The sequence below is a fragment of the Haemaphysalis longicornis genome, unplaced genomic scaffold, assembly GCF_048455015.1.
Source record: "Haemaphysalis longicornis isolate Haplotype H1 unplaced genomic scaffold, Haemaphysalis longicornis Haplotype H1 scaffold_12, whole genome shotgun sequence".
Classification (NCBI taxonomy): Eukaryota; Metazoa; Arthropoda; class Arachnida; order Ixodida; family Ixodidae; genus Haemaphysalis; species Haemaphysalis longicornis.
The window spans coordinates 68,607,443-68,679,531 of NW_027526225.1; positions in this window are offsets into that span (position 1 = coordinate 68,607,443).

The window sequence follows — 72,089 nt, forward strand, 5'->3', positions numbered from 1 at the left end:
GTTTTTCAGCAGTGTTGCAGAGTCTCTCAATAAATCATTTTATTCTCAAAACGCTGGTCATCGATTTTTTTACATATTCTTGTTTACATACATTATCACCTGCTGGGCAACTTGTTGGTCTTGAGATGAGAAATGCCCGATTGTTGAACGTTGCTCAGCTGGGATGGGAGAAAGTTCTCTCAACATCACAAGTTCCATTAGCTAGGCACAACAATGTCAGTGCCAAAATCTTAGCCTGGGGTAGCAAGCGGTAGAGTCATGCCAATACTCAGTGATTTCAAACACTGCGTTTGTGGGGCTTGCTTCGAGCAAGTACTAGTTAAGACTCGCGGATCCTCAACAGTCGATTGCGCTGGTAGGTACTTTAAAAAAGTCCATTAGGGGAAATCTTGGGTTTCTCCTCATTCTTCTGAAGAAGGTTCGGAGTGAAAAAATCTGGTAAAAAAATGGACGAGCCTGCATATACGATTGATGTGCATGGGAAGAATAGCATCGTAGCATAATCTTGGTACGAAATTTTTCCTGGAATTTTTGTCTCACCCGTGCTTCAACCAGGCCTATAGAAATAACTGCATATGATAGAATGATAGAACAGTGTAGTTTGGATCTTTCAATCTGGGTAGAGGAGCGCAGTTACAAAACTACCACTCAGAATGTAAGAAAAAGCTTACAAGCAATGTTTTTTAGTGGTATTTGATGGGTGTTCGTCCTTCTCAATACACAAAGGAGCCTCCAAACCACCTAAGCGTAACAAAAAAAATATACACACCTGCACCGGTGATTTGCATGAACGTTGGGTAATACCTAAATGGCTCTACATCTACAAATATTCCTGTAAGAGGAGTCACCATTGTATCGTCATCACGTAGACTTTTATTTCCGTTCAACCTATAAAGAAAAAACAGTTTATTGTGGCTTTCGAGTAAAAAACCTTAAGATTTCTCAAATTACCTTCTGGACGACCTCCCATACCGTATCTCTCTGTAGGACAGGTAATATGGGTCATCAAGTTTACAAGCTTCAGGTTTAACCATTGGTTTTACATACCGTCCTTGAAGAGTCAAAATAACGTTGGTGGTGTTCCAAAACTGAAATAAAAAAATGAGTTGGTCACTGGCTGCCTAAACTTTGCACAACCGACCAAAAATGTGGTAGACTGTCCAATGAAAGTGCTACCTCGGAGCGACAGACCACCCCATGAAACGTTAGACAACGCAGCGAAAACTTCAAGTGATAACTACCTAACGCTTACTAACGCATTCTAGTCAATTTTTGCCCTATTGTCAAAACAGCTCTTTGCGGGCGTTACTTCCATAAATAATATCTTGAAGAGCTTCTGGGAAGGTCTACCCAACCCGAACTATGTCGCCTATGTCGCATGGTGGCTGTATAAAAAACCGCAGAACAGATGGCAGGCATATTCGTATTACTGCTTTCCACCAATGCTTGGTTGGTTACTTTAGCCAATTTTGTGGATGATATGAAGCGTGAGCTCCTGGTATTAAGGATGTGACGGAAACATTCTAAAGTGCACTGTTATAGTCTTCGTGAATGCTTTGTGGGGGTGATGGTGAAAAATTTTATTGTACCTTCGACGTTAGACAAGTTAGACAAGACGTTGAGTGGGGTCCTGAGTCCCGGGACTCAATGCAGAGGCTCATAGATCGGACCCTTTCAATGAAATCGGCACGTCCTACGTTAATGAATGGCTATCTATGACCGCGTTGATATCCATTTACCCATGCCAGGTGTGGGCCAGATGACGGTAGTACTGGCACTCGTCCCCTTAACAATGGGAAAACCCTGCCACTCGACACTTATCTGAATAGTTTGTTTAACGCTGAATAGTATTTAAAATTATTAAAGACACAAAGATGCAGCTTGCTTGAAGTATTCCTACTGCATTCATGCTCGAAATACATTGGTGGGTGAACACAAAGATGTATTCTACTGTGCCGCAAGCGCTACGCTATTTTCACAGATTTCTCCAATTACCATATCAGAAAATGTAGTGCATAAACAGGGTAGTTATAATTATATATATGGATATAGTTATCACTACCTTAGGTAGCTATATATATGTATTGTAAGCTATGACTAAGGCAGACATTAGCAGCCGTATATGGACATTCTCCTCAGTGGCTATGTGCCAGATTCTATGTGCCACCATCCTCGCTCTCCGCGCACATCGTCGTCCACGCTATCAGCATCGGGATGCTCTGGAATCTCTGCGCTCGACCTGAGCTCGCTAGCCCGCCGCTCTCTCCGGCCCGACGACTCCTGGCCTGTGCGTCACAGTATATATATATATATACTATATATTATATATATTATATATTATATATATAAATATATATATATATATATATATATGTATATATATATATATATATATATATATATATATATATAGATATATATATATATATATATATATATATATATATATATCTATATATATACCGTAGAGCGAACAGACGAACGGGTAACAAACAAACTTTATTGACGTTTCGGCCTGGGACAGACCTTCGTCAGAATCAGAATGGGTTTCTGACGAAGGTTTCTGACGAAGGTCTGTCCCAGGCCGAAACGTCAATAAAGTTTGTTTGTTACCCGTTCGTCTGTTCGCTCTACGGTATTTTCACCGGGCCCAGTGCATCATCTTCTGACGTATATATATATATATATATATATATATATATATATATATATATATATATATATATATATATATATATATATATATATATATATATGTATATATATATATATATATATATTGTTCAGAGAAAAGGTTCCTGGCTTTAGAAACCAGGAGCTCGTTTCAAGAAACGAGCAGGAAACGAGCCCCTCCTTAGTCCCTCACGTTCGTGTTGACTTCAGTGCCATGCAGCCCTTTCTGGCTATCCTATAGCCTCGCCTCTCTTGATTACGCCCCCTTTCCCCTCTGTTTCCCGGCACCACTACAGCGCCTTTTCCCCCACCCCTTGCGTACTGGAGCTTGGTATGCTTGTGTGTCACGCAGAGCCTCCGTTTTGCTTTGTACATGTTTTTGCCCCGCCCACAACTGAAATTGGCTTAACCCAACTGATATGCACCATTGGCATCTTTGAAAAAGATCGGGCCCCGGTCGAAACGTTAGAATAAATATTGTTATGTTTTTCAATGTAACTTCTTTATCGTATATATATATATATATATATATATATATAGTATAAGTAACGAGTCGGATACACAGCAAGAACAATAACAAACAATGTTTACTTACGTAGCGGCAACGGGACTTGCCTTCATCAGAGTAAAGTTACATGATTTTGCTGTCGCAAACATTTTGAACACATTTCTTATATAGGTTTTCATAAAACTGTGAGAAGGAGCGGAAAATGTTTCCGAAATGGAGAGTGCTTACAGTCAGGCTACGCCTATGTTACAAAATCAACAAACAAACAAGAAAATAAATAAATAAATAAACAAAAAGGGGGGTGAGCAAGAGAGAGAAAAAGGGGTCGTGTTTACAATGCAGCGTTCAAGGTTGCACCATGACGGGTCAACGTATGCCGCGCGGGCTGTAAGTTCAGACAATGGGGGAAACTGTACAACCGCGGTTTGAAAAGAAAGGGAAGAGTATACAGTAAGGTATTCAGTGGCTGGGGTGACTGGTTCGGGCGGAAGCGAAGATGGGTGTGCCCCCCGCGGATGAAGAGAATAGATAGGGGGCACAAAAGAGCATTTCACAGAAGCTAGCAATTGAACAGGAAATGGGTAGGGTCACAAAAGGTTAAACATGAATAGAACACAGAGTTAAACATTCTTAAGTGGTGGTGGGAACGAGGCCTCCTTCCCCAGGACAAATGGCATTGTTGAGCCGCATTAGGCTAATAAAGCTGCTGTATTAGGAGAGTTTCTGCGAATTCTCATGGGAAACTCGAGGGTAGGAATAATGCACATACTTATAAAAATTATGAAGCCGCTAATTTTAATCGAGGGATAAGCACGTTATATTTCCGTAACTTTCATTAATTCCAAGTGTGGCTGACCCAAACTTATAAATGAGATAATATTCCCGAACCTCACGGTCGTGGTGCTTTTCGAAGGCGGATTCTGAAATCGTTGCTTTAAGATGTTCCAGTGCATGCCCGGGACTGTTCACATGTGTTGACAGGGGCAAATAAGGGCAGCTTTTGCATGAGAGCGGTGATTATTGAACCGCATTCGGAAGGGCGTTTCAGTTTGGCCGATATATTGTTGCCTACAAACAGTGCACTCTAGAAGATATACGACATTAGCGGAGTCACTGTTAAATTTACCTTTTATATTTACGTAGTAGTCTGAAGCCGTGCTGGTGGCGCGCTGTGTAGTGGTCATGTGTGGGCATACTTTACATCGGGGTTTATTGCAGGGCATGCAGCCAGTAGTTGCCGGTCGGTTGATACGAGAGTTAGTAAGAAAGTCACCTAAATTCTTATTGCGCTGGTAGACAATGCGTGGTGGTTCGGGGAATATGCTTTTTAAGCGGTCACTTTGCATTAGGATATTGTGATGTTTTTTTAGCACGGTTGACACTCTTGGAGCGGAGGATGAGTGGGTTAAAACTGAGTTAGTTTGCGGGTTCCCGTTCGGGGCTTTTTTCTTACAGATTTCGTTACGGTCTAATTGGTTGGCTAGCACAATAGCGTCGTCGATAATTTTTTCTGGGTATTTTTTATTCAGGAGGGTGGTCTTGAGTTCTCGACAGTTTCAGTCAAAGTAGGCTTGGTTTGAGCACATTCTCCTAAATCGGTGGGCTTGGCTGTAAGGTATTGCTGTCTTGCAGTGTCTGACATGGCTACTTCGGAAGTGCAAATACTGCCGCGTGTCTGTCGGTTTTCTATACAGTTTAGTTTGAAGCCGACCTTGGAAGGTAGTAACGGTGACGTCCAGAACGTTTACACTGTGTTCCGAATAGGAATGAGCAAGGGAAATACTAGGATGGGCTAGGTTAAATGCCTAATAAAGGTGAGGAGCTCCGCCTCACCGTGTTGCCAGATCATGAATATGTCATCAATATACCTTTTATAGTACATTAAGAAAGTTTGATTCTAGGTGAGCCATACAAATATTAGCGTAGTTATGTCCGATTCGAGTTCCCATTGACGTTCCGCTGACTTGCACGTAATGAACTTCGTCGAACTCAAAATTGTTAAGTTCAAGAATAAGCCTAAGGAATGTTTGGAGAGCAGAAGAATCGATAGGTTTGTCGCACGATGACTGCTCATACGCAAGGGATACAGCGGCGATGCCGTCTTCATGGGGGATGTTAGTATACAGTGACGCAACATCAAGGGTGACTAGAAGGCAGTTATCAGGAATTTCAATTTTTGAGATGTCTGAGAGAAAGTCATTGGTATCCTTAATGAAGGAGGGAAAGCTGGGCGGAATGTCGCAAATGAGATTATCCACATAGCGCGAGAGGTTTTCGGTAACAGCGCCAATGCCAGAAACAATGGGGCGCCCTGGATTGTTCACCTTGTGAATCTTTGGGAGAAGATAGAATTTACTGGCTACTGGGCTTAAGGGGATCAGGGAACGAGCCGTGGTTTCATTTATTGTTTTATTTTTAACAAGCTCAGCAAGTTTATCTTTGACAATTTGCTTATAATCTTGAGTGGGATCATTGGGTAAATATATATATATATATATATATATATATATATATATATATATATATATATATATATATATATATATATATATATATATATATATATATATGCGAGACAGAGCTCCGAGATGCTGAAGGACCACTTTTAATTAGGCTCCCGAGCACAGGCCACCGAAAGACGGAACTGTCCGAGGATGATGATGGTTATACACAGATGACAGTGGCGATGGGTTTGGATGAGTAGAAGGAACAGAGGGATTGACCCGCCGTGTTCCACACTGGATATAACAATGGTCATGTCGCTTCCACGCATAAATATCACAACAGTACACCCCCCCTGCCCACAATATATATATATATATATATATATATATATATATATATATATATATATATATATAGCGAATCAGAAAATGGGAAATGAGGGGCTCGGTGAAATAAGACAGAAAATAAGGGTTGGCAGTCAAGAAAACCATCGTGGGTTCGGATCCCACTTGACGGGCATTTTTTCACCACTTTCTTACGCAAAAAGTTCTTCGTCTATTTCTATGACCCACCACAACCTCCCCTTCGCTTTCCGAGGTTTTCTTGACTGCCAACCCTTATTTTCTATATATATATATATATATATATATATATATATATATATATATCTTGTAGCGAAGAACATGACCACCAGAAGATGATGGAAACTTTCCCTGTGGCCAAGTCCTAACATAGGGTAGCAGTTTGTGCACAGCCTTTCTGGAAGGTAATGGGCCACGTAATACTTTCGGGAGAAGACGAAGTGTGTGCTCGCACAGCTCGGACCTCAGCCTCTGCTTTGCTACACTCGCTCGGACTCTGGCCTAGCTAGACGGCGTGACCGTTTGCAGGCGTGCGTGTCAATTAGTGTCACCACATTTTTGGAGGAGGTGGCCGGATCGCGTGTACCGCAAGGCCTGACAGCCTGAAATTGCGAAGCAGAAGACTCCTGGTCAGCGACGAAATGCCGCCTACACCCCAGCAGCCCGTCATCTGCTCCGGTGCGCTCCGCAACGAGAGCCGCCCTTCTTTAGCGGCACCAATGAGCGCGATATGCAAGATTCGCTTTCGACCTTCGAATGGGTGAGTACCTACAATAAATGGAATGACACGATGAAGCTCAATAACGTCAGCTTCTATTTTACGCTACCAGCTGAGACGTGGTTTACAAAAATGAATCTAACTTCACTATTTGGCCAGACTTGAAAGCTGAATTTACGAAAGTTTTCAAATGTCCAGCTGTTCGCAAACTCCTGGCCGTGCAGCGGCTGCGCGCGCAAGCGCAGCAGGCAGGTGAAACATTTACCAGCTACATAGAGGACGTCGTCGATCTCTGCAGGCGTGCAAATCCAGCCATGAACGAAAGCGATAAGATCAAACACATTCTAAAGGGCATTGAGGACGATGCGTTTCAAATGCTGCTGAGAAAAAACCCCCAGACAATTAGCGATGGCGTAAACTGGTGTCGGAGGTATGACGAGCTCCGCAAGCAGTGCATTTTATCCCGCCAACGCCATTTGCTGGAAGAAAAAATGTGGTGACGTTTATTGACACGCACCCCTGCAAACGGGCACGTCGTCTAGCTAGAGCACCGTCCGAGCGAGCGTGGGAAAGCCGAGGCTGAGGTCCGAGCTGTGCGAGCACACACTTCGTTTTCTCCCGAAAGCACTGCGTGGCATACTACCTTCCAGGAAGACTGTCCTCAAACTGATATCCTATATTAGGATTTAACGAAACTTGTTGCTGAGCTAGTTGGCACATACTTTAATGAAGAAGAAAACGTGGCGCAAACTAGACGTGGACCAAGAAAACAAACCTGTATATTCCTGAGAAGATTGTATGGGTTTGTTTATTGTTTGTTTTTACTTCCGGGCCACTCCCGGCTGTGCTATTGGCGTTCCAAGCAAAGCGCCTCTTCCATTCTTTATATTTATGCCGCAAGGGCTACCACATTCAGATAAGAAGACTCTTTCGCCCTAACGTTGCTAGCCCAGAATAATCTTCTGTCATCTCCAATGTTCTGGATGTGAATCGACGGTTCCAGAAACACTCACGCCGAAAGATAAAAGCATGCAGAGCAGGGGCCGCGGCATTCGATTCAACGACACTCGCCTGGGCAAGTCACTTTGTTGACCGCTGCTTCGCCGCCTCTGTATTCTTTTAAGTTGTTAGGGGAGCAAAAGTTCGCTCGAATAAACTTGTTTCTCCTTCAAGACAACTGCGTAGTCCTTGGCTTCATGATATCTGGTGGAGGTGCTGGGTGCTCACCATTTATGCTCCCTACGACATCTGGAAGCCACGAAGCCAGTCCAACCAGAGCCAGCCGCCGACTACAAGGATTACTGCCCGAGTTCGGTCTTCTATCAGAAAGGCCCAAGATAATGAACGCTGCAGCCGAGACCATGGTGCAAGACACAACGCCGCCAATCGTCCTGCCGCAGCCCCGGGAACCGCCTTCGTTTCGGGGAGCCCCCGCTGAAAATCCCGATGAATGGTTGGAGAAGCTGTAGTGCGTCCACACCTTCAACAGCTGGGACGATGAACAAACTTTCCGGCATGTCTTCTTTTTACTTCGAAGATGCAGCTCGAACTGGGTGCGAGAAGCATTAGAGCCTTTTGGCCGACTGGACTCAATTTAAAAGCGAGTTCCTGAAGTCCTTCACTGCCGCGGTGAGAAAAGAGCGAGCTGCGCTTTTGCTTGAAACTCGAACGCAGCACCACAACGAAGGTGTCGGGATCTTCGTTGAGAAGATGAAGTGAAATTTTCGCCGTGCGGACCCCGAAATGACCGAAGAAAAGAAGCTTAGGTTTCTAAAGCGAGGAGTGAAGCGAGAGCATTTTGCTTGTCTTGTCCGTAACCCGCCGAAGACGATGGTTGAATTTGCGTCTGAGGCAGCCGTGATAGAGAAGACGCTTGAAGTTCGAACGAGGCAGTACGACCACACAGCCAATTGGATGGTTTCGGAGACAATCGGTGCCGGCGCCATGAGCTCCGACACACTACGCGAGACGATCCATGAAGTGGTGAGGGAGGAGCTGCGGAAACGTTTCCCGACGACGCTGCAACCCCAAATCACTTGTTTAAATGACGTGATCCGGGAAGAAGTTAAAAACGCTTTGAGAACTTCTGTGCCATCCGAAGTACACTGCGAGCCCCAAGCTATTCTGTACTCCGCGGCTGTTCGTCAACCCCGCCCTACTCCAACACGTTGGCAAGAGGCCCCGCCCTACCGCCGCCCATTTTCGCCCGCCCGACCCCTGTAGTACGAAACCAGTCGCCAAGAAAAACTGACCTATTGCGAACACCCGATAATCGTCCTCTGAGCTACCACTGCGGAGAGGCCGACCACATATACCGTCGCTGCCCATACAAGAGACTCGGACTTCGTGGTTTCTCCGTCGACGCACCACGCGCCCGACCCGGCCAGCGCCCATCTGAGATAGAAGAATGCCTGTCCAAAACCAGCCATGGACCAGCCCGTTTCAACTGTTCGCCGTCGCCCTACCCGTACCAGTCGCGGGACCGCCGTAGCAGTACTGACTTCGGACGTCTGAGGCGCCCCAGCGCCCTCGGGTGAAAATAAGGCAGCAACTTTTCGAGGAGAAGTTGCAGAACGGTGGAAAACCGAAAACCTTCCAACGACGCAACGATTCGCCGAAGACTGTACCATCTCGTAACACCAAGAGGAACGTGCACATCGCGCATCACCATAGATTGCACCACGTACCCTGCTGCGTTCGTCATTTTGCCTAACTGGTCCCGCGACATAATTCTCGCAATGGACTTTTTGATGGACAACAGCGCAATAACTGATCTGCAGACCAAGTCGATAACTTTTTCCTCCACGACGCCGCAGCCGAACCCCGAACACCGTGCGGCTGTAAAAGTCGCCGACGATCACCTCACCCTGCCACCCCGCGCAGGCTTGATGATCACCGTCTACTGTGAAGGTGCTGCTCCTGAAATCAACGCTATCGTGGAGAGTGATCGAAGGTTGCTTCTCGACCGCGGTGTGTTTGTCGCAAGAGGTATTGCGCAGTTTAAGCAACGGCCATTTCACTTACGCTCATTCATCGTCTTACCCCAGCAACTGTTATCTCTGATCCGAAAACGGCCATTCGAAATTCCGCCTGGGGTAACATTTCCCCGCGCGTTTTCAAAATTCTTCTTCGAAATCCTCCCACCTCCCCCGCGTAGCTGATTTGGACTTCTCGCCAAGCGGGGCTGGGAGGAAATGAAGCCGCTAACCTTACATCTCGAGAGCTAACCGACCAACGGGGTCAAGTCGCACCCCTTCCCATAAAACCTAACCAATCCGCGACAGCCTTTCAACTTTCCAGGAAATTACCCGCCACTACCGGCTCTCTCGCCGGCGCTGCCTTCCCCTCCAGTGGTGACGGTATAACACAGAGGAACAATACTGGCGCCTTCTCCTACCCAACAACCCCCCTTGTTGCCCCACACTACACCAATTTATCTCTCCTTATTTCCTTCTCCCCACTGCCCCGACTGCGGAGCCACCGAAACAGTGCCTCATATCGTTTGGCAATGCCCTCACGACTTACGCCCTGTCATCTCTTGTGTGGACCACTGGGAAGCCGCGTTCGGCAACTCGGACCGTAAAGTTTGGTGAGGGCTTCCGGACGGAGCAGCTCAGGATCACCGGCACCCTGCGACCGCTGGTCAAAAGTCGCCGTAAGTTCAACCGATGCTCTAATAAAGCTTAATATTCCTATCCATTCACTGTATTATGATTCAAGGTGTTTCTCCCGCCTAATCTTCATTTTAGTGGAAATGCTGTTTGTTACACTTTTCTCTCTGGTCACCATATTTTCTTGTTTTTTGCATCCTCAAATTCTCTGTGACCAATTACGTCCATTTATGCTAGTATAGCGATCATAGTTGTTTGTCCCACCAAACCTGCATTTTTGTCTATATGCAGAGCGTTACACGCTTCGCCATTCTCCATATTTTAGTTTTTTTCTGATATTGCGGCTTTTTGTACTTCTGTCCGACCAATTCATTCATTCATTCATTCATTCATTCATTTATTTATCAGTCTTCTGTACAGGGTTAATTTTGTTGTCAATCTAAGCACGCAGGGCTTGTAAAGTGACCGGATAGCTGGTAAAACAACCCATTTCCATTACATTTCATGAAAAGTAGCTCAATAATACTTTCGCATATACACTGAAACTTCCTAGTGCACGAAACAAAACAACACATAAAACACATAAAACAGCGCGTGGCCCACTTTACTCCGGGTTTCCTTTCTTCTGTGGACACTTACCAAGTCGGGCTTTCTGAAAAACTGCTGCCCCGCTACTGTGGCCCGTATCGCGTACTACGTCAAGTGACCGATGTTACCCATGAGATCTCCCCCGTTTATCCACCCTCGTCGACTCGTGCACCTTCTACGGACATTGTCCACGTAGTCCGTCTGAAGACGTACCAACCGGTCTCATCGGTTCGCAGTAGCGCCGCGCCGGCGCTCGTTCCGCTGGGGGTAAGGCCACGAAGCAAACTGGTTGACGACGAACGATGCATTTATGAGGGATTGCTGCACAGTCAAAAAAAGAACGTTCAGCGACGGGTGTTGGTGGAAGAAGATGACGAGACCTTGTGTGGTTCATTCTGAATGTTAGTGGCAGCCCAGCCGTTCGCTCTGTAAATAGTGTTAACACTGTTAATACGTTTTTTCTGCCGCATCCTCGCCTCGTAACAATATCGCTGATACCTGCAATTTGTTTTTGATTGCAAATGCTGCCCATACAGTTCTGCAAAATCTAACGTCATGATTTTGTCCTATAACGTGTATGAATAGGCCTGCGGAATATTTAACTGACACTTCTCTGGACGCGGCATTCAGTAGAATTTTCCCGCTCTCGCAAAGCGCTCGCCATCCTTTGGAACTTTCTGCAACCTCACACCTCCCGTGGGAGCCCATGGTATCTATACATATAAAAAGAAGTACCTCATAGACTGACTCAGTTACAACACAGCCTCATCAACCACGAATCAAAACTGTTACCCTCACAGAATTGAAACTTTCGGACCTGATTTCTAGCATGGCATATTGGCCCGATAAAGAAAGATTATCGGAAATTCCCCCGTTCACAGACGATAATTGCTAAATGGGGCTTTCGCACATTTGCGACTATTTTGCTCAGGATGAAACACATCGAAGTTCTTTTTGCTGATATATATATACGCAGTGAGAACCTCTAAAAGTAGTTTTGTGGTTTTGCAGTAACCAATCCTAAGGGTGTGTGTCTGTGCTACGGAGCAAAATGGGTGTGTTTAGAGCATCTTCATAATATGCCTTACTCATTGACACATTCCACTCATTCTGCTAATAAACGTTATTCATAAAAGCGCACAAAACGAATTCTACGGATTTGGTCTTACTACGCAACTAAGAAGGCGATAGTAAGTATTTTATTGACAAGCTTGTGGAGCCGAACAGTTGATATCAACTCCTAGTGAAACTGAAGGCTGAAACGGTTTCGGATTTATTGAGCGCGTCAGCACTATAATGGTGGACCTAAATATTGGTGGTTTTTAAATTAAACTCGGGAGAGAGTGAAAAGCACTGGAAACATTTTCGCCACAGTTTGTTATCGCAAGCCAGATCAGTCATAGAACTGTTTGTGTTTTGTATAGCTAACCTAAACGTACCCAAGCACTATTTTAGAACATTTCTCCATGACTCCCACTTAATTAGAACCCTCTGAATTTTGGCGAAATTTCGGGCTTCATTGATTCCTCTATAACTATACAGAGCGTTTATGCATTCTATTCGTTCTTGCTTGCAAAAGCTGCCCATACTGCTGTCCAAAAATCATGTTCAGGATTTTTTCATAACAGGCACATAAAAAATCCAGCCGGATTCTTTACCTAACATTCCTCTGTTTTGTGGGATTTAGTTCAAGTTTTTCCGACTTCGCTTAGCGTTCTCCATTTCTTGGGACTTTTTCTACCACGTGCCACTCGTAGGAGCCCATGTTGTCTATACCTACAATTATAACTTCCCGAAATGCTGACTGACTGACGGCCTCACTCACCAATGGCCGGCCAAAACTGCTATCCCTGGAGACTGGATATTTCTGGAGCGCATTTCTATCAGGCGTAAGGGCTCTATAAGGCGGGATCATCGTAAATTAAACGCTTAACAAACTACAATACGAAAATGGTGTTTTCGCGTATTTGTGATTACCTCGCTCACCTGGGCAGCTGTCGATGTGCTTTTTACTGATATATGAAAGGCTGAGAATCTTTGTCACGTTGTGATAAAGATTGGGGTGTAACCAACACTCATTTAGGCCTAACATTTTGGCCTACCCAACACTAATGGGGCGATCCTGCATTTTGCAGAACATTGAGTGTTTTAAAGGGATACTGAAGTGATTTGTAAACCATGCGGGATTACGAGCGCAAACTGTAGTCCGGAGTCCCTGGGCCCTGTTTCGACCACTCTGTGCGCGATTACGCGAATTTATTTAGTACAAAAATCAATTCGAAAATGCTGTCCTCCTCTCTTTACGCTCGCCCATTTTCTGTGGCGTTTTCGTGTGACGCCAGCAGGGGAGGAGCTGACAATTGGCTCCGCTACCATAGAGAAAGAAATATATGGCGCTACTGCACGGCTCGCCGACCTTCCGCGACCGAGTCAGTCGGCCCACCGTTTAGTCCGCCGGCCGCCGACGGGTCGTCGCAATTCGTTCGATCAGTTGAAACTAAGCCACAACACGTTTGGGAATGGAAGAATGCGCCTTTCTTTACTTCGTTACTTTGTACACTGTATCTAGCTCCAAGTCCAGGTCGCTTCACACAAGCGCTGCACAAGCGCACATGCGACGCTTCGCTGACTGGTACGCCAGTAGGAAAATATAAGGCCTCTTGAAGGGGGAGAAGAGCCAGCGAAATCAATATAGGTACTAAGGAAATAAAATCAATTGATATTTTTATCGTACAGCGTGAAACTAGGGTGCGGGAAGCACTTTTTTGCGCTGGGCGAACAAGCACAGCGGTCAGCAGCACGACTACGCATCTGCGAACGTTTTTCCGTATACAAAATGCAATACGTGAATGCAATGAAAGACGTGAGCTGTTGTGGAAACTCGGGGGACGCTTACTGCACGAGCGCAATACAACAGATAGTCACCTAAGCTGCTTGAAAAACTAAAACTAAATAAAAGTGTAAACTGGTTATACATTATATAGCTTATATTTCCTTCATCGGCATCGCCTGTTTGTAGCCTAGTGGTCTGGAGCGAGTGTTTTGCCAGCCAACTTGTGACTGGCAAGTGTTTTGCCAGTCACAAGTTCGAATCGCCGCGGGTACATGCTTTTTTTTTATGAGTTAACTTTTTCGTTTTTCGCCGATGTTTTCTATACTGAGTTCACCTTTTTTTGGGCCGCAACGTTCATTGCTCCACGAACTAGTCCACAGAGCTCGCGCAGGCTGGCGCTGCCGCGCTAGCGAGTTCTCGTTGGCGTGCTGTTGCCATAAGCACGGACTGCTTGCGGGCAGTGGGCCCAGGCCAGAATCAACAGACCCTTGGCCTGGTGCGAAAACGCTTTTTACGATACAGGCATGAGCGAGGCAAGCTCCAAATATGGGGGAAAAGCGCATACATTTGAGCGTCTGCGGGGACGCGGAGGGCGTTCATGCACTGCGTAGGCCTCAGATATTGAATGCTACGATTCCAAGCCGTCCTGGGAGGCTTATCTTATGCATTTTACAGCCGACAACATGGCAGAAGCGCGGTACTACGATAACTGGGATATTGAGAATGCCCATCCAACGACGCTATCGAATGTCAAACATGTTGTTTTCGAGACCGAAACCGAAACCGAAACTTGTTTGATTGCTAACCTTGGGCATCGTCCAATCACGGCGCCCCCTCCTCCCAACGTCACAGCTCAGTTTGTGCATCCGCCACAAACCGCGCATGGTAGTTTTTCTTCTTTCGCGCTTTGTAAAATAATTACCGATTTGTCAACCGGATAAGCGATGAAAAGTGTGCTAATTTGAGCCAGTCTACACAGTGCAAGCAAAAACGGGAGCTTGACAAATTCACTTCAGTGTCCCTTTAAGAGGTTCCCTTATATGTTCCGTACTGATTGACATATCGCATTCTTTTTTACTGATAAACGTTACCCACACCAGTGCACAAACAAATATTCTTGTGCGATTCCTTCAGAGCGGATAAAAATTTTAAAATCACACTCCTGACAAGCCAAAAAGTCGGTACATAGATGTCAATGCGTATCTAAACGTTGTGGAGCAAACGGCTTCAAATTTCTTGCTCAATCTAATTATCGTGGTGGAGCTCAATATTGCAGACATTTTCACAGCTTAAATCCTTGAGAGAGTGAAAATTGGTAATAATTTTCACAAATTCCTTTTTATTGCAGGCCAGTTCTGATATCATATTGGTTTTCGTTGGTGTAAGTAACTTATACAGGTATCCCAAAACTGTTTTAACGATTTTTTCATAACACCCATCTAATAGGACAGTCATGATTTCCGTAAAATTGCGTGTTTTTACAGATTGCTCAATGCACGTATACAGCCTGTTAATATGTCCAACTTGTTTTTGCTCTCAAATGCTGCGAACACAGATATCCAAACATGAATTTCAGTATTTTGCTCTAACACGCGTATTGTCACGAAGCCAAGGACGACGCAGTTGTCTTGCAGGAGAAACAAGTTTATTGGAGCGAACTTGTGCTCCCCTAACAACTCAAAAGAATACAGAGGCGGCGAAGCAGCGGTCAACAAAGTGACTTGCGTCAGCGAGCGTCGCAGAATCGAATGCCCCGGCGTCCGCACTGCAGGCTTTTTATCTTTTGGCGCGCGTGGTTCTCGAAACGTCGATTCGCATCGAGAACATAGTAGACCCAAGAAGATTATTCTGGGCTGTTCACGTTAGATCGGAATGCTCTCCCTATCACAACAGATAACACATGCGGCACAGAAAGAAAGAATTGAACACGCGCTTTCCTTGGCGCAGAGATAACACAGACCGGCACAGCCGGGCGGTAAAAGCAAAACACAAATAAACAAACCCAATGTATGGTTCGCGGCAGTATAAAGAGGCCAGCGTGATTTTTTAACCTACATCCCTCTTGACGAGAAATTCATTTCCATTTCCCCGCGTTCGCATACCGGTCGCCTTTTGTTGTGACCTATGCAAATACGGGCATCCCGGAGGAGCTCAGGTTATCTGTCTGTATACCTCGAAAAATTTCAGCAGAATAGATATTAGCTCAGTTAACCGTAGATATGCAATGCGAAAGCTTGTTCTAGCCTGTGTAAGACTTGGTTTTACTTTGTTAACCTTTGATTTATCTGTAATGAGTACGCTTACGTGTGCAATCGTCGTTAAGCCTCGTGTGGCGGTTGTAATGTTTGTTTTTGTCCCATTTTCAGCTTTTTGTGAACCGAACCACCCGCTCTTCCTCAGTATACGATGCTAACATCGCGCGCGTGGCATTCCACGAACTCTCCTGTGAAGCATGCCGCTGGGGTGTATTCGCAGCCTGGCCAGACCCCGCCTGCCCATGACATCTTAAAGCATCGCCCTCTGGCGCAACGGTCACACAAGACGGCCCCTTCTTTTTCTCATTCATGGCCAATCTCGATTGCGCTAACTATGTGACTGCGGCGAGACACTTCATCACACGGGGATCCAGCTGCGAAGAGCGCATGCGCCAAGCCGGCAGCGGCTCCCAAGGGACGCGGCGGTCGCTGATCTTGAGGCGTGGAGTCACGAGATTAGTTGCAAAAGCTACGGCGCAGCTGCTGTCAAATGAAGGTAAAAACGGGGGTGACGGCACAGGTTCGTAAAGTTTTGCTTTAAAGGAGAGAGAGAGTGAGCGAGCTATAGCCTTTATTGCACCAGGAAGACGCTTCGTTATGCTTTGAAAGAAATGACCGATACACTGATTGACTGACCACCTGACTGACTGACCAACTTACTGACTGACTGTTTTAAAGATAAATGTCTCATTGATTGATTTCTACAATAGGCTTTCACGAAAAAATGTTGGTCATACAAGTGGCGAAAACCAATTTTAACTATTTCACCATGCGAAGCTCCTGAAAAAGCAATACGCATCTTTTAAATTTCCACCAGTGACGGGCTGGAGAGGCTAAATATTGTGGTGCGAATGCCAAGCCAAATTTTTCGGTGTAAAAACTTCATATCTGAGAAGCACGTGCCTATTGGGGTGAATGTTGCTGAAGTTTTAAAATCTCACCCCTGAAAGCGCGAAAAGCGCAGAAAGATTATTCCAAAAATTTTTGTTTTTACCGCGGGCTCGTTGAATTATCTAACACCTTTTTGTTGGTACAAGTAACCCATACAAAGGTGGAAAATGTTTTAACAGCGCCTGCCTCGCTGCGACCACAATATCCCTGGCTCGCGCCGTGGCTTTAGCAAAAAAAAAAACTGTTAGCGCTGTCCTCCAGTGCTACCACACATGTATGTAATAAAAAAAATCCAGCGGTAATGCTGAAGATGAAAAGACTCCGTGCTTGCGGAAAATCACCGCGGCCTCCGCATTCTCAAGAAGCCGTTACGGATAATTTGAGGCTAGGCTACGTGTGTGCCTATCCTTCTCGAGAAAACTTGAAGCACCCGCCACAACTGCGTCCAGTCGATGACGAAGATTTAATGGAAGTCTTAAATGCTGAATGTTACTTTGCATCCACCACTCGCCTCGAAGAAGACAATGACCTCTTCGATGCATATGACGCCGCTTACTGGAACCGCAACTATGCAAATAAGCAATGACACTTTAGCTGAACTACACGTTTGGCAATTTTCACCTACAACAGCTCCGCCATTCAAATGTTGGGGGTGAGTGCAAGATTTCCGGATTGTTTTACTGTTTTTTCTAGAGATTAACGTTGGTTTATCTTAAAAGAAAGCGAGTAAGAGCGGAAGTGGTCAGCCTCCCAAGTCCAGGAGGCTGGGAGCCCGTGCTGATTCCAGTGCCCGGCCGACCAGAGCTTCTGGTTGCTACGGAGCCGAGCTGGTCAGCGAAGACTGTCACTGCTCGGGTGATGGGTTGAAGAGGCGTTTAGGGTTGTCTCCACATGAGTGCACAAAGTGGTAGATAGTGAGAAAAACGTTGCAAGTGCGGAAGTCGTGTTGGAAGAGTCATGGAGAAATGTGGGAGAGAACCGTGTAACTACCGGTGTGTAACCGGCACCAGATGTGAGTTTGTGAGTAGCCTGGGGTGGTGGATAGATCCTTCTGGAGTGCAGGTGCGGGATAGGATGGTATTGTATGTAGCATCGAGGGGTGTTAGACAGGGGACTGTGGAGCCCAGGCAGCTAATTTGTCGAAGTGTTTTTTCCTACTTTTTCTTTTGAAGTTACGGTATACTCCCCACCTGTCTTTACTTATTTGTAATATATGTGGGCTAACTAAAGGCGTCTTACGCCCTTTCGGCCAACGAAAATGTATATTTGATTGCAGAAGTCTATAAGATTTATTACTTTGGTTCTGAAAGAACACCACAATTCTTCGTGGTAGAATAATCGGCAAGCCATTAAAACAAGCAGATAATTAGAAAGCGCCTGGGGCATCGCCGCGTAATCGCCTTATCGAAATATAAACACCTTTCTGGTAGATTAATTTTTTTCCTTGTTCTTTTGAAACTTGGTAGACGGGACACCCGCGGTGTGGTCACTCCAAGGAAGTTACAACAGTGGGGGTATTAAAGAACATCAAGTCTAGGATGTTGACATTTCGGGTTGGCTGATGCACAAACTGCTAGAGCAAATACTATTAACGATGTTCATCTTCATAAATTTGCAGCCTTACCTCCATGTGCAAGCACAGCTTTACCACGATCTGCTTACACATTGTCTAGATAGTGATGCACTTGTACACTATCTAGAACGTGTGTAAGCGTATGACGGTACCGAAGTCATGGTGAATTTGTTTCATCAAGAGAGGGGTGAGACAAGGAGGCGAAAAGGTTTATGGGTGGTAGCAGTGAGCGGGCAACGGAACCACAGCCCATTATGGCGAATCACTGCTCTGCACTTCCGGCGTGTTTCAGGTTAAGTGGAACGGCCTAAATTTTTCTTTACAAATAATTACGATAATCTTTTCCGACTGGTCTCAAGTCTCGGAACAGTTATTGTCATTGAGACCGTAATACGCAAGATTTTCCTGCCGACTGTGACTGTATAATTGTTTACTTCTACTTTGGCAAGTGTTTCACTTGCTGTGTCGAACTTGTTATCACATTAGCCTGCTCAAATGTTGGCTTCGATACCTTCAAACCTAGCATCAAACCTAGGTTGGCTTCAAAACTAGCATCGATAGATTTATTCTTGTTTTAATTATTTCGGATTGCCCATCTTGAAGGCTTTTCAGTAAGGCTAATTCCTCTCTTGTAGGAGAGCTTCTATTACGTACCACATCCCAAGGAGCCAGGAGAAGCAAGTAAAAGTAAATAACACTATTACAAAGAGGCGGAACCGTTTTCGGGATAATTTACGACAAGCATCCTTGTAACAATGCTGGACAACAGAAGACTTCGTAGGAGAACATGCCAGAGCATGTAACAGCCAAGAACAATAAGTAGTTCTAAAAGAGCCAAACTGCAAGATCAAAAGGGCCGTGAGGTGCTTGTCGGCAAGAGTGGCGGCTTTAAATTCCACGAAGCCAAACTGCTACGTTCTTAATTAAGTAGTCCCCAGTGGGGTCACGGGGTCCTTGTGGCCCGAAGATTGTTGGCTGGTCTTAAGTGCTTATCTTTTCGGCCAGAAGCTTCAAAGTCTTGAAATCAGTGAAGGCTAAAGCAGTTTACATGCCCGAGACCGTTCACTTGAGAAATGCAAACGGTATTAGCAAACACGCTCGGCACCAAAATCGACGCTCCCTTCTACTGCACCGGAGCATAGTTCTGTTCTCAGAGCAGCCAAAACCTGCATGAATAAAGGTGCTGTGAGCTGCATGCCCTTAAGAGTGCCCCCTCAAAACCCCACAAAGATTATGTTCTGCACTCTTCAGTAGTCCTCGTTGTGGTCACGCGGTCCTTGGGGCCAGAGGAGTGTTGGTATTTAGTCATTATTTTTCTCCCAGAACTTTCATGTGCTTGATATCAATTAAGGCCGAAATGATGCTCGTGCTAGTGACCATAGACGAGCGAAATTCAAACGGTGAAATGTAAACCTCTAGCACGCACGCCCCGTGTGGAAATGGGAAATACGCTTATGTCTGCTCAGGAGCCATGGCTGAACCTGCACAAGAAAGCTTCGATTTTAGCACAGAATAAACGGTGCCTAAGCGCCGGTGCAGTCTCGAAACAAGGGTTGGCCCCGTCGTGGTGAACGTTGCGTTTCTAGGTTTTGGTTAGGGGCAGATGTGTACTGGTAAAGATAATAAATTCCCTTTTGATGTACAGCCTGTAAAAGGCTTGTCTATAACACAGCTTTCGTACTCTCAGCCTTATCCTGCCCCGCCGGTGTGGGATTTGAATAAAAAAAACTGCGGAATTCTGAAGTCTTAGCCCTTCGCTTTTGCCTCCGACATGTTTGGAACGAGTATGTTTCGGCAGTTTTCGGATGTGGCTGGTTGAAGTTGAAATCGCTGTTATAGACAAGCGTTTTACTGACTGTACATCTTGGTTCGATGTCGTGCAGCAGCAGCTCCATCCAGAACAGACGGTTTGTATCTGTAAACGTGGTGTGAGCCGGTTGGTCTCCTATCTGTGTAACCGTATATTCGGCGAGATGTTAACGCACTGCGCAGAGTTTATTCGCTTTATCGCCCTCGCACTCCCATCCCAAAAGGCGGTTTTTGTTCACGGCCGCAGGTCACTTATGAGCATGCGCACCGCCCTGGCGTGCGATTGGAACGTGACTACTGTTACAACCGGCCTGTGTATAAATTTCGGTCATCCCGGATACGTCTATAGACAAGCTTGAGGGAAGGAAACCTCCGAGCCCTTATAACGGCATACTCCACGACGGCAAAAAGTGTTCGTGTCTCAACTTGAGCATTTAGGTTCCCAATAGAATATATTCTTGTTCAATATTTAACAGTGTGATTTACGTACACGGGTAACTAAGCAGATAGTTGGCTGTGAAATTTGAGTTTCCCAATTTATTCATGCGCAGATGAAGTAGACATAATTTGGAGCGATTTTCTACAAGATGGGCTGCTTAATTGCGGTAAATACTTGTATCAAGTATTCAGTTCTTTTTATTGTGCCATCACGTCTCTAACTCTCCAATTCAGCTCCTTCATTATGAACTTTTGCATCACTCTCCCGAGCCACCTGGGAAATTAAGCGCATCTCGAATATGCCAGTCGCATGGTAGACAGAATGGGCATAAAGGAAGATATGAAAGCATTTATTGTCTCCAATCAAAATTAGGAATTTTCTGTTTACCTTGTTAATCGTCTTATTGACCTTTGCATAGAAATTTCCAGCATTTATATCACCCTAGGTGAAATATTTTGCCAGGCTTCTACAATCACGAACTGATGACTCTAATTTTATTGCAATTTTTTTCACCTATTCCCGCCTGCTGCAGTATTCTTAAAGTTATCATGGTGTGGTTTTAAGGTGTATGTGGGTAGGGTCTAGCACATCATCTCGACGAACGTACATCAAAATTAATTTCTCCTCCAACGCTAGAGCTTCTATGACAAACTAAGTGAAGATTCCCAATCGAGAAGTGTATACAGACAAAAGCATGCGAAACGGATAAATCTGGCGCCAGACTTTTGAGCTGTCACCACTGTTGAGTAAATAAAATATATTATCATATTCAGCAATATAACATTAGCAGTGGTAGCAGCATTCTCTGAAATAAAAATACATGAGTGCTTGATTGTTGTGATAGCAGAAAAAACCGTCAAACAACTACTTCTTCCCAATATAAAAGCCATCTTGCGGGGGAATTTTAAACGCAACCGTACCCAAAAGTTTCGTCAGATGACGCTTAAAGTAGCCTACGGTAGAAATAGATGGCGCATAGGCAAATTATTTTTAGTATACCGCAGCTTCGAAGGACATGAAGGTGGCATTTTTAATGCTGTTCCGCAGTTATGTGGCACCAAGGAACACGCACAGCACGCAAGCACACACAGTGCCTAAAAAAGCTAAAGCAAACAGGATTCGCGTAATTAGGACCACGAGGAAACCGGTGCAGCCTGAATAGAAAATAACGTACGACAGATCATAGAAGTGCGCAACATACTTTATAGTTAACAGATGCAAAAGTAAAAGAAAACACCGGTACAAAATAATAAAAGCCACAATCAAGTGCAATACATGCGACAGCAGGAAGATGAAATAACAAAAAAGAAAATAGTAGGTCCTCCCAAGAAAAACGGCGGGTGCAGAAATATATTTGCTAGTTTTGAAATAACAGTGAATCAATAAAATATCGAGATTATGAAACATTGCGCCACGCGAAAGTAAACGATAGGTGCAAAGTTACTTTAGTGGTTTACCGCATTCTTAAATCATTCAATAGCGTACTTTCAAAAGCATTTACAAATTATGATAAAACAATTACTCCAGGCAATGAACTTAGGAGTAATAACAAATTTTTAGATGCAAATAACAAGCAAATAAAATCTTTAGAAAGATTTCTAAGCAACACGTTTTGCCTCAGATGACAATTTAATTGGTGTCTATGTAAGCTGAGCTTTCTAGTAGCATGTCAAACTGTTTTTGATGCAACATGACGCATCAAGTTTGTTAGTAAATGTCCGTCCCAAATATTTCTATCTGTATTGATATTGGTATTTGCAAAAAAACAACCAAAGTGGTCGCGTTTAGTGCTTGCGCGAAGCACAACGGCATTCTCGTAGTTCAGGGCATGAAAATATTTGTGCACCATTCGTAAATCTTCGCTAAACTACACGTTTATAGACAGTTATCAGTCCGGCATGTCCCTTTTTTTAAAATGAAGCAATCACCAGCAAACAACCGAATTGGAACATCGGGACACACTGCAGCCGTAATATCATTCAATATATGAAAAAATTATTGAGGCTCAAAGTGCGGTTTTGAGGTATGCCAGGCTAACTGGCGAACGCTTTGAAGAATATCCATCATCATCCACTAAGTAAAGGCGATTGGGCAAATACTGATTTATACAAAAAATAATAAAAGATTCAAGGCCAAATTAGTGAAATTCCTTTACAATTTACTGGTCAAATGCTTTGCTTGAATAAAAACAGATAAATCACTCAATATTGCTTAATCAAGAGTTAAAGCGATGTCAGGGATGCTAGCTGATTACTCTGTGGCTATTACAAGATTTTGCGGAATTTATGCCGGTGATTAGACAGCAATTTATTCTGTTCAAGAAATCCGGCTATAGAATGTATTAGAATATGTTCAAGTATTGTGCCGGAAAATGAAGTCCCGGAAATCAGGTATTGCCATCTGTTTGTAAGCGGTTTCCTTTTTTGTGAACTGCAACTACGCTGGCTTCCCGCAAATTATCTTGGACGCTAGCCGCTTTTAGGCAGGAATGAAATGTTCGAATGAGAATATATGGCAAGGTCGAGGCACACGGTCGCCAAAAAGCATTGAGAATATTATCGGGACCGCCTAAGATCTTTCTTAGAGTTTGGCTAACCCAGAAAGGACGCCTGCAACGGATATAAAGTTACAATCAGATACGGAAGGCACAAATTACTGGATGTCGCTTTCATCCCGAGAGATAACCGAGTAAAAGTGGGTATCTGTGGCGTCAGCTATGCCCTGCGTCTTCGTAATAAGCATATCAACTTTTTATTTTTATTTGTTCCTATTTGTTTAGATTTTGCAATGACAAAGTGCGATTAGCTTTGAGGATTTGATTTAATAAAGCTGGCAAATTAGGCTCGTAGTATATATTTTTCTCCCATGACAATGCACTCTGTATTCTTCTCGGAATGGATGCAGCAATTAGATTTTGCGCTTTTTTGGCCTGTTCAATCCTGCGCTTTTAATGTATAATCCACCCATCAACCCAGATGTTCCGCCAGTTTCACCTCATAAGTCTCGTAGGAGAAAAATTGTCAAGACATTTTAACAAGAGAGCTGTTTAAGCTCTTGGAGCGCCTTCAATGAACACTAAAAGTACATAGAAACCGCCAAGCGCAAGTACGCTTGTAATAGAATGTTCGGGATTCGGCTGTAAGGAGGAATAATGCGCGCGCTTCACACTACTTTACATAAAAAAACTTCAGCGTCTGGATGAACAAAGAGCGTTTAACGACAAGCGAGGATTGGCAAAAATTCAGAAGTAGACGCGTGGTTCAAAAAAATTAGCTTTTTGAACAACAAAAAATAAAAGCTAACGGGCCATTTCTGGCTCGCGCGTGGGCTTGCGCCACGTGAGAGCCAGCAAAAAGAAAAAGAATGCTCACGTGGGGGATTGGCCAGGAGTCGGGCGTAAGGCGGACTAATGCGCCGACTACACAAAACTAAATTTGACAATTAAGCATCTGAAATAAAATATTAAACGCTAACAGGGCAGGCGCCTAGTTTCCAATAAGTATACAGGTTTGCGCATGGCCTTGCGCCATGTGAGCGGCTAACAAAAGAAAAAGACAACATACCGAGTGCACGTACGAGTCAGAATTTTTTTTTCAGTGTATGGGCCACCACCACCACCACCGCCATTTGAGCAAGCAGTGTCGTCGACAAAATGACTGTCCTCCGCTCCTGACTTCTCTCTCGGCGCTGCTAGAGGCAACCACCTGCGCTCATATAGCTCGGAGGGCGCGCGGTGACTTCGGCAGAATTCTCAGCGACTCTGTGGAGCGACCAAAAAAGATCCGAAGATCCGGACGCCCAAAGAAGATGCGGCTTATCAGTAAGTGCGGCACACTGCCAGTGGAGAATGCGATAGCCGAGAAAACCACGAAGATGAAGAAGAAGTACTGCAGGTCTTCAGCGGTAATGCAGTGTTCTGCAAGGTATTGTGGCGGTGGGCAATCAAGTATATGAAGATTGAAGTGGACACAGTACTAATAAATCATTTATATACTTTACTTTGAGTTTGACTTGGTGTTCTGCTCACGAGCGCTGTATGTGCACACAGTGCAAATGGTCCTGCTCCGTCAGACGGACACAGCTTTCCTCTGACATCAGCCTTTCGCGGTTGTGTAAGCTCGCTTTGACTTTTTTTCAGAGTTTCTTAAAACTTCTTCAACAAGGTATTAGACCTATAGTTTCGCAACTTATCTACTAACTCCCAAAGTTTGCTAAGAATCGTGTTAAAACTTGCCTGATAAAAGTTTATAACTTGCTGTTAAGCCGGTTTTTTCAGAAGTTGTTTTGCGTACATATAAAACAAACTGACTTTTTATTGGCTGTTTCATTCTCTAGACGAACGACAGAATCAGTAATGATTTTCCTGACAAATACAACATCCAATAATACAGCCCCCTTCAGATTCACAGATGGTTTTATAAACAACTTAAACTAAGACAACTGTCACTATTCTATCAGGCAGTTTTTTGGCGACCAGGTGAGATGTGGTCCTGTAACTTCAATCAACAAATCTCCTGCGATATCCACTTATCGGTTAACGTGCGGCGACAGGTAATCCGATGTCAACAAAACTTAAGGGGCTAAGTAGAGGTCTATAGATGGCGCACAATATAAATAAATGTCACCATCAGTTTATATTGTCTAAAGACTTATATCTGGGGCTGTAGTGTAGCTTGGAGAGTGTTTTTAACAGTTGCAATGCCACAACTCCGGACATACGATTGCAATGGAGAATATTGTGCAATTCGTGAACTACAACCTCGTCGTTTAAACCACCATGCAGCCACGCTTAACGTTATTGTTGTGATACGGGGATTATGGCTACGGAGAAAACATACAATTTCGCTTGTTCCGGATATTGCGGGCATAAAAATAATGTACTGTAAGACATTTTGGGATCGCGCATGTTGTGTTTTATGAATAATTGGACTGCTGTGGTCGCGTTTCTCAGATTTTCATCTTGTCTGTGCACTACCCCGCACAAATGTTTTCGTTAGAAGAACTGCGTGATCCTCTCCGGCTTAATCGTACACGAAGAGCACACCATCAACTTATAGCTTTTAGCTTGTCATGGATGGGAGTCACCTTTTTGCCGTTGGCCTTATCTTGCATCCCTGCCTGTTTCATTTCTGAGTTCCAGAACACAGGCTATTTTTTTCTGGTATTAAAGATAGTTTAGGTCAGCCTTATTCTTCTGGTACTCACGAAGATAATAAATTCTCCGAACGTATTTGTGATTGTGCCCTTATTTTGTGCCAGAAATCTCTGTAACCACCTGTTGTCTTAGAAGTTACTCATCTCCTTTGCTTTGTTCCTGAATGCCCTAAACGACGAGGTTGGGTGTACAACTACGGTCCTCAGAATCCAGAATCACAAACTTTTTTCAGCCTCCTGATTTAGCCCTTGCTCAAGTCAGGCGATTCTCTCCGGAACTGTTTCAGTTTCTGAAGAATATGCATGAACGCATGCCGTTCTGTTTTCAATGTCATTCCAAGTATTGCGGAGGGCAGTTACTTTTGTTTGAGCAACTGCTAGTCTATTTTGTACAATGGGAAATTTTTGAGGTATTGTAGATTCACCATTTTAAAGTTGCTCTACCTTTTCCTCGACTATAGGTCCAAACGTTTGCTATAAAACGCGGCATATAACCACTTTACAAGAACACAAGCAACGGTACGCAATCAAAATACGATTCGGTGGACACAGCACAATTGCTAACGTACAGTGGTCAGTTCGCATGGTAAAAATATTCGAATAAACCTGCACGAAAAACAGGCATGACTTTATTACGTGCAGTACTCTTGCCGCCTCGCAGTGCCCACTGCCAAAAAACCGGCGCAGGCTTTCTTTTAGGTCCAGATCCTGTGATGTCCTTCTATATTTAATTGAAATGAATTTAGCAACCCTCCACCATATTCATTGTCAGATGAGAAAGACGGGAGGGGAACAGCGTAAAGGAAGGACAAGACGGAGAAGAGAGGAATTTCTGCGACAGGAGCGTCCGGAACACAGACTTCTTTACAGAGAATTTAGCGAAGTTGGCAGATGCATGACGCGTGTCGCTGACACAAAGGGAGAAGAGGGGCAATTGAGGAAGGGGTAATGTTCGGTGTGAGGAAGGTGAGAAGGTGCACGTAACATACAAAAATCTACAATAGCTACAGATTCACTGGCTTCTGTTTTCACAACGTGGAAGGGCTACGAACTTTCTGTGATTCGACGGACCTACCCCAAGCTATTTTCTTTCATCGTGCCTGAGTCGCGAAGAATATATACTGATTGCCCCCCTTAAGTCTGTCACCTATTGTTCGAACAATACGCATGCTTTATCTAACATAACAGGCTGCTCTAGTGGCACATGCAAGCTAACCCCACTTGAAAGGTCGTCGTGTTCCAGCAGCAACCTGTTTAGACGCTGAAGATTCCTAATTTCCGTGTGTGTACTAGCGAGTTAGACTGCCGCTGCTCAGTGGTGCTCCACAATAGCTGGCGAAATAGGTACGTGATTTGAGTTGTACGTGCCTTTGGGAGGTTCGGGCCGACTACGACCCCACGGTGCTCTACTTTTGTCTCTTGGAAGAGCGCTTTTTTGGGCCAGAGAGATTTCTTAGCATTGCATTGCTAACTCTAAAAGGTACCCTTCCAAAACTATATATGTAATGTCGAGAGTCAGTGTTTCTCGCGGAAGCGTCTGTATACTAATCGGTAATCCTTATATAAAAACGTTACTTTCGTTGAAAGACCGTCCGTGGTGCAAAATAAAACAGAACCTGGCCAAATTAAAAACCTGTTCTCGACATTACCCATTTAGAATTATTGTGCACTTCAACACCTGCGTTGCAAAATCCTCAAATGCTGGAGGTAGAAGGCTTGCTCCGAAATTAATCCATTGCTACATTATATGCACCATTGGGAAAGGTAAATAGTACGTCCAAATGTCAGGTTTTGACGTCACTTTACATCCCATGTACTTGCAATTTATGTTAGCGTTAGAGTGCGTTACGTGCCACAGTAAGAAGCCGTTCTTGGATTTTGACTTGGGTTTGGTATTTGCGAGTGTTATAACACAGTCGTGATGAACGTGAACGTGTGCGGCAAAATATATTTTTTCACGGTATTCCAGTGCCCCAATATTCGTAGTTAGATAGCCCCGTCGAAATTCCGGGAATTCTACTGAAAAAGTGCTTTCTGAATCCTTTCTCCAACGCGGTATTATTAGGATACTCTTGATATAGGACAAAAACACCAATCGAATTCCCGTCCACTTCGGCACACTAAAAATACTTTCTTTTTATTTAAGCTCGACCTTGTTATGAAGCATTTGTTCCTATAGCACCGAAATTATAGCACTGAAAAAAAATAGCGCATTAGTGGGGCCTTCTAAGTACCTGGTAATATCTTTAGAACAAAAAACGATGAAGCATACCTCTCTGAAATCCGGATCATAAAAAAATTAGCATCGCCTCCTGCTTCTGTCCCAATATCAGACCTTCCATGTGCTGCTTGCTGACACAGTGAAATATGAGCAACCACTAACCAAAGAACGCCAGCGCACTTCATGATGAAGGCACAAGGTTCTTCTCCGCGTTCCATTATTTATATTTAATTTTGGTCAAGGTCGAAGCGAAGAATAGGTATTTGTTTGCGACGTGCTTGTAGTAAACGTCTCCACCAACTCACCAATCGGCCAAGATTGATTTGCAAAGAAAGAACAAGTGCCCTTTGAACTTAGATTTCATTTTGGTTTGACTTAAAAGAAGTTAGAATTGAAGGATAGCATGAACCCGGCTACAAAGAATAAGCTTCCTAATGGGCGTAAAAAACATTTTTTTTAAATCCCATCAACAGTTGCGGAACAAAATATTCAAAAACAATTCTTCTTTTCAAGTCTTTAGCAATTCACCTGCTGTGCTAAAATAGACAGTAGAAAGTATTTTACCCTACACGATATGTTTTCTTTTTCAAGTATGCCTCATAGATTTTAGCGCCCCTTTGTGATTTTGTTTATTAGCTTAAGTGCCGCCATATACTTCTATCAGTTGGTACTGTTTTCCCGTGATTTACTATTTAGAGAGGGAGATGTCCAACAGGGGATTTAGAAGTATTTAAAATCCCGTGTTGCTTATATGCAAACGTACAACCGAACGAGTCCCGCTACACGTGCGCACCTGACGTGACGTAGAGCGGGTGACCCCAAGCGTAAATTCGGAGAAATCTAGAGAATTTGCGGAACCTGACATAGCCCCGTCCGATGATTACCGCGATGTTTACCACTAGAGCGCTCATCGAGTCTAGCGTGTTTCTCTGTCCTCGCCCATTGCGTTCTTTTAATTTCTTTTCGTGGCCATGAATCGACTCGCACAACAAAGCATTCTATTAGGCATTTTTCGAGCTTAACTAGATCGTAGCGCTCTTTGTATACCTTTGCAGATACGCCATCGCATATGTGCGGCTAGAGTGCCACGAACATGCAAGCATACTACAAGGCTTGCAGAATTTGCCGACCTTGAACCATGTCTACAATATGTAAAAATGACAATATTACCTTTTACTTGGGTGCATCTCACCATGATGTAGTGTTTGCCTAAAATGTCATACCTTCCTGCTTTTTTGCCGTACTCGCAGTTTAATTGTGGTGAGTAAACGGTGACTCAAGTGCACAACAGCAGAGTCGCTGAGGCGATTCAGGAATAAATACCTCCATCCTCTGAGACCGACCTTGGTGGCTCAGTGGCTAAGGCTTCGTGCTGCTGAGAACGAGGTCGCGAGTTTGATTCCCGGCCGCGGCGGCCGCTTTTCTCATGGAGGCAAAAAGCAAAAACGCCTGTTTGTACGAGATTTCGGCACACGTAAAGATCCCTAGGTGGTCAAAATTAATCCGGCGCGCCACTACGGTGCGCCTCATCGCCTGCGTTGAGTCAGCGCGTTAAACCCTACAGTCCATTTATCAATCAATCAACCAATAAATAAATAAATAAATAAATAAATAAATAAATAAATAAATAAATAAATAAATCATTCTCTGAAGCCATCTGTACCTTAAGTCACCCACTCAAAGCTACATGTTACACATTTTTACCTTTTTTTCCTGTGCCTTCCACCCCACAGTCCACTCCAGTTAATACGAAGTCCACAGAGACCAGAAAAAAATTTCATTACCTCAACCTCCAGGTAAACAAAAACCACACGAACAGCATGGTTAGTGGTGGCCAATTTGAACGTACGACACTGGCTGCCATGATAGTTGAGTCTGCAGGCTACAATCAGAGCCTGCAGCATGAGCACGCTACCTGCTCACACGCCGCTGTGCGTAACAAAGAAGAGTCAGTACCTCAAAATTTAAATGCATACAACCCGGTGGCCCTAAGCTATCCTGCCGCTTCCCAAACTGTGCGTTTACTCAGTTTCGATGGTATCGACCATCGGTAGAAAACACTGTGCTGTTTTTCCACTTCAAAAAGCTGAATTTTATCGAGGAAGGGTTGTCACTTCAATTCTTTTCATTCGAAATAAGTTCCAATTAACCGAGATAATAGGTTGTAGCTCCACAATATTGCGTGTAAAGTTGCGGTACCAGTAAATACCTTCTAATTAGCAAAAAACTCCAACATCGCGACTTTGAATTATCAAATGTAGGCTGTGCTTCTCTTGGGATCTTTACTCCCTGCTGCACATGCTTAGCGAGTGGCATGTAAAAGACTTGCGAGTGGAGCTCTTTGCGTTACTTTGATACAAGGCATTTTCGGTCTTTCTCCCCAAGGCTGGAAATCCCACCTGCTGCTGGCCAGAGTCGAGAGAGAATGTAAGCGTACCGTCATCCGTCACTGCCTGAAAGGCCGGGTCACCACCGGACAGAGGTTGGCGAACTCACTCATGAGTCCACTCACTCAGACTCATTTGGACTCAAACTCACGCGTGAGTTTCAGTTTGAGTGAGCGCGAGGCTAGTGTGGCATGGTGAGTTTGAGCTTGAGTGAGTTTGAGCCGAGTGATCCCGACTGAGTTTGAGTCCGATTGAGTTTGAGTACGCCTGAGGCCTAGTGAATTCTGAGTCCATTTTGAGTTCTGAGTACATTTTGAGTTTGAGTCCATTTTGAGTTCTGAGTACACTTTGAGTTTGAGTTGATTTTGAGTTCTGAGTACATTTTGAGTTTGAGTCCATTTTGAGTTTGAGTCCATTTTGAGTTCTGAGTACTATTTGAGTTTGAGTCCATTTTGAGTTCTTAGTACATTTTGAGTTTGAGTCCATTTTGAGTTCTGAGTACACTTTGAGTTTGAGTACATTTTGAGTTTGATTACATATTGAGTTTTGAGTACATTTTGAGCACTGAGTACATAGGAGTTTTGAGTCCATTTTGAGTTTGAGTACATATGAGTAGCCTAGCAGGCAGCTATGGCTGGCTGTTAAGTTTCATGCGTCACTGTGGGCTCGGAATTCAGGTTCCCTGCGGGTACGGCACCAATCGCGATCTGCATGATCGGTTGGGAGGGAGGGGTGTCTGATTTTTTTTTAGTTTCTTGTTGAATTTTTAAGGCCATAACCACTTGCTGTATACCTAATTTTCGCGGCTGGGCGCGTGAGTGGTAATTGACTGGTGAGGTCATAAAAAAGGGTTGTCTTAACTTTTCCTCCTGACGGATCCACTAAGAGCGTGGGAAAGGGTGCTGAGAAAGCACACGGCAGCGCTGGCGTGCTAGTTGTTCGCCTGCTACTGTTAACGGCTTGATATACTAGGGGTCACTAAGGAAGAGGTGAGAGCCGGGGGGAAATGGGGGCGGGAGCTGTCTTTTCTGCTGTTTCAAATGAATTAGCTTAAATGACTGGGCAGCGCCCCTTAAGACAGAATAATGACCACATTAGATTGGGTGAGAAGTCAAACTGATGAGGCTAAGGCATGTAAGGTATCAAATGAAAGGTGCGGATTAACGGAATCAAGCGGGGTAAATAAAAAAAATGCTTCCTGATTGTAGTCATCAGGCAGTCATAATGAGTCATAGATTGGGTTAAAATTCAAAATGACGCTGCGAGGGCATGTGGGGAATCAAATTCAAGGTCTCGATGTGGGGAATCATTCGGGATGAAAATGAGTTATGGACATATCATGACGTAGTCATGGTGAGTCATAGATTCGGTTAAAATTCAAGTCATGACGCTAGGGCATGTGGCGTATCAAATTAAAGGTCTTGATGAGGGCAATCACGTGCTTCCTGATTATTATCATGACATAGTCAAAATGGGTCATAAATTAGGTTAAAATTCACAATGATGCCACTGGGTGTCCGAGGCATCAAATTGAAGGTTCCGATAAGAGAAATCACGTGAGCAAAAATGTGGTAGGGCTATATCATTTCGTAGGGCTATATCAAATTAATGGTCTTGGTGAGCTGAATCACGTGGGAGAAATACAAAAATGCTTCCTGGTTATAACCATTAGATTGTCATGGCGAGTCTTATATTGGGGTAAAATTCGAAGTGACCCCGCTAGGGCGTGTAGGGTATCAAATTTACGACCTTGACGAGGGGAATCACGTGGTACAAATAAAAAAAGGCTTCGTAGTTCGAATCATGAGATAGTCGTTATTAGTCATAGATTGGGTTAAATTCAAGGTGAGGCCGCTGAAGCATGTGGTGCGTCAAATTGAAGGTTCCAGTTAGGAGAATCACGTCGGACACCTAAATAATGCGTCCTGGTTACAGTCATGAAAGGCATGGTTATTTTGACTGGTGTGAATTTCATATGACCCTGCTGGGTGTGTGGGGTATGAAATTAAAGGTCTCATGGAGGGGGATCACGTGGGACAAATATAAAAATGCTTTCTGGTTATAATTATGAGGATATCGCAAAAGGTATATAGCAAAAGGTACACACACACTCACGCTCACACGTTCGCTCACTCACTCACACTCACTCACTCACACTCACTCACTCACTCACACTCACACTCTCACTCACACTCACACACTCAAACTCACTCACTCACGTACTCACACTCCCTCACACTCACACTCACACTCTCACTCACACTCACACTCTCACACTCACACTCACAATCACACTCTCACACTCACTCTCACACTCACTCTCACACTCTCACACTCACACACTCACTCACACTCACACTCACACTCACAGTCTCACTCTCACACACACTCACACTCACACTCACACTCTCAGTCTCACTCTCACTCACACTAACACTCTCACTCTCACTCACACTCTCACTCTCACTCACGCTATCACTCTCACTCTCACTTTCACACTCACACTCTCACTCTCACTCACACTCAACCCTCACTCTTACACTCTCACTCACACTCTCACTCTCACTCACGCTCTCACTCTAACTCCCACACTCACACTCTCACTCACGCTCTCACTCTCACTCTCACACTCTCACTCTCACTCTCACTCATACTCTCACTCACTCTCACTCACACTCACACTCTCACTCACACTCACACTCTCACTCTCACTCTCACTCACACTCTCACTCACAATAACCCTCACCCTCACCCTCACTCTCACTCTCACTCATAATGACACTCTCTCTCACACTCACACTCTCACTCACACTCACACTCACACTCTCACTCTCACTCTCACTCACACTCACACTCACACTCTCACTCTCACTCACACTCACACTCAACTCACTCTCACTCTCACACTCTCACTCTCACTCTCACACTCACACTCACACTCTCACTCTCACTCACACTCACACTCTCACTCTCACTCTCACTCACACTCACACTCTCACTCTCACTCTCACACTCTCACACTCTCACTCTCTCACTGTCTCAATCTCTGTGAGGCCATTTGAGTTCTGAATTCATTTTGAGTTCTGAGTTCATTTTGAGTTTTGAGTACATTTTGAGTTTTGAGTACATTTTGAGTTTTGAGTACATTTTGAGTTTTGAGTACATTTTGAGTTTTGAGTACATTTTGAGTTTTGAGTTCACTTTGAGTTTGAGTACATTTTGATTTTTGAGTCCATTTTGAGTTTCAGTACATTTTGAGTTTTCAGTCCATTTTGAGTTTTGAGTCCATATTGAGTTTGAGTACATTTTGAGTTTGAGTACATTTTGAGTTTTGATTACATTTTGAATTTGAGTACATTTTGAGTTCTGAGTACATTTTGAGTTTTGAGTCCGAGTGACTTCTGAGTTTTGCGCTCAATGTGAGTTTTAGTTTGAGTGAGCGCAGATGTGCTGCTCAGCATTCAGTCTGAGTTTGAGTGAGTGGTGATTCGAAAAAAAAATTGTGAGTGAGTTTGAGTGAGCCGCGCCAACTTCGCCGAGGTATGCCACCGGATTATGTATATATCTGTGTAAATAAATGTGTATTAAAAAAATCGAAAAAATATTCTTGGTTGTTCATGCGGTCTCCATTGTGCGACTCACACACGGACTCCTTTAAGAAGACGCGTTCAAATCCTCTGTACAGCATCTCTCGTGCTATTAACGTGCTCCATATAGGTTGAGCAACGAAAAGCTGATGTACATTGATGTTTGAACTGCAATTTGCCAATGCTTTACAAGGTAGGATCCGAAGCAGAAAGATTTCTTTCTTCATTGGCGTTAATTTCCGTAAAACGAGTCGTTGGAGTAGTTTGCCGTAGATAACATAAGGCGTCACCGCACTTTTGGTTCCCTCAGACACAACCTTTTAACCGCGAAGCTGGTTAACAAATCTTAGTGTTTTGCGTACACAGTTAAAAATACCAAGAAACTGCCCAGCGCGCGAACCCGAGTGCGGGCATCACGGCGATCGCTCGGTACTTCACAAAACCAATAAATTTCCTAGCGGTCGTCTTTGCGTACCTTGCAATGACGGCCCAGCGTCCTCCGCGACCGTTTGTCAAGCCCAGTGTACCCACCGGGCAAATTAGCCAAGATTGCGACGACCACCCGGCAGATAAAAAATTGGCTCCAAACCACGCTGTAAATGCGGTCGGAAAGCAAAGCTTTAAACGACACCCACAACAATTATTTATGCGATTTTACTTTAATTCACACACGTTGCTCTACAAAGAGTCAAACAAGAGTTTCTGCCAGCCGTTACTTGAATTCGCGGGGGCGGCGTCCCGAAAGCGTCAGTGTCATCCACGGCCGAGCAAGAGCGGTGGACGCCGCCGCGGTAGCCCGGCCTTGCGTCGGCAGAACGAAAACAGAGAGGACCGTCCTTCGAAGGGTGAGACAGCGGAACCTAGCCATCCTGATGTGCTAGCTCGGGGCTACACCACCGCGCGACAGAAGCGTAGAGAGAGAGAAATGAACTCTTATCAAATGTAGTCATGTCTGTTCATAACACTTAAGCGTTGCCAATATTCGCGAGTGACAACTTGGGTAATGATTATCAAACAGGTCATGTGATGCACATATATTACGAGAACATTTTCAAGCTATGTGCACTGCAACTTTCCAAATTATAAAGTATTTCAGTTTTGGCCACAGCCATGTGGACGACGGTTTATTCAAGGGACTTAGAAAAGACTCCGGAGTCTTCCCCAGTTCAGACTGCGCAACGGAAAGCGTGGTCCCACACATCCTCTTCCGCTGACGCACTGTTTGTTTACCGCCAGAGAAAGGCTCCATCGGGGGCTCGCCACAGCGGCGCCTGCAAAAGCGTGCGTGGCACCCAACAAGACATCCAGGTGTCTGGCCTTGGACGGCGGTAGGTGTCACCTATATAAAGGTATACATGCTGAAAGCTGCAAAGTAACCTATAACCAAGTAACCCTTGCGTGTACACGTATATAAAAGGCACTACTATATAGGTTACTTTTGTAACATAAATTGTAGGTTATAGAAATTTGAAAATGTGCACCTGTTAGGGTTACCCAGATTAGAGTGTAGGAGTGAGCATGAGGCGTTCGAGTTGTTTGGCTTTGTGGGCTTCGACCATCTCCGTCAACGTAATATGTACGCCTAATTTAGGCAGCTTTACGGTGGATGCCATGAAAGGACGGCCTAGAGCAGTCTTGGTTGCTTTCCTAATCATTATGTTCTATTTTTTATTTTCAGCATTCTTAAGTAAGGTGTCTTGTTCTTTGTGCTACCTTCGTTGATTCGTGATTCTTTTAACTAGGGGGGTCACTTGTGTCATCATTTGCTGTAGCTTGCGAAGATGAGCTGCACGGGATCTATCCTTGTGTATTGTAAGATCCAGTACACGAAGGGACTTGACCCTGTGTATTACCACTCTGTAAAGAGTGACGCAGGGATCCGGAACAAGACGTTTGGTGGTCGTCCTCGAGGTCGAGCCTTCAGAACGAAGTTCCGCCTTTTCCGGAGCGCACTGGAGGCCGCAAGAGTCCAAGAATTTACTATCGCGTCGATAGCCTTCTGCAGGGCGTCCTGTTGTCTCCCAGTTGTACGCGCTCTGGCGTGAGTTCGCCTGCGTAAAGAGCATGCCCTAGCGCTTGGATAGCCTGAAGTTTCTTTGGCAGGTGCATCATGGCGATGTTAAGAAGCAGCGGGGAGACCACAAAACCCTGAGGCGAGCCTTTGTTTGATAGGTGCAATTTTGCGCCTCGAAGGTTGCCGATACCCACCGTTGCCGTGCGATTCGTGAGAAAGTTTCAAACGTAACTGTAATCTTTCGGGCTGCAATAGGTATTTTGCAGATTTTCGAGGATCTTTTCGTGCTTGGCATTTTAAAAGGCGCCCTTGACGTCGATAGCGAGTGTACAGGACTTCTGATGGCGATCCAAACGGTCTGTGACGTCCTCCTTTGGAAGCAAAAGGTTGTCTTGGGTAGACGGATGCTGTCGGAACACATACATCGTGTACGGTACGCACCCGTTGTCCCCGACATATGGCGTGAGCCATTCCTGGACCATGTGCCCAAGAAGTTTACCAGAGCAGGAAGTCAGCGATATTGGGCGAAGATTCCCAATACGTAGAGGCTTGTTTGGCTTAGGAATCATTGTCACATCCGAATGCTTCCACGTTGCCGGTAGTTCCCTTGTTTCCCAACATACGTTAAAATACTGTAGGAGCGCTTCTGTTGCGTTTGGAGATAGGTTACGGAGGAGCTTGTTGGTAATCTTGTCTTTGCCGGTAGAACTGCTCTTTGTAAGTTTGGCTGGGGCTGCAGCCATTTCAGCTTTTCTGAAGAGTGGATCGAGGTCGGGAATATGTTGGCCACGGTACGAATCAGTACTTGTCAAACTCAATGGGATATCACCGGCAAAGTTGCGTAGAATCTCATCTAGTATGTCGTGTTGGGCGCCTGCGTATGAATGGACGATTTTTCAGGTCTTGTTTTGCAGCATTTTTGTCCGTGTAGTCGCCAGGAATCCTCGAAAGATATGCCAGGTCCTTTTTGTGCTGAGCGTGCTCTGAAGTTGGTCGCGTGCCTTGTCCAAATTTCGCCGGTAAAATAGGGGGCCATATCCTTTGGCTTTGTTGTTGATCGCGGCGATTTTCAGCTTCAGCTTTCTGTTGTGCTTTCGAGTTTTTCACTGTTTGAGGAGGCTTTTTCTTGATTCCCGAAGGTTGGAAAAGTGAAGGTGAACAGCGGGAGTATCTGTGCTCAGTTGAATTATTTTTGTCTCACGTATTTCTCAAGTGTCTTTCTCAAGTGTCTTAGAAAGCCATTCGTCAATTTCTTCGATGTTTCCAGGATTGAGGTCGGTAGGGAAGGCTTTCGAATCTGTGATCTTTGCTCTCCCGGACGGAATGGTTCTTTTTCGATGGCTTATCTCGAGTTGTAGGATGTCATGATCACTTCCTAACGTCTCCTCCAGTCGGGTTCACTCTGCCTGCTGGATGACGTCAGTAAAGGTGAGGTCGGGATTCGTGTCCCTAGAGACGCTGTTGTCTACTCGGGTTGGTTGCAGCGGATCGTTCCAGGGACTTAAATTGTGACATTGGGTGGCGTCATGTATGCGGGTCTTTAGTAGTTGTTGACGGGTACCCCCACACCATGTGAGGAGCATTAAAATTGCCCGCGATCACGACTTTGTGCCCTTTCGTGATGTTCCTTATTTTTATTATAATTGCTCTAAGTTCGCCAGTTGGTCTCGAGGTGGGCTGTAGACGCTTAAAATAAAGAGACTTTGCTGAGTCTTTTTGTCAGGTGAGACTTCGACAAGTGTACGGTGCATGTTGGTGTCCATGATTTCGTGCAAATGGGCAGTAAGGGTCTTTTTAATCAAGACTGCAATGCGCTCTGTTCTGATGAAGGCGTTGTATCCTTGAAGGTGAATGTAAGTGCTGTACAATTCATGGAGGGCTATCGGATGTGGCTCATCTTGTTTAGTGAGTACTAGGAGGTAAGCGATTTTGCGCCTAATCGATCTACTGCTCCATTGCCAGATTTTGGTTTGAAAGGCGTTTGTGGTGCCGTTAGTTAGGACTGCCATCTTTGATGGATTCAACGTCAGAGAGCTCTTCTCGGCTTAATGAGCAAGAACTCGAAACGTCGTGGCTATCTTTTCGTGACTTTTTCGGCGCCGCATCTATAGGGCTGAGGATTGAGTGGAGCGTCGTTTTGGTGATGTAGTTCTTCCTGGCGTATGCGACGAAGTTGTAAAAGATTACCGTGTTGTGGAATGCTTGCTGCGCAAAAGGTGCTATGGCTTTCTGGCTTTCTTCCGCGACGACCAGCTGTATGTTTGCCATGATCCTCTGTTCAAGTGCGGCTATTCTGTCTTTAGTTAGCTGAATGACTCGCACCTGTGTGAGTAGAACTTGTTGTGGGGGGCGTTTAGCAGGTTCTTGTTCTCGACAGCGCTGGAGCAGCTTATCAATGAGAATTTGCTGGCTTTGGATCTTCATCTATAAGGTTTTGATTGCAGCTTCATCTTCGGAGCTTCTTCCAGATTTTCTTGCCGCATTGGCGTATCTTACTCTCTTTTGGAATGGAGCTCGCGAGCTGGATCGAGATTGCGAAGGCGCTCTGGATCTGTCTCTGCTTCTTCTCAGCGCGTGGTTTTCGCTGCTATTTGAAGTGGTGCTGTTGGGTGCTTGTAGATCTGGGAAGTCTTCTGTGCGGGGCGGCCATCCGCTTTGTGGTTCTTGGCTCTTTACTTCCCATTGCTGACAAAACTTGGGGGGGGGGGGTCGTGGCTTAAACTTCTGCCTGCAGTCTGTCCCTGCCGTCTCATGCGGTTTTTTGCAGATTTTGCAGTATGGCCGGCACTCGTGGTAAGGTGGTTGATTGGTCTGGCCACATTTGTGGCAGAAGTTTTGAGCTGGATGCGGGCATATGTCTTGCTGGGGCGGTATTCTCGTAATTGTCCCTTTTGAAAACCTTCCTTTTCGGTCCCTTTCATCGTGACGTACTTCCGGTTAAGCAGTGGGCTTTGGCAGTAGGTTTGCCGCACTTGTGTTACGTCACTTCCTGTTGTCTGCTTTTAGCCAATTAGGGCTCGCCAATAGGGACACTTCTGAAAGGGACGAAAAAGGGACAAAACTCGAGAATACCGCCCCTGGTGACCAAGCTCCCCGCAGGAACGGCCGAACAGTACTGTATTGCGATAGGGCCGGCAACGATAGTCCCCACTCTGATATGTCACGTTGAAAGGTACGTGGGGGCGGTTAAAGTACATGACGGCTGGAGACGATTTTGCAAGCATTCGTGCTGCAACAGCCGTATATCTCTCTGGCACGCGGAGTCCATTTATGAGTTCTACGGGACTAGTATTCGGTGGAACGCCGTTGATGACTCCACAGCTGATCCATTCTGGTGTTTTCACATGGGCTCGCATGGTGAATATGCCTCGTCCTAGTTGTATGCTGCTGATTTCTCTAAGAAAGTCGAAAGCCAGATCTTTCTTTGGAGAACTTGCAATGACTAGCTTTTCGGTGCGCTGCACTTGAATGCGAACATTGCCGCCGAATTTCTTCTGCATGATTTTGCGTGCTCTTCCGATGGCGTTAGTAATTTCTGCGAGGGACCGTTTTGAGAGTTGAAGGCTGGCTTGTGGGCGATAAATGATTTTAGAGTCGTTTTCGGGCAACGGTGGCATTCGCGAACGTTTCCGATGCGCAGTCTCCGGGGCCGAGTGCTGAGTGGTAGGTTGTGCGGCTGGTGGCTCTCCTGGAGTGGTAGCAGTCTTGTTTCGTTTCCTTCCGGTCATTTTTCATTGATTCTGTTAATCGATTGTTCTGGCGCTATTTTCATCGTATGCCCAATTCGCTGGCGAGCCGTTTTCTTCGGTGGAGTCGGTGTGCATAGCGCTGTCTTCCTCGTTTTGTTCCTCACTTTGCGCGTACATCGCCGCGTCGGGTGCTTGGTTCATCGTGGGTTAGTGGGAGCTTGCGTCAGCGACGAGCAGCTGTGGCTGGACCGGCTCGTGGAGCCCTTGCGCAGCCGCAGCTTGTCGAGGAGAGCTTGCGCTGCTGTTCATGCGCGTGGTGCGAGCATGTGAGCATGCGAGCATGTGGTGCGAGCATCTGGACGAGCCGTGTCTGGACAGCCGGGTCGGAGCTGCGTAGCGCGGTCTCCCACTGCTCCTTCGAACTTATGTTGAGTGCGGGCTGTCCTGCCTTACTGATTTGCGGGTCATTTCTCCGGAGAGGGCAAGACCATACCATGTGATGTAGATCAGCCCTGTGACCGCACGCCTTGCATTTATCTAAGTAGATCCCTGTGTAACATCGGCTGTAAGCCACTGGATTGGGGAAACAATCTGTCTGCAGGCGTCGCCACGCTACTGATTGCCATTTGCTCAGTGTCTTGTCTGGGGCTGGGTATAGTGCCCTTTCTATTCTATTGTGGTCAACTATATCTCTGTAGTACACTAGCCTGTCCCTGCCTGACCGTCGTATCGAGTGAGCGTCTGTGTCAGGAGTTTCGACATCGGCTCGGTCAACGAAACCTTGAGCCGCGTCGTGCGCGCACTCATTCCGGGCTAGGCCAGAGGGGGCCAGCGCCCATATCAGTTGTATTTTGCCCCCTCGCTCCATCGTCAAGCCGGATTTTAGGATTTGGAACGCCCCAGATGAGATGGATCCTCTCGTGTAGTTTACAATGGCTGATTTGGAGTCGCTTACTATAACTTTGGTCTTGGAGGACGCGACCATTGCCAGGGCAATGGCCACCTCCTCGCCACCTCCGGGTCCGTCGTTCGGACCGAGCCGGAGGTGAAGCAATCGCCCTGTCGATTCACTACCGCTAAGGCTATAGTGTCACGGCTGGTATATTCGGCGGCGTCCACGTACATCATGTCCTCTGATTGTAGGTATCCTTTGTGCAGAGCCCTGGCTCTGGCCTGTCGGCGCTCCTGGTTATGTACCGGATGCATGTTCTTAGGGAGTGGCGGGATATTCATTTGGGTCCGTATCTCAGCTCGTATTTCGACTTTTGTGCCTTGCGAACCTCTGTTGTTTATGCTAAGAGAATCTAGTTTTTGTCTCCCTGACTGAGTCTTAGAACGCCGTTCCATTTGGGCGGTTAGTTGGGCTTCTATGAGTTCACTGAGCGTGTTATGGAGGCCCCGCGCTTCAAAGCGTTCGTTCGATGCAGTTACAGGTATACACAGGGCTTGTTTGTGCGCTCTTCTTATCATAGCATTTATTTTATTCTCCTCATCCCGCTTTAGGTTCAGGTAAGGGGTAGCGTATATGATCCTACTTAAAACAAAAGCCTGTACCAATTTTATTAGGTTATGCTCTTTCATTCCGTGGTGCCTGTTTTGCGATGCGCGACATGAGCCGAATTGTTTGATGGACGCTTTTTTCCAGCGCCCGTATGGTTTCTGTGTTGTGTCCATTGGCCTGAATTCTGAGGCCCAGAACCCTGATAGCCTGAACTGTCGGGATACGCTGCGTACCACTTGCAAAAAGGTGAATGTTTGGAGCGGTCGAGTCGTTTTTTCGCCCTCTGCTGGTCAAACGGTATATTAGCAGCTCCGACTTTTGTGGGGAACAACTCAAGCCTCTCGGTTTTACGTACCCGTCTACAGCCTCGATCGCCCGTTGTAGAGTGTCCTGCACATGCCCGTCGCTACCCCCAGCCACCCAAAGCGTCACATCATCGGTGTATAGGCTGTGATGTATCTCTGTAGGTCAGAGGATACTCGTTCCGCAGGCATGAGCCGAGCGGCGACGTCAGTAGCTCGGATCACCAGGGTGGTTTGCACGGCTGGGTCCGGGCTACCCAGTGCCTCCTCCCACTGCTCCTCGGATGTGATTAGGGGAAGCTATTTTGAGGGCAGGCCTACATTGAGGTATATTGGCTGGGGCGCCGCATTGGGGCAATTTGGTGTGGGGTATATTGACGGTTGAATGTGCGTTAGCCTTGCGGGGTTTCGGAAGGCGTTTGTTTGTAGGAGACGCCAGATGTGTGCTTGCTCGTTAGAGTTAGAGTTTTTTCGGCCGGAGGGCAGACCCGACGGCAGAGGTGGTAATGTTGCGTGATTTCATTGTAAGCCACTAGCCTGTCCCTTGCAGATCTGGCTCCGTGGTTTGGATACAAGCTAGCCCCTGCCCGGATGGTGAGGCCTCGGGCCATTTCGTGAGCTGCCTCGTTTCCGTCGAAGCTAGAGTGCGCCGGTGTCAAGACCAGTTCTACGGGGGACCAAGGGGGAATTCGGTTCAAAATTTTGAGTGCTGCTTTGGAGATTAAGCCGGCAGCCAAATTTTGAATTGCGGTTTTAGAATCAGAGATTATTGTGGTTGGAGTTGGTTGCAGTGAAAGTGCTATAATTATTGCCGCCTCTTCCGCTGTCTCAGGACTGAGGGTGTTGACAGTTGCGGTAGCTAAAAAGGACCCTCTGGCGTGTACGGCGGCGGTCGCGGAGGCCTCGTGGTGTCTATATTCAGCTGCATCAACATACACGACGTTGGGCTTGCTTTCAAATTTTGTCTGAAGAGCTCGAGCTTTTTTATGCAGAAATCCATTATAGTCGGAGGTTGTCGTATGTCCCTTGGCCGGCGTGCGCAGCGCGTCTGATGATGATTGTGGCATGATGCTCCTAGGGATTGGCCAACCAAACAATCCATCGCGAGATAGCTTCGCGTTCAACCACCATCGTCATCTTCCCGTAGGGGAACCGCTGAAGAAGGAGAAGGAGAAGAAGACAAAGCTGCGAAGAGGAGGGCTGCGTGAGTTTTGGCTAGCGTTATCCTCCTCGGCCGGCGCATCTTCCCCATCTGAACCCGTTCGAAGACAGGCTCATCGCGCCTCGACTCCCCTTCATGAGCATCAGGCGGCTGACTCGAGGCAACGATCAGTTTGGAAGCAAGGGACAGGCCGTGAACGTGCCCATCGATGTATCGAAGGTTGTGCGGTGCCTTCCTCGCATGGTACCCGAGGACGTTGCGTTCGGCGTTCACATCAAGCGGAGGCTGATGAGTCCGGCAACGTACAAGCGCAGGTTGGTGAAGCGCGGCAACATCCTGGCTTGGCTCAAGCACCTGGAACACACCCCGCTGTATCGCGCCATCAACGGTCGGGTCGATTGGAGTCGGCTCGATCACTTCGATGACGGCGGCGAAGGAGAGGAACCGCAGGAAGACGACGTCGATGATGCTGACGGTGAGTTCGAAACGATTCCCGACGACTGTGACGTGAACGATCCTCTGCAGTTGGCGGTTGCATTCAACGCGGTCTCGAAGACGCTTCTCTATAACGAAGCGGAAATGACGGGTGTGGGAAAAGAAAAAATAAATGATTACGCTCACACTCTCGCCTCTCTCTTCGCCATTAATTGCATCACACTCATCGGTGCACCCAATGCATTTCTGCATCCTCACAATCCCCCTCGGGGAGGTACGGGGATTTTTTTTTTCCTTCACTCTACGTGGTGTAGGGGATGCATGTTTCTTAGTATTGGCCTAATGATCAGGTTTGCATGTGTGTCATGCGGTATCGGGAGGGCGCCAGTTTGTTTAGCAGGATGTTTGATACCTAAATTATGCAGGATGTGTACTCCTGTAGAGGTTTGGGTAATCGGCCGTATTGATTTAACAAGTGTGCTTAAATAAGTAGTTCAGCTTTATTGTAGACTCCTAGTTCCTCGAGTCTGGTTGTTGAAGTCCGCATGGGCAGGTGTAGTGCGGATTTATATATTTTTCTGATTACCTGATTAAATTTGTTCAGTTCTGCAGTGCTTGGGTTTAGCTAAGGTAAAAAATAGTTCATTTTACTGATGACACATGCTTGTATCAGCCTGATCCTCTCATCTTGTTTTAAACCTTTGCTTCTGAAATTCGGCGAATCAGACCGATTGTTTGGTTGATATGTCTCTCGATTGTCTGGGGGAATTTAATGTTTACCCTGTTGTTCGGAATTTGGAGGCCCAGGATTTGTAGTGATGAGACCTCTGGAATGCGATTGTCGTAATGTGCATTTTAATATTGGGGTATTGTTGTTTACTTCGTTTAAGAGGGATTAGAAGGAGTTCAGACTTATTTGGTGAACATGATAACCCTGCCTTCTTTGCTTCTATTACCACCTGTGAGGCCTTCTCCAGAGTCTCCTCTGTGTATGCATCACTACCGCCTCTCATCCACAGAGTGATATCATCTGCATACAAACTAAAGTTCAGGTCAGGGGTCAGGTTTAGCTTTTTGGGAATGTTTAATATTGCCAGGTTAAAGAGGATCGGTGAGAGCACTGACCCTTGCGGTGTGCCCTTGTCTGAAAGTAAAATAGTGTTCGAGGTGACGCTTCCTATGATACGTACTGCAGTTCTGTTTGTAAGAAAGCTCCTGATGTAGTTGTATGTGCAGGTTCCCGGGTTAATTGATTCTAGCCCTTCCATGATGGCAGCCTCGGTGACATTGTCGAAAGCCTTGAGAAGATCTAGTGCCAGGATTGCCGTCGTGTCTAGGCTATTTGAAGGGGTTATATTGTCATAAGATAGCTGGAGCCGAATATCTTGCGTAGACAGTACAGCCCTCAAGCCTATCATTGTGTGTGGGACCTGCTGTGTATCTTGTATGTGCTGTGTCAGTCTCGCTACGATATGTTCAATTAGCTTTCCCATGCATGAGGGTAACGAAAATTGGTCTTAGGTGTTCGAAAGTTAAGAGTTTGCCCGGTTTTGGAATAAATACAACTTTCGCCTGTTTCTATGCCTGAGGGATGACGCCTTCTTTCCAACACTGATGGAAAACCTTCGTGATGTTACTAATCGACTCGTCATCTAGGTTTTTGAACATCTTGTTGGTTATTTGGTCTGGGCCAGGGGCCGACCCTGAGCGAAGTTTAGTTATTTCCGCACGCTCCTCTGTCTCCGTTATTTCCCTGTCCATCAACGGATTTGGTAGCCCGCTATACTAGGGGAGGGATTTTGGAGTTTCAGAGGAGAGAGAGAGAGAGAGATAAAACATTTTTATTGTCCGGCAAAATTGACGCTGCCTAACGTCGTGTCAGTCGGTCCCTTAGCATCGGCTACCTACACGCATCCAGCCCCCGAGGGGACAGTGCTTTCGGCCGCTGACGCTCGAGAGCCTCCAACACTTGCTGGACGGACCTGTATTGCACGTCGTAGTCCTTGCTTGCCACCGCATCCGCTAGGTGCGGCGGTAACGTCTCTGTAGAACCGTCGTTCACTTTACAGTTGCACAGGATATGAGCCATCGTGGCCCTGTCCTTCCTACACACTGCGCACACATCGCTCGGTTACACGTCCGGGCACACGTGCTTGGCTATCACCGGAGTCCACATCGCGCACGTTTGTAGTTGTCGCAGGTCACCGCTTCCCTCCTCGTAAGCTTGTGGTGGGGCGGTGGGAACACCTGTCTGTTGCCCCTGTACCACTCCAGAGTGTCCTTATACAAGGTGAGCGGCGTCGCCTCGTCGTCTTCTGTTTCCATCGGCGGGGGGTCCGGGCTCGCGCCGCCACTGGTGAGCGCGCGCGCAGCTCGGTCTGGAGTTCCAGAGGAGAGGTAGGTTCTTCTAACCTGTTCTATCAAGTCTTCGTCAGTCCCTAGGAAAGCTTGGATGATTTTAGTCAGCCTGTGTCGTTGGTCAATTTTGCTGTGATCTGGGTCAAGAAGATGTCTGAGGAGCTGCCATGTTTTTCTCATACTCATGTTTTCTTTCACTTCATCGCAAGTTTGGTCCCATTAATCTTGAGATAAGCGCGATGAATGCCTTTCTATGTCGTTATCAAGTTTAGATAGTCTGAGTTTGAGTTTTCGGTTGCTTTTGTTTTATCGCCATCTTGTTTGTATGCGTTTGTAGGCTTCCCAAAGATGTTTATGGTGTGGGTAGATAGCTTCAGATGGCATTTCCAGATCGAGGTTTCTTGGGGCGGCTTTTACTTCTTTGAAAAGCTGTTCGACCCATTCATCTATGCCTGTTATATTGTCAATGCTATTTGGTTCATCGCTCGACTCGCAGATCTTTCGGAAGTCGTCCCAGTTTGTGAGAGTTTTCTGCATAGGAACTTGTGTGATTTGACGTGTTAACGTCCGTACAGTCTGTATTATATAGTGGTCACAACCGAAAGATGTGTCTGTTACATTCCAAGTGGCTTTCCTTATGTGTAGTTGGAATGTGAGGTCAGGGGTGGAATCTCTCTGTACACTGTTGCTGATTCTGGTTGGCGTGTTAACTTCTGTTTGTAGCGTGAGGTGATGTATTTGTGCCTGATTCCAGAGGTCTCGTCCTTTAGGGTTGCACGTTGGATACCCCCATGCCTTGTGATGTGCATTGTGATGTGCAAGTCCCCCACTATGATGAGAGCATGAGGCCCAGCTTCTTTATGCGCTAGTAAAAATAATAAAAATAAGAGTTTAAATTTATGGTATATAGCTTTCACAGCAGTGTATAAGTTCAGTATGAAGAGTTTCGTTTCTCCTCTGCTCTTCGGTCGGATTGTTATAAAGTCATGGGAATTTTTACGCTGTCGAATTGGGTTCTATGGGCGGGTAAATTTCTGTTTACCAAGACTGCCGTTTTGGGATCACCAGTGTTTTGGAAGGCTTTGTAGCCTGGCAAGTTCACTACTGGGCCTGTTTCATGTAGCGCTATTATTTCAGGAGACGCTTCTAGGCTTTGTTTATGCAATTGTAAACTGCCCCTCTTCCGTTTGAATCCTCGGCAATTCCACTGCCAGACTCGCACGGTGCCGCGTTCTCTATTAGAATTGTTGGCCATATTGGCTATCTATTTGGGGTGCCTGCAGTGGGGGGTTGATTATTGTGTTTAAAAAACCCTGCATACAAGTGTGCAGCTCTTCTCGGAGGCATTCTGCGGCAGCTTGCAAGGTTTCCATATGTGTATGTAATGTGTGGTATTTTTTTTGTATTTCCTTCAACTCGCTATGGATCTCTGTTATGTGTTTCCTAGTCTATGAGGCGTTGCCTTCTAATATGGTGAAGCTCCTTTCATGCTCACTTAGCATCGGCAAGAGAATCGGCAAGAGAAGCTTGGGCCACCAACTTGAGGTTTAGTCCTCCTCTGGCCGTAGGACCACCTTGATATCCGCCTGCCGCAGTTGTGTCATCGGTGGGCTTCGGCGAGCCGGTCGGTTCTTGCGGGGTTGTTGAGCACGCTGTTTGTTAAGCGGAAGCGAGTTCTGTAGTGCGGTTTTCGCTTCGTTCAAGGCGCGCTGTTGCCTGCGTATTTGGGCCCAGTTTGCATTGTCGAGTTCGCTAGGGTGAATCTCTTCGCCCTCCACGGCGACTTCCATAACGGCTATTGGGAGCTAGGCCCATTCGCTAAGCCTAGCTCCGGCGTGGTCGGTGAAGATTGCGGGTTTTCGCCAAGGAAATGCAAGGAATGTCCGAAGAAACTTGCCAAGGTGAATCCTGTAAGTTTCCGGCACCGATGAATAGCAGATTTCAACTGAATCTTGGCGTAAAATGCACTCACCACGGCAAACGTGGCAACGGGAGATTGCTTGTGACTTGCCGGTATTCTTGACGCACAACTGAGGAACGTGAATGGCCTTTTTCCGCATGAAAAGCTCCAAAAGCGAGAGCTCGTGTGGAGCAGGTTATGACTCCATAGCCGCCTGGCGGGAGTTCACAGAAGCATAGAAACCAAAACAGTTGTGCATGTGAGCTTAGTAATTCCCATTTATACCGATTTAGACTAGCTAGTTTAGTAAATTCGAGAGTGTCGAGAAAGCTGAGGGAAGATTTATAATCGCTACTGATAAGGACCACTTGCTCCTTCCACTTTATGTAATACCTCTTAAAACACAACGAATTGGTATTCATCAATTAAGAAAACGGAATAGCATTTGTGGTAAGCAGTGCACAAACGAAGCGTTTCTCTAGCGGCCAGATGTGTGTAACTGGTTTCTACGTTTTGTATTCCAGCCCTTCAAACCAATCCTTAGGGTATCTTTGCCCTATGACCGCTTAATTCCGTCGGAGGCGGGTTACCGAGAAGGTGCTGTCGCACAAGTTAATCAAGCTGTGCGAAAGAAGCGCTCAACGGGCGCGAAGCTGTGCCAAAACAGACCAGAAACAACCGCCGCTAAAGAAGACAAAAAAGCCGTACCGCCGACGCGCCCGCCGGCGCGTCGGCGGTACGGTTCGCCGAGCCATCTACAGTGTGCTCCGTGAAAGAAACAATCACCACCCCCCCCCCCCACCGCCTGCGCCGCGCTGGGAGTTTATTGTCCCGCCTGCCGCGAAAGTACCGTTGGCCGGTAGATGAAACTTTATAACATAACTTTATTTTCGTTTCTGGTGGTGTTAAGCTCGGGCCCCTCACTTATTCATTAAAACTGCCCGGCAACTAGATCTATTTTGCTGGGGTTAGGTTGTTTACCTGTATGGTGGTCGTTTTCACACCGACGGAGAGAGAGATAGAAATAACATTTATTTGGTATCCGGCATGTGGGAAGTCTCCGGCCACGCAGGGCGCGGTTGATCCCTGTCTTTGAACTATGGCTAATACGCCCTATAGTTCCGGGCTTAGACCCCGAGGATTGTGGCTCCGGTTAGGCGTGAGGTACTTGGGCTCCTCTACTCCCGTTTACCGGGGCAGAGGTTCCCTTTCTCGTCTGCTTCGCTAGAGCCTCCTCGAGCCGCTGGATGGCCCGGCGTTGTGTTGTTGGATCTTCGGAACGTAACCACGCTCCCACTTCTTCGGGGTATGTCGCATCCAGGCACTGCGCATCCCCTGCGTTCACAGCACTGTCACACTCCCCCCACATGATGTGCTTGAGGGTGGTGGGTTCGCGTCTGCACACACTACACACGGTGTCCGCGAACATTTCCGTGCATATGTGTCGGGCCAGGGTGGGCGTCAACACACATTCTGTTTGTAGTTGTCGTAGTCTCACCGCCTCCGCGCGCGTGAGTTCACGGTGCGGTGGCGGAAAGGCTCTCCTGGCTTCCCTGTAGGCTGCTAGGATCCCGCTGTATTCTGTGAGGGGCTCGCAGTCTTGTTCTTGGTCTTCTCCGCTGGTGTCGAAAGACGCGGTCGCCTCGGTCCGGCACGTGACGAGGACACGGGCCGTGGCGCCCGCTTCTTCGTTGCGGTTCTTGATGTTGGAAGCTAGTTAGTTGCCCATATTGGCCGAGAACCATTTGATGGTGATGTTGGGAGATCTCGCTGCGGTGCCCTGAGATGCCTGCTCGACCCCTCGGGGTCTCGCTAGCCTCTCCGCACCACGTCAGACCGTTCCTCGAGCGAAGTTTCGGATTGCTGACTTCGAGTCGCTCAGTATTGTACGTGTGTTTGGTAGTCCCATGGCCAGCGCTATTGCCGCCTCTTCCGCTTGGCCGACTGTTTTCGTGCTTACGGAGCACGCTGACAGGAGTTCGGCGGTGGATGCCTTGATTGCCACCGTTGCGAAGACGTTACGGGTCCTTGGGTATCTTGCGACATCCAGGAACACCGCACCCTCGTCTAGTTGGTGATGCTTGGCTAGTGCGGCCGCTCTTGCAGCTCGCCTTCCCACATCTCTCTCTGGATTGGTGTTTCTTGGCAGGGGGTAAACGATGATCTTCCTTGCCAATTCGTCTGGCAGGAGGGCTTGTTCCTCCAGCTCTCCTTCTAGCTCGCAGCTTGAAAGGGCCCCTGGTGGCAGGATCCCCACTCAATCCAGTAGTCTTCTGCCCGTCGTGGTACTACCCAGACGGTGTAGTTGCGACGTTCTCTGGGCCTCGCTGATCTCTGAGAGCGTGTTATGTGCACCCAGAGACAGCAAGGCCGTAGTTCTTGTACCCGGTAGGAGACCCATGGCTCCCACGTAGGCTTTTCGGATGGCCGCGTCGATTTTGGACCGTTCTGCTGCGGTCCATCGGTGGAAGGCCCCTGCGTATGCCGCATGGCTTACGACGAAAGCCTGTAGCAGCCGCAGAAGTCCCCTTTCGTTCATGCCTCGGTAGCGTGTCGAGACCCTCTTGACCAGGCGTGCTGCGATGCCTATCTTGGTAGTAATATTCTTTACTGCCGTGGCGTTTGTTTGGGTGCCGTCGATGTACATGCCCAGGACCCGGAGGCCTGGGACGTACGGGATCGGCGCGCCACTGTCGGTGCGTATCGTTATGTTCTTTTCTGCTTCTTGGCTTGCCCTCTTCCTGTGCCTCCCTGGTGGAGGCAGGATGAGTAGCTGTGACTTTTGCGGTGAGCACCGAAGACCTGTGTCCGTGAGGGCGGTCTCTACAGCGCTCACCGCTGCTTGGAGATCTTCTTCGATTTTTCCGTCGCTTCCGCCGGTAACCCATATGGTCACGTCGTCTGCGTATAGGCAGTGTCGGACCCTCGGGCTTAACGCTTCCAGGCGTTTGGCCACCTCTAGCATCACGATGTTAAACAGGAACGGGGAGATGACCGAGCCCTGGAGTTGCATTGGGCGAGAGGGGCGCAAGGGGAAACCGTGTAGGCTTCTTTGTTAGTCGCAGCGCTTTGGTGCTCACCCGACGAGCGGGCCCGGAGACGACGCATACAAACGCGTTGGTCACCCCCTAACAGCTGAAAGCGATGTCATCTTTCGAAGGAAACTTTCCTTGCGTTCGTATGGGAAACCGGCGGAGGGGGACCACTCAATTTTTAACGACCGCGATTACCGCCATAAAAAAACCGAAGCGGACGGGAGCTGAAGGTCATTCAAGGGGTCAAACCTTGGGTCAAACATATGAAGAGGGCACCAGGCGTTCTGTCAGTGACAGTTAAAATGCTCAAAGTTCCTGGGCGAAGTTTCCGTTCGTCACGCGTGTGAACCTGGCGACTCGGCGGCTGGGATGCGTCCATAAGTAGGCTACCAGACTTTGTTAGGCGCTGCAAATGTTAACAAAGGAAATGAATTTTGGCGGCGTGGGGCGCAATGATAGGCGACATGGTATCGAAAATACTTTAGGACGAGCCGCTCGACCAACGATGGCCGGCACTAGGTTTGCTTTTATTTGGGTGATTTTCAAGTGTGTTATATTTGTGATTTACGGAGTACCTCCGGGATTCTGTATGAGAGTGAGAAAGATGGGTCACGTGACTATTTTGAACCTAACTAGCTTTGTTTGTCACTGTGGCCAATCAGCGGCCTAGTGTGAGCTGCAAAAAACCAACACTATTGCACATTTGTGGCTCACATATTGATTGCACTATAGTACATTTTGAGTTTGCTTGGAGCAGACCATCGTCGGCTATGTTCCGTAGGCCAACGAGCCAGGGAGTCATCGTTTCAGCGATCATCTCATCGCATCATCGCTTCGGTTATCGATCATCGGGGGACCGATCCATCACTTGATTTTAACTGGTGCCTTCAGACATGGCTGCAATTTCAAATCAGAATCTCTACAACACTACATGTTCAAGTTCATTCATCGCGTTGCAAGTTTCCTTGAGCCATAGAGTTTCATACTAATATACAATGGAGGGAAATCTGGCGCCACTGTCTATGGGAGCCACGCTTCAGCGAGCGTTCCATCATGTACCGGGCAGGAACGTTCCACTTGTCAGGCGCATGGCTCACGAACAGGCTATAAATTTGCCTCTGGCTGCAAAAAACCAACAATATTACTGCAAAACATTCAACCAATTTGTTTTGTTATTATAAAACAAAGCTGTAGAAAGATTTATTTGTCACGGAATATTAAGAGGATTCATGCCAGATGAACATGACTTCAATATTACCCGTTTTTGTTGGTTTTGGCTTCGAGACCAAAAAGAACACACGCGCCTAACCAAGCCAAGTAGGCGAGGAGCGTCGCTAGCTGCAGCGCCAGATTTCCCTCTAGTATATATTAGTACGCAACTATATGTCTCCAGCCACTTGCACCGTTCTTTGTTATCACTTTGCTTCCTTGGAGCCTTGCTCCATGGCTACCACGTGACTAGCTAAGGGTTCAACAACATGCTCGCCTGCAGTTTATCCCTGATTGCTGGATGGGCCATCGGTCATTGCCATGCGTGGGGTTTTGCGCTAGAAACCCCATGCCCAGGCGAGAGTTCAACTGCTTGTTAGCTACAACTCAGTGTACCGGTCGTGGCTTCAATGCACACCAGCTGGACTGGCCGTGCGCGATCTTTAGCGCACGGCCAATCATCTTTAGCGCACGGCCAAACACGGCCATGTCTAGACGGGAGGTTGCGAAATCTCAAGAAAAGACATATTTACACAACTTACTGGGATCGTAGTCAGGGATTTTCCTCGTGAAAAGTTTAGAAGTGGTAAACTTGAGACATTTTTACTATGTATTATATCCCATGTAACTTCAACATAAATTTAAAGTTACAACAAACGTAACTCCACATATATTTCGGCAAAGTTGCATCAATAGCAACAATTTTTTTTATTTTATATTTGTCAGACGTAATATAATGCATCAGGGGGGAGTCACTTCAGAGGTAACTTTAACTTTCGTTTTGTTTTTCTGCGGCTGTAACTCAAAACAGCACATCAGCTGTAACTACAAATCAAAAATTTACTGAACGTGCCATGTAGTGAAACCACTTCGTATCACTGTTCAAGCTTGGCAAAAGGGTTAGAAATGGACAGCAGAAAGCTTCAGGGAGGGCTTCGATAGCCTTTGGACGTCAGGGGACCCGCCTTTGAGCACCACTGCGCTAGTGCAGCATGCGCTGCATTGTGGTGGTGCCTCTCCTACCGTTTGACTTCAATTCTACGATGCACTCAGAACAAAGATTACTTTTAAATGCAGAGCATTTCTTAGCCTCGCCTGTTCCTGCGTCGCACGGTGTCAACAGTTCCGCGTCCGCAGCAGGTGCGCCTCTCCTTCCCTCCTCTCTCTCAACAGCAGCTGGCGCGCGCATGCGTCGTAGTCAGCCCGTTCGCTCCGTCGCGGTCTCGGCGTAACCGGTGCGTGATAGCAGCGCGGTGGGGCGTGGAAGGGCGCGTGCTGCTTGCGCATGCGCGCTCTCCCCCCCGTACTGCTCTTCCTCTACTGCGCGCGCTGCAAATATAGCGGCTAGCAGTCGCTCGTGTTTCAGTCACTGCGTTGCTCCTTCCTTCCTTGGTTGATGCTCGTGCCCACGTTTACTCGTGTCTGCTACTCCAGCATCACGGAAGAAGCGATGGAAGCAACACTGCCTTCAATCAGTACTGAGGCCCCAATGCTCTGCATTTCCTCGTGTTCCCCTCGCGGGAAGGCGCGGGAATTTTTTTAATATTGCCGGTTCTGCTTTACTTCTGTGTGTTGTTTTTACCACCCGGCGGCGCCGGCTGTGGTATCTCTCTATAAAGGAAGTGCATGTGTCCTTTTATTTTGAATGCGGCACGGGCTGTATTGTGTGATAGAAAGTGTTTCGCCCTGAATTCACTGGCCTAGAAAAACTTTCTTTGATTTTCAGTGTTCTCGGTGTAAGTAGACTGTTTCAGAAACAATCGCGCCAAATGATAAACATTCGCAGGCCAGACGCCGCGGTATGCGTTTCGCCGACGACAGTCGCCGAACGTCTCTTCGTTGACTGCTTCTACGCCGCTTGTATATTCTTCAAGGTATTGTGGTGAACAAGTTGACTCCAATAAATGTTTTTTCATTGAAAAAAACCTGCATCATCTTTGGCTACGTGACATCTGGTATGGGTCTGGGGTGCATGCACCCCAACCTATCTGCAGGTCGCCAAGCACCCCTAACTTGTAGCAGGCGCCAACAGCAAGGTCCTCCGCTTGAGTCGGGTCTACTACCGGAGAAAGTGAAAAAGGAAGATGTCGCGATCTGTACCATGGTAACTCAAGCCAAACGCGTCGTCGTCCTGCAGCATCCCCGGGAGCCCCTATCATGCCAAAGATACCCTGGTGAATACCCAGAAGAGTTTATAGAGGACCTGAGCACTTCCGAATTTTGAAACGGTTGGAAACCATGAGGCAAGTGTTTTTGTACCTGCATGACTCAGCTGGAGTCTGGCTTCAAAATAATGATAGCTCGCTAACGTCATGGACCAGCTCCAAAATCTAATTTTTGAACGCGTTCACAGCCGTCATGTGTAAAGAACGAGCTGATCTGCTGTGGCAAAAGCAAATTACAAACCAAACGAAGGCGTTGCACTGTTCGTTGAAGAGTGAAAGATGTTGTTCCGAGGAGCTGTCGCCGAAATAGCAGTAGAGAAGAAGCAGCGCTTCCTTTTGCAGAGCGTTAAACAGAGCTCTTGGCTGGACTCATTCGGCACCCCCCAAAACCATCGCTGAGTTCGTGACCGATGCTTGCCTGATCGAGAAGACCATTACAATGCACTCGAGGCAGTACTGTCGACCCCTCCAGGAATTTTCGCGAACCCTGTCAACACTACTGGATTTGTGACGGAAGAATTACGGGAAACAATCTATGCCGTCGTTCAGTGGTGTTCCGCAGTGGTGTTCCGCAACGCCGCAACAAGCTCAGTGGTGTTCCGCAACGCCGGAAGCACCCCGCGAGCCACAAACCATGGCCTACGGGGCTGTTGTAGGTCACACTCCCCCGCCTGTATCTCCTCGCCCGGAGCCTCCGTACTACCGTCACTCATCACCTGTGCGACCACGTATGGTGGAACACCAATGCCGAGGAAGACCGACGTGAGGTGGACTCCCGATTGTCGACCGCTCTACCACCACTGCAGGGAAGCCAGTCACATTTACCGTCGCTGCCCCTAGAAGAGTTCTGCATTGCGCACCACGCCCCGTACGCTGCCAACGCCCTATTGAGGTCGAAGAAAACCTGCCAAACACTAACACTAAGTCCGGCGGGCTTCCGCCGTTCCCAATCGCCCTACCCATACCAATCACGAAGCCTTGGAGACTACCCAGACGTCACGGTTGGGAGATCCGCTAGTCCACTTAGGCAAAACTAAAAGCAGCAACTTATGAAGGTGAAGTTAGTCAACGGCGAAAACCCGGAAACCCGCCAACGACGCGACGAAGCAAAGGAGACCGCGATTAACCATAAGCCCTCAGACCGGCGACCTCATATAACCCTGACGTGACCCCGAACAGGACAACAGCCACAGGCAGCGAAGTACACCTGACATGACCAATCCTGTCATTATCAGGATAACGACAATGACGACCCCGAACAACCGGCCATCAACACGGGCAAGCCGAAATACGACGCACCGACGTACTCCAAACTCGAAGGCGCCAACGTCCGACGTCGGGCTATCCATTGACGGCATCTACGTGACAACTCAGTGATGACTCGCTCGCTCGCGACGAAGCTGAAAAATGTAGCCACATGGTGGGTTTGTCCGTTCATCCGCACTGCAAGTCATTTCGTTTCATGAAGTGGGGCGTGTACGTCCTGCATCGCCCTAAAAGGCGCGACATACTCTGCTGTTTTCATCACAGTTCGAAACTTCTCCTGCGGCGTAATTCTCGAAACAGGTTTTCACGCCGTCAACGCGAACATTATTGACCTGCAGGCCAAGTCAGCAAGTTGTTCCTGCTATGGCGCCGAAGCCAAACACGACCTCCAAGGATTGCCGATGAACACGTTACCCAGCCTACTCGCGGAAGTAATATGATCGCCGTCTACTGTCAAGATGCTGATCCTGACATCAACGCAATTGTCGAAAGTACCAGAGCTCTCTTCTTGAACGTGCTGTTTCCATCACAAGAGACATTGTGCGATTGAAGTAAACCAACTCTTATATTCTGGTTACAAATTTCAACGAGGTGTATCAGTATTTCAACAAGTGTTGTGCAATTACTTTCCCTTGAAGAAATGCACAAAGCAAGAGAGGTGATCACTTTCGCCAAATTTGAAAGCCACCCCTATACCATCACCTACCCTCACCTTTTCATCTATGAGAATTCGGCACTACAGGAACATACACATGTGATGATAAGGGCTTCTTGACGTGCTACAGTAACTGTTGTTCGTTCACCACGAAGCTATGACAGTTGGCTCTGGCGAAGGACCGAATTAGCACCAAAGATGGAGCCCGACTTACGAGACGGTCAGCAGTCACTGGTGTCTTCACCCGCGCGCGGAGCTATCAGCATGTAAGTTGAAGATATGCTCCGCAATGGCACCATACAACCCTCGAAAAGGCGCTGGGCGACCCAGCTGTGCTCTTGATGGAAAGAGACGGCACTCTGAGGTTCAGTGCTGAATATCAATAATTTAACAAAACCACAAAAAAGACGTATACCCCCATGCATATTCGACAAGGCCCTGACAATCTGTGCCAAACGAAATACTTCTCTTCAATGAACCTGAAAACAGGAGACTGGCTAATCGAAGCGGACAAGATGGGTCGTCGCACGAAAGCGTTTATAACGCCTGACAAACTGTACGAGTTCAAGGTGATGTCGCATCGATTGTGCACGGCACCAGCGACGTTCCAAAAAGTCATGAACACTGTTCTAGCCGGCCTGAATTGGCCCACCTGCCTCGGATATCTGGACGGCGTTGTCGTAATCGCTTGGGGCTTCGAGAGCACCTCGTAAGGTTGAAGTCAGTACTTGAGGCAATCCGAACATCAGGAATAAGGCTTGTGCCTCAGAAGTGCCGCTTTGTGTATGAGGAACTCATGTGTTTGGGCCACGCCTTCAAGGCTGAGGAACACCTTCCTAACCCAGCGATAACGTCAACCGTAACGAACTTCCCGGGCCGAAGGATAGGGAGGGCAAGCGAAGATTCCTCGGGGTATGGGGGTGCTATGGGCGCTTTGGCGCAAACTTTGCACGCAGTCGATAGCCACTCACAGGCTTGACGAAAGACAGCACCCCCTTTTGCTGGGAAGAAGCCCAAGGGGAAGCATTCGGTGAGCTGTACGAACACCTGCAAAGCCCATCTTTTCCCGCTCTTCTCGACTAACACACTGGAACACAAATGTACAAATACTCGAGCCATATAGGCTTGGGTGCCGTCCTAACCCAAAAGAAACGCGGCTGCGAAAAAGTAACCGTCAATGCTAGCTGTGGTCTCTCAAAAGAAAAACTTCCTCATCCTCAGCAAAAGTGTCTTGCTATTATATGCGCATTTTTTTTTTAAATTCCAGACTATTTAAAGTGGTGAATGACCATCATGTGCTGTGTTAGCTCGCCAATTTGAAGGACCCCTCCGGTCGACTTGGGCGCTGCACCATGTGTGTCCAAGAATTCGACATGACTATCGTTTACAAATCGGGCAGGAAACACTCGGACGCTGACTGGCTTTCATACGCCCCTGCCGACCAGCCTCCACCGGACTCCGACGAATACTCATCATTTATTGGCATCGTGAGGGAAAGCCCCTAGCCGCGCTGCACCGTGCCCGACCCTCAGTTGCGCGTCATTATCGACCATATCGAACGGCGCAACGCCGCTGCGCGAGGGGTTTTAAAGCGTAACCCCGCTTTATTCTACATGAAAATGCCGGTGGTAGTTAAGAAAAGCATCGACCTGCAATGAGAACGGAGTACCTTCTCGTGATTCCTTCCGTACTCCGGGACGATATCTTGGAAGCGCCTTACAATGAACCGTCTCCAGGATATCTAGGAACGGCATGCACGCTCGGAAAGATCAAGACTAAACACCAGTGGCCCCACCTTACATCCGCTTTCACGCACTACGCCCTACGCGGACGTGACTGTTCGCGGCAGAAAACGCCACCGACGAACCAGCCAGATGTCTGAAGCCGATCTCCTTTCCGTCGTAGCCCTTCTAATAGATCGAAATTCGCCTTCTTGGCCCATTTAATGCGTGATGAGTCGATAACCAGTTGATTCTCGTAGCGATAGGCTACAATGACGCGCTACGCAGAGACCGCGCTCTTCCGAAGGAGCCTGCTCAAGAAGGCGGGAAATCTTTCACCCATCAAGTTCTCCTGTGACCTAGAGCCGTCGACATCATCGTCAAGAACAGAACAGCCTTTTCTGCGGAGCTCATGCCGGGAGTCTTACGACACAGCGACAGGGATCACCGAATAACGACGGCGTACTACCCCCAAACTAACTGACTAACGGAATGGCTGAACAAGACGATATATGCTGTCAGTATACGTCCGGGTTAAACATGAAACAATGGATGAAGTCCTCCCTTATAGTTAACCAGTCCTCCCTTATGTCGCGTCTGCGTACAACGCAGCAATCCACAAAACTACGAAGATCACACCGTTTGAGGTTGACTATGGAGGACTGCCGAAAACGATGCTCAACACCGTCCTACTGCGCGTAGAAGACGACGACGTCAACGCCAACGTCCAACCATACCTACAGGTTGCGGAGGAGGTCCAGCAAATTGCTCGAGTTCGTATACCACCGCAGCTGCTGCTGGATGCTGGACGCAACAACCTTAAACGCCAAGACGCTGAGTATTACGCACGTAATTTTGTGCTTTTGCTTGCACTTTTTGCACTTTTATTCAAAGTTAAGAGCCATCGCACGGTCGCGAGAGCCACCTAAAAGATGGCACAGCTTTATCAAAGTTTGTAAAGCCGCTCACAGCATTGCCACGAATTCATTTTGATTTAAAACTTCACAAATGACGAGGGACCATATATTGCGTCACCCCCTTTTCTTCTGTTTGCGTCAACATAAAACCTTTTTGGTGGAATTTTTTACTAAAAGTGGCTTGACGTATTGTGACTAGGCAATTTTTTGGCAAGAGGGGGGTTCTGTGTTGTCCTCGTGGCCCATTTTATCTGAACATGCCCCTGAAAACATGCCCCTCGCCAGACCCAGGGAAGCGAAGTTTTCGGCATGCATGTAAAAGCTCTCAGTGGCATGTTTATTCTAACCTGGTCTGAGCTGACGCACCTGTGTAATGAAGTTTTATAATTTATTGTTTTGAGCCAGATTTATATGGAATAACTTGTCATCATGGTTTCGTAAGCTAAGCACAAGCCGCTGAGCGAGGGGTTTGGTGCAAATCCTCGCAAACTGATACGGCGCTAGGGACACGCGCTGCAGACATGCCCTTCTTCTCCAGAGTGGAAACACATTGGTCTGCGGTGAGGAGAGCGCCACAGATCATTTTAGCGAGGTTGTGTTTCCCGCGGATATGGCAGGCTGCTTCGAGGCCTAGAGTTGAGAGGTGGCGTCGGGGCAGTTGTAGAGATGGTCGGCGCGAGCGGTAGAGGTATTTCTGCACAGCAGCTGCGTACAAGAATCTTGGTTCCTTTCGCTGTGGCTCCTCTGTTGGCTCAGGGATACGCGCAGCTTGCCAGGCTTCTTCGTGTATCATTTCGGGACTAGACGCCGTCAGTGCTGAAGCCTGATGCTGGCGCAATGCGTGGACCTCCTCTCGCACAATATTTCTCACCAGTTCGCGCAAATCGAGGCAGTTCTCCAACCGTGTCATGCAGCTTCCGTTGGGGACGGTGGCTGAAGTTCGCCACTACGGCCTCGCTCTACGCTGAAGCACAATTTCAATTGTAGTTGTCTTGCTGACGAATTCGGTAATCGTTCTTGCGGGACTCCACATCAACCCTGTGAAGATGTCCTTCTTGGTTCCGCGCATGAGTTGCCGTACCTCCCTGCCGTCCGTTATGACGGGATCTGCGCGCCTAAAAAGACGGGACATATCCTCGATGTACATGGCAACGCTCTCGTTGAGGCGCCGACTTATGGCTTGAAAAGCAGCTTCTGTCGTTCCTTTGTGGTCAGTGCTCGTGTAAGTCGCTAGACGTCGCTGGCGGAACTCCTACCAATACGAAAATGCGGACTTGTCGTTCTCAAACCAAGTTCGCGCACATTCTTTTTTTTTATTATTTACAGATACTGCAGGTCAAAAATTTGACCCAAGCAGGAGGGGCTTATCCGAAACATAGGTACGAAACAAGTACGAAAGGGAACACAGGCAAAAAATGTATCAGAAACAATTAATGGTACCCTGCATCTTTTACACATGAATAACAACAGCAACACGATAGAACGCATTATTTGAAAAAAGATTACGCTGTAACGCTTCTGCAAAATCTTTTGCTTTTAAAACATCAAGAGGTAAATGATTCCACTCTTCAACGGTCCTGGGGAAAAAACTGTTTTTGAAAGCAACCGTTCCAGTGAAAATAGGGGTCAATACGAATTCATGACTGCGTCTCGTAGCCCTAGTTACACGTGGTTTAACGCTGCCAGGAAGAGATTTGCCCTCCCCCACATTAAATCACGTTTAATGCCAATAGAACGGCACATTGTACAGTACGGCATTTTTTATGAATCTACCCACGCTTACTATACTTGCAGAATGGTGTATGCGCTGCTCGAAAAAACAATTTGTTTAACTCCTGCTGGGCTGCTTCTTTTAGATGGGAAGCATCTCATGGTCGGGGCTATGTCCCTCCCTTGTGTTGTCGTTATTGTTGCGCCGTGCACACCCCCACTGCACATGCTCGGTTTGCTGAACGCCCGGTCCCTTCTATGGCTTCTGAAGCGACAGTGCTGCCGGTGTCTTCCTGGGCCAGCTCGAGACGAGGACGCTTCACGCGCCTTCGAAGTTTTATCGTCGTCGGCAGCGCCGTGCGTCGATGAGTCTCGGAGGGCCGGGATTACAAGCAGCCCACAACCATGCGGGAAGAGTACATGACCTCGTCTTCAGCAACTTCAGCATTCATCCACAACAACACCCCTTGACTTTACAATTCACAAACCATAAGGCGGTCATAATCAAAGCAGAGCGCCAACCACAGCTCGACATCACCTATGTTAAACATGATGATGATAATGCTTAAATAAAGACAAACTCATACCACGTACAACGTCTCTCTCTCTCTCTCTCTTTAATGCCTCTCCGCTCTAACACCCTCACCCCCTCCAATGAAATTACACCATCTTCCAGAAGGGGAACTCTGAGTAGTATGCGAAACAGCTATCGGGTCAATGCAATTTCCCATTTATTAGTTACGGTAAGTGAAATTTGTGGTAGTTACCATGGAAACCAGAGGGTAAATATAAAGGCAGCTACGTACTTCAAGCTCACGGAAACGAAGAACTGAACACTTATGGGCACCCCGCACGGGGCACCTTGAGTAATCTTGGAAGACAGTGCTGGCGACACCGCGGACCTCGAGCCCCCAACATAAGCTGTAGCATAACGTGGTTATGTGTTTAAAGGTGAAAGGTACAAACCTCAAACGGTGGCCGTCGGAGCCCACGTCAAGCTCTGGCGGATGGGCTCTCTGTCTGTTTAGCCAGGCAGGAAGCTCCGGGACCTCCTCAGCTATCAGGGTAAGGCTGTGGAAGAAAGTAACCCCGTACCCCGCTTCTATACATGCTGTATGGTATTTTCCACCCCCCCCCCCCTCCAAACGTGATCGGTCCCTGAAAAGGGGCCGCACCGAAGTATCATTTCCGTCTTTACCAACAATCTCAATCCCAAAGCCAGCCAACTATCCCCGCTTGCTGATCATTCAATCCGTTGAAAAAGAAAAGCCTGCTGCCTCTCTTTCCGTCTTCTTGGTCAAAAAGTTCATAGAAGGTATAATGGGAAAATCCTAGAAAGCAAAGAAACAGAGAACAAAACAACTGTTGGTTGAAGTCAATAACCAGCAGCAGGCAACAAATCTCCTGAGCCAGACACGCAATTCAGATCTTGACATCACGGTCACGCCCCACCGAAGCCTTAACAGCTCACAGGGCGTGATCTCGGATCCCGACCTCATGACTGAAACCGAAACCGATCTGCTGGAGTGCCTGAAAAGTCAGTGCATAACAGCTCTAAGGCGCATAACGATACGCAGAGAAGAAAAAGAAATTCCTACTAAACATTCGATCTTAACCTTTGATCGATCAACACTACCAGAACTCAATAACGCAGGATACATTCGATGTTCGCTTCGGCCATACATCCCTAACCCCCACCGCTGCTTTAAGTGCCAGCGGTTCGGGCACCGAACCAACTGTTGCCATGGCCGTCTGACCTGCGCAATGTGCACCCAGCATTATCACTCATCTGACAATTGTCCATCTTCAACCCTCGCCTGCGCCAACTGCCAGAGACCCCATGCCGCCTACTCTCGAAAATGTGAGAAGTACAACCAGGAGGAGATTATCAAGGTAAAGGTTACTGAGAACATCACCTTCCCAGAGGCGCGAAAGAGGTTCGCCTCGTTCCCCCTGGGGAGATACGCCGACGCAGCTCGCCAGGGTCGCAGCGGCGTCTGGTTTCGGCGGGAACCCAGTACCGCGAGTCAGACCTGGTCCCGCCTCTACCTCCCCCCTGGGTTGCCTCGGGCAGCCCAACCCGCCACTGCCCTGCCGGCTGTGGTGACATCCACGTCCGTTGGGGATGCTGCTGCACCCTCTGTTTCCTCCTCTCCACAGGCCCGAAGCACACGCGAGGGCCGGGAGGAGATGGAGACGAAGGAAACTGCAGCAGTTCCCACCTCCGCCGCACCGCTTGTGCCAGCTGGGACGCTCCTCACGCCCTCGTCGGTCGCGGCCAAAACGAAGGGCACCGCAAAGGGTGCCAAGTTCGGGGGGGTCCGGTACGCCGGGTACCCTTTGGAAATCTGATGATGAGGTAGATATGGCACATTTCCTGTCTTCTTTACAGCGGAAGGAACGAGTCCCTCCATTTAAACCTACAGAGAAGGTAAAGAAACCCCTCCCAATTGCAAGCACCGAAAGACCTTGCGTAAATAGTCAGACTCCAGTAGTTCTAACACATCATAATGGGAAGATAAAATATTGTTCAATGAAACTGCAGAGGCCTTCTGAATAATCTTGATGACGTATATGAGATTCTGCATGCTCGTCAGCCAAGTTTATTGCGTGTCCAAAAAACACACTTAAATTACAATCAATCAAATTTCTTAAATAGCTGTATCGTGTTCAGAAAAGATAGGGCTGGCTGCACACACTCTTCGGGCGGTGTAGCCATAATAGCCCTATAATCCCTATCATGCCACCCAATAACTCTCAACACTGTCCTTGAGGCTTTAGCAATACGCACAATAATATTTATTAGGCTGATAACGGTATGCTCCGTTTGCATTCGTCCTGATTTGGCACTTTCGAGCTCTGACTTCCAGGCGCTGGTCGACCAGCTGCCCGAACCATACATCTTAACAGGCGACCTTAATGCTCACAACTCTCTTTGGGGCTCTCCTCGCACAGATGCCCGAGGTCGCCTGATAGAGAAATTCCTTACATCTTCAGGAGCATGCCTCTTCAACAAAAATAAGCCGACATACGTTAATGTAGGTAACAACAGACACCCATATGTTGACCTGGCTATTGGCTCCGAAGTTCTCTTTCCATGTCTCGAATGGGGCGTGGGCACAGACCAATATGGTAGTGAACATTTCCCCACCTCACAAACATACATAGGTAAAGGCCCATGCAGTCTCTCTTCCCAAAACAGGTCCATTGAAGCAAGAGCTAACTGGAATATATTTACAGAGACATCCAAACTACACCACACATCCATAGGACACCTGCACGTTGAAGAAGGTACCCAACTCCTCACGGCGCACATCCTCAACGCAGCCAAAAAGTCCATTCCCCACGCCTCTGGTGTCCCACGCAACCAGAGGAGGCTGTGGTGGAATGAGGACTGCAGGCGGGTGCGAGAGGCCCAGAACAAGGCGTGGGGTATCCTTCGTCGGTAGAGCACGTGGGGTAGCCTTATTTTGTTGAAACAGGCCAAGGCGTTTGAAAAACGTGTGCGCCGTGAGGCAAAACGAGAGAGTTGGCACACCTTCTTCACATCTATAAACTCTTACACAGACACACACAAAGTCAGGACACGAATACGAAAACTAAAGAGACAACAGGCACACAGCCTGCCCCTGGTTAGTACAACAGGGGACGCACTGGAAGACCAGGCTAACACACTTGCACAACACTTCGAACACGTGTCCAGTTCAGCGCACTACACAAACACTTTCATTAAACACAAAACATAAGTAGAAAAGAAGTCCCTGCGTGATAACAACAAGTCGCACACTTCTTACAATTCTCCTTTTTAAGTTCATGAGCTGAAGGCTGCTCTGAGCACATGTAAGCCTTCAGCTTCAGGTGCAAGCAAAATCACATACACCATCATACAACCCCTACACCCAGACACTCTTGAAACACTCCTACTTCTATACAACAACATATGGCTTTCGCGGCACATTCCTCAGTTTTGAAGGAAGGCCATAGTAGTGGCTTTCCTGAAGAAAGGAAAGGGCCCCTCGTCTCTTGCCGGTTACCGGCCCATCGGCTTTACAATGTACCTGTGCAAGCTGCTCGAGAAATGATAAACAGGAGGCTGGTGTACTTCCTTGAGTACAATGGTCTTCTCGAGAGGTGCCAGGCAGGCTTCAGGGCAGGGCGGTCCACTAATGATCAACTCGTCGCGCTCGAGTCTTATATAGAGGATGGTTTCCTCCACAAACAACATTGTATGACGGTATTCTTTGATCTGGAAAAAGCGCATCATACTGCGTGGCGGTATGGCATCCTAAGCGACCTGAAGTCCTTCGGCATGTCGGGTAACATAATGAAGACACTTGCCAGCTACTTGTCTCAACGAACCTTTCGTGTGCGAGTTGGAACTGCACTCTCAAGGGTACATGTGCAGGAAAATGGAGTGCCGCAATGTGGAGTTTTAAGTTGCGCCCTTTTTATTGTGAAAATGAATTCCCTTAGAATTGCGCTGTCACCATGAATTTCCTGTTCAATCTATGTAGACGACGTTCAGCTCTCCTTTAAATCCTGTAACTTGTCTGTCTGTGAGCTTCAAGTCTAGCTTGGTGTTAACAAGCTAGCGGGCTGGGCAGATATCAATGGTTTTAAATTTAATCCAGGGAAGTGCACTTGTGTTTGTTTTCCAACAGGCGTGGCATGGCCAGATCCAGACATTCAACCCAATGGTGTCTCGATTCCTGTCAAAAAGGAACACAAGTTTTTATGTGTATTCTTTGATGAAAAGCTGTCATTCATCCCACACACAAAACAACTAAAACATAAATGCTTAAAAAAACAATGACTATCCTGAAGGTTCTCTCTCACATTTATTTTGGCGCTTACTTTTTACCAGCCTGATAGGTTCAAGATTGGACTACGGCTGCGTTGTTTATGGGTCAGCAAGTAAAACATCCCTCAAAATGCTGAACCCAGTGCCTCATTTGGGGCTCCGCCTGGCGTGTGGCGCCTTCCGCACTAGCCAGGTCGAAATCCTTTATGTTGAGTGCAACAAATGGAACCTACAACGCCAGCGAGCATACACAGACCTTCTTTATGCCTTTAAATATCATCCATGCCTCACCATCCTTTTAAATCAGTTTTTCATGACACATCTCTGACTGAATTTTTAAATCGACCATCGTTCTCTGCGCCCTTCCCTTACAGAATTAGGAAAGAAGCGTCAGAGCTTTCCGTCTCCTTTTTAGACACCATCCAAACATCTGTAACAAATTTTGTGGCACCATGTCATGTCCGCCCTGTATCATGCGGCACATCTTTTACACATATAGATAAAAACCGAGCTCCCACATCTGCAATTTTCAGCACTTCGTTTATTTGCAGCAGAAGTATCAATGTTCTGAACTGAATACCGATGCCTCTAAAACTGCCACTTCTGTGTCTTGCGCGGCACCTGGTCCCGGCCTTAATGTTACTAGAACACTCAATTGTAATACTACGGCAGACGCTTACGGTGTACTTCTTGTTGTTAATCATATACTTCAAAGCCACATCCCACAATCCATTATATATACAGATTCCCTCAGTGTTGTGTGGGCATTGTCGTCAACAAAGTCTTCCAAAAACAATGTTGTCAATCTGATAGTCAAGGGTATATTATGTCTGTGTATGTCCACAAATTTGAACTGGTCCTTTGCTGGGTCCCTGGCCACTGTGGTATAGCCGGGAACGAAGCAGTGGATTGAATGGCTGCTGCTGCTACACTCTTGAATACAGTAGACATAACCACATTACCCTACACTGACGTGAAGCCACACATCAGACAACAACTTCACAAAACATGGCAAACACACTGGAGTGAACACACAGACAAGTTACACGTAATAAAACCTCACTCTTGACCTCTACCACCAACACACGCAATAGATACACTGAAGTCGCCTTGGCTAGATTACGGATAGGGAACACACATGCAACGCACTCGCACCTTCTCACTTGATCTCCAAGACCTCTGTGCAGGAGGTGCGGGGAGGCCCTATCCATGATCCACATCCTCATACAATGTAAGGCACTCGAGATTACACGACGCAAACACTTGCCACAACTACACACACGACATATTCCACCACACCCGTCATACTTCTTAGTAGACGATGCCATGTTTTCTGTTCAGCGCACCTTTAAGTTCCTATCAGAAGTGCTCTTACAACTCATCTCATTCCACCCATAATTTTACCCCTGGTCCTATACACCAGCCGCCTTATTTATCTTTTAACCACTCTTGGTATTCACCCCGGCCCTTTACACCAGCCGTGCTCATAGCCTTTAACTGATTTTATTCGTGTTCCCTCCTCATCAAATAACTTTGTGCTTGGCACTCTTTGCCCATGTCGGCCTTGCGCCATTAAGCTGAAACCATCATCATCATCCAAACTATTGGGCACTTGAATCGACTCCATGCCTGCTTCAGATACTACTCACGGTTCCCCTGCGGGAAGATGGTGTAATTTTTTAAAATAAATCCGATGCCACATGCCCGAGGTTATGCTAGAAAAATCCAGAACGACAAATTTCTGCAATTTGCCTTCATGGCATAAGTGCGTCACAAAACCAAAAGACCTACAATGCACAGGGTGATAAATGGCTTCGATAAGCTTCAAGGGGTAAACTATGGGATAAATAAAGGGCGCCTTAGTGATTTCCCATAGATTTAAAAAAATAGTTCCCCTACTTCTGTTCCCATTGAATCTTTCAAGCTTGCAAAAGAACAGGCGTGTTACTGTAGGCTACCAGAAGGTTACATTTAAAATCACGATGAATGCATTTCGTATACTATCAGAGGCTATATCTACAGTTATATAAAAAATGCTGTAGTGTCGTTTCGCATGGCTGACCCACATATTTGTTGACTGTCTACTATATTTAACCTTCGCAGCAGTCGTATTCTGTTAGGTCAAAAGAAGGTAACTTTAGAAAGATTGATGAGCGATCTCCAAGATGGTTCCAAAGGGTAAATTCGTTTAGTTACTTAAACTACAATGTTATAGTGTTTTCACGCTGTGTGACACACTTTCTTCCACATTCTTGTATTTTGGCACTTTTAGAACCGGCTTAACACCTCTCGTATAGCACAGGTCACGCGAAGGTTACGACCGAATGCATTTATTTGGGGTTGAATTTAAGGGTAGTTCTCTTTAATACGGCGATTTGACCCTGTTTTGACGTACAGTTTGATGGATGCCCTCCCGTTTGCTTGCAATGTAGTCATTTCTTATGTCGATAAGCTTAGCATATTGTCACTTGAAAGGGGACGTATGTTTACAAGTACATATACTAAGGGGAAAGCTAGGAAGGATGTAGAGAAGCAGTAGCGCTAGTCATAAATAAATGATGAATAGGTTAGTTACGACACTCAAAGAAGATTGGCATGCAGTTTTCTTGGTTGGCGAACAGCCGATTCCGCAGCACAGGGACGGCGCGATGGACCAAACAGTGTGCCTAGTCCTGCTTTAAAAACACACCGGTTCAGTGCACAGTTAATCCAGCATTGTCACATCGTTTTGAAGAATGCGTCATTTGAAGAAAATTGATCATAAGGCGCGACACATTATGCAAAGTTAAGAAAACAGTAATTTCTGTTACCACTGTCTCCTCAAGTGACCAAGCTGAAAGAATATCTCAGTTTGAGCTACTCCATAACTAAGACACTACACAGGTACAGGTTCCAGTAAATCTCTTCACTCCCTCACCGCAAATCGTCAGCAGTATCCACCTAGGCACCTAAACCACTGCCATAGCTCCGATGGCCTATCACACTGGCGGTAACTTGGCACAACGAAGCTTTTGCGACCGCACCGGATCCCATGAAGCCGAATTCTCGATAGTACTAGAGAAGCTCACATTGCGGCAACGTCGCGAATGCTACAGCTGGCGCACGAAAATATCGCGACTTAAGCTTACGCCCGAACCCCCGAATTTCAGCACCATGTATTCTGTGGAGAGATAAGGTAGATGGTCCGATTACGAGACAAGCTACGCCACCCTTGTGTTTTCCCCATCCGGGGAACATCACGAGACTGCAAGCGTATAAACTTCGAAGGCTGTAAAGGAACACACTAGCGGTTTAACTATAGGGCTTGATGCGGTATTTTGGTTTTCGCTCAACTGGCGGGTACAATGCGGCATGGGTCACTGTAAGGCTACTATTTTTTTTACCTAAACTGACAGTTGATAAAAAAAAAACAAGATAGACGGCGTGTTTTTCTGCACGTTAACTTAACCTTTGCTTCATCTTTTGTAGCAAACGTTGAATGAAGAAAGTTTGGCCATGTGGAATGTAACCAACTATCAAGTTAGGCAAGATCAAGAACTTATACGCATGGTACCGAAGTATGTCGGCTGGCTCACGGTGTTGGAAATAGCAAATATATTTATAACTTTCGTTGTACCACACAGAATTATGAGGGTTTATCTTTGGAGGTTGAAGGTTCAAAGGTTTACTAAAAATGTAATTTGTTCATTAAAATGCAATATTTGGTACATGCAGAAGGAGGTCCCAAAGTGAATCACTGTCGGGGTACCTCGAAATTATATGAATGCGTATCAGCGTAGCCTTCCATCGCGGCGGATATCTCATCGCCGCTTTTAAAATAAGCCCGGACAATAATCCCTAGCACAATTTTTCACCACAATAACACCTACTTTCTCGCATGTGGATCTTCATTTTAACGATCAGATGGATTCAGAAGAGCAGCGACAAGCGGTTGCTACCGTGGTCTGCGCCGGTTCGAGCCGCTGAGTGTGCAGAGCTGGCAGGCGCGGCCGGCGTGTGCGCGGACTGTTTCCGAAGGCAGTAAACGCGTCACGATTGCCTGCTCTATCCATGTCTTGCGAACAAACGAGCGGAATCTACAAATTCAGCTCAGCGATCGTCGTAGTTGACCATGGAGAAAAAACAGTGGTTGGAGCGACGCCGACGACGCATCGTATGCGCGCATCAGGTCATGTGTCTCAAATTCACGCGTAGGACTAGTCGTGGCGACAGTCGTAACGATCAGTCGCATGCGATTCGTTTGTACCAATCGTACATGTGTCCAGCACTTTATTCCCAAAATCCGGCAACGTTTATTCCCGCAACGTTGAGAAGGATGGTTGGAATCGGGGGTTGCTCAGAATCAAGTAAATACGGCAATTCAAAATTGTTATGTGCGGTGCATTACTAACAAGTACAGTCATGATTATCGCGCTGGAGGTTTAAAGTGCTTTGTTTCGTGGGACACTCTATGACATTTTTAGGCGTTCATTCTTGGAACAGATTGTGTGTGAGAAAGTAACAATAGATTGACATGAGTACCTTCAGCTCTCCATGAACACATCCAGATGAAGGGAGAAGAAAAGGACAATTAGGCAATATTCGTGCAGCATATCTATATTCCCACCGTACGTTCTTCCAAACTAATAAATAGTGCAGCACCCTACCCGAACATTGTTGCTAACGCTTCCACTTAATTGTTTTCCGCAGCACTCTAGCACCGCTGAGTTGCGCATGAGTGGAAGATGCCCTGACCGATTTTCATTGAGTACGCTGCTCTCGCTTGATTGTACAGCTGTAATCTTTGTACACTGCTGTAAACGCGTGAAAAGCTTTATATGTATTAGTTTTTTCTGTATTTTTTAGTATTATGTCGGGCTCATAGCGTTTTGTGTTTTCATAATGTTTACACCCCTCGTCCCCAAAACAAGCATTTCTCGAGGAGAATGTTGTGATGTTAAAAAATAAGCAACCTAAATAAAAACAAGACACTCTGTCTATAAAAATTTGCTAAAATCTGGGATCTAGGAGGTACACGAGCTGTTCAACGTTTCTGCAAAACATTATTCAATCAACTGCACAGAGCAACAGTGCAGTTGGTGTGTTTCACGAATGCCAGAAGGACAATCGTAAAAAGTGGAACAATATGAACGAACTACTCAAAGAAAAACCCGTACCACCCGAAAACCCGCAATGAATTCTCACGGCAATGAATTATCAAGAGACAACTTGCAAGATGTATTTAACGATTGCTAGGCAAACTGTGTGATCGCTATGATAGATAGGCGTGCCTAACACAACATATCAGATGACTGCCCTCGGACTATATACTTTAGACCCCCAAGTATATCTCAGATAGTTGGTGTATTTCAAGGCCTAACTAAACAGCAGATCCTGTGACGTAGCCCGCTTGCAGATAACAAATGTAAAACACGTATTAGATATCGTAGCATCCGTTTTGGGTCCCATTTATGATGCGCCTATCTTCTTTAGTGTTCCTCGACAAAATGTGAATTGCAAGTTTGGGCGTTGCGGAAAAAAGGGAGAGTAGGAGACTACCGCCTTATTAATTTGCCGACCAATTGTCAGTTACAAGTATTTTCTAAAGATACAGAAAAAATATATTTAAGAGCTTGTCTTGAATTTTTGAAACAAAAAATAGTTTATTAAGGTTTTATAAAATGTTGATTATTCTTTCAAGAAGCATGTTCGCGTCCAGTTGAAAACGCTAAAGTGCTTATGGAATAAATAGATGAACACAGCTTGCATTGCTAGACCAAGCGAATTTATGTTAAGTAACTTTAAAATTTTATTTCATTTATTAATGCTGTTACGCCAGACGTTGGCCATTAAATGTGATTACTTGCAGTGCGAGTTCGTATTCGTTTCCGGAACGCATTCGATTGTATAAGTCTTGAACTTTTACTTTAAAAATTACTTTAGGTTTTATTGCATAGCAGTCCATCTAATTAAGTCGTACCTGCACTATAGAAAGCCGTACCTAGATACAAAACACCATACCCTCGCCAATGCAATCAATTCACACCACAAGGTAACGTTTTAGGTCCTGTACCTCTCGATACTTATATCATGAATAATACATATCGATCGAACAACAAAATATACAATTTACTTTGACGACGCAACACTGCTGTTTACGCCAAATGATGCCCATTATCTTGGTTCAGTGGCGAACACGCTCTGGTGGACGCGGATGGAACCGGAGCGGTTCCTACCCCCACTGCAGCGCCTGTTCCATCCGTGGCGCCTCCGACATTTTTGGTGGTGGCGCCTACAGCAAAGAGCAGCTACAAGGCTATGTGGTCCTAGGTAACAAATCCTTCGGGTGCTATGAGGATTTCCGACGACGGCGTGCACGTCGGACTTTTCCTTCTTGCGTAGCAGCAAGAAGAACGGGTCCGTTATTCTAAAACTCTAGAGAAGCCTAAAAATACAAGAATGGTGTCTCCCAAAGACTGTTGATAGGCACACGCACGCACTTCCAGTCGCTCCAAACTGTAAATAATGGGTAGAGAAAACACACTTCAATGAAACTGTAGAGGCTTTATCATAACTCTTAGTGATGTCTATGAAATACTGCAAGCCAATCAGCCAAGTTCAATGGGTGCGAAGGAAACACTCCTCAAAAGTAATCATACAAACTTTCTAAATAATTGTACGGTATCTATAAAGGACAAAGATGGCTGCGCTAACTCCTCGGGCGGAGTAGACATTATCACCCAGAAATCCGTAGCTTGTAATACCATCAACATAAATAATGTCCTTAATTCTTCTGCAATTCCTGCAATATTATTTAACGGGTTAATAACGGTTTTCTCCCTGTACATCCCTCGTGATTTCCAGCTCTCTAGTTTTGATTTCGAGGTGGTGGTAAATCAGGCCATGTCTACTAGCGCGAATCCTAAGGACGGGCGAAGAAGGCAGTGTATCAGTGTATTTAGGAATTTTAAGGCACTCTCTTGCCACACGGCACGCGTTGATTGGCGCCAGAGAAGAACCGGAGAGAAGAGCAATCGCTTGCTTGCTGAGACGGTGGCACCGTCGCTTGTGTTGAACAGGATTTCAGCAATCGGCATGCCCCATCTGCCGCAGATTGGGGTAGGCCGTGCAATGCGTGTCCTGGAGGCCACAAAGAGAATTTATTAACCTAAGTATGAGGCCGCACCGACTAGTGGCAACAGCGCTGCCCTAAGAA